Below are 72,089 nucleotides of genomic sequence, written 5' to 3' on the forward strand. Positions count from 1 at the left end.
TAATTCCATCTTCGCCAAATACAACGACTCATCCTCCTCATCAAATCCCAAGTAGTCATTTATAGTTTTCCCATTGAACATCACTTTCAAATGGCACACCTTGGTCACTTTGGTGCCCTTCTTGATGTGGGCAACATTGGTGTAGAATTCCTTGACCAGGTGCTCGTTTGCATCCTCACAGTTGTTTAGGAAATACTCCCAGTCCACTCTCTCTCTAAACTGCCTTCTCACATTGGGGTTGTGAGGCAAAAGGTCTTTATCTACAAAACTTCTCTCCAGAATTAATTTCCTCACAGGCCACCATTCTCTGAATTTATGGTAGGCCACCTCGTTCACAAAGCGGTCTTGCCACACCTCTGGGTTTCTAGTTCGTTCTACCCTGTCAATCTGGGGCTCACCCCCTTCTCCTACTACCTCTTCTTCTCCTACTGTACCCTCTCCGGATAATGAAGTTGTGGGAGAGGTAGAGTATTTATCCCTACTACCTTCAGCTGAGCCCTTAGACGACCCAGAATATACATTTACAGACGTTTGGGCAACGGGGGAAGGTGGAGGAGTGTCTCTTAGTCTGTTTCTCTCTGACCAGTCAGGGATGTACTCTGGGATTGATTCTGAAGATATATCCCGTGTTACAACTCATATCCACACGCGTTAGTTCATGCCATATATTAGTTAACATAAATCCAAGAATGAATTACCTTTGAGATGATAATAAGTTAATCCTATTGGTCTTAAGTGATACAAGGGTGTATAAGGGTGATTAACAAGTATTAGAAGTTAAACAAATCAAGGAGGTTGTAACTCGTATTTTCAGGTAAACCTAGAGGTTCTTAATACACTCAAGAGGTCATATATTAAGGTATTTGAATCATATAATATCCGTATCATAAGTCTTGAAGTCAAACGAGTTATGAAACAAAAGTCAACAAACGTTGTCGCAACTTAGGTTTATAATTTTACTTAAGCATTAGGTTAAATATTTCTAAGTTTTTCTGCTAATTTACAAGGAATTACGGGGTGATCTACCCACCAAAGTAAAGATCTACGAGTCTAGTTTCCAAGGCATTAAACCGTTTGTCAATACGATCTCGGAGTATAGAGATATTCATATTTTTGCAAGCCTGCACAGATTGGTAGATGACAAGTAGGTGCATCACCTACTTGCCAAAATGATAGGACAAAAATAAAAGACCTAAGTCGGCCAAGAGAGGACTTTTAAGGGGTTATGAACTCAGTTATTTCATCCATATTTCAGACCCTCAGAACAAAAGTTAACCCCTGCAACTCCTCCCTAAAAATCCCACACAAACCCTAATCGATTTTCCCTCTCTTTCAAGTTCTATTTGAAGGTAAAACCTAGAGTTTGAAGAACCAAGGGAAGGGCTGAGTTATCCAATAAGTAAGACTAAGGAGTTGTGACAATTGCATAGCTTGTGATTGGGGCATTATATACAAGGTATGTGAGGCTATCCCTTTTCTTTTTTGCATGACTCCGATTGTACATAATGTAATGAACGAGCTTCCAAAGATACTGTACTCTTAGAAGCTAGCAGTACTTACATTGCTTTCCCTCTTATGGAACGATTGATGTTAATGTTGCTTCTCTTATTCTTATATTATCAATGTTGTTGGTACTTCCTGATTCTTATAAGGTTCGTAATGAAGAGTTGGTCCTAATAACGTGTACAGAGGATACTGACCTTACGTCACTCCGAAAGGTTTAGAATGTGATTCCACAAGTTGTGCATGCATTATGTATATGTATCTATTTTACTCTACCGAGCTGCGCTATAGTCGGCCGGGTACGACATATATTGTGCAACCATTGATCAGTTGGATTTTACTAAGCTCCACATGGCCGGGTACGATTCTACCGAGCCTTATGACGGCGGAGTATGTTTTTACCGAGCCTATTATGGCTGGGTATGATATGATGATGATGATGCCCACAGAGGCATATGTTTTAAAATTTTATGTATACATACATATGTATCATGCATTTCATTTCAGTAGCCCTCAGAGGTACTCAGATATTCTAGGTTGTATATTCTCTATCCCTGCTTACATTACTGTTCGTATTTATGGTTCCCTGCCTTACATACTCAGTACTTTATTCGTACTGACGTCCTTTTGTTTGTGGACGCTGCATGTCGTGCTGTAGGCCCTAATAGACAGGTAGGTGCAGCTCCCCCACCACAGTAGGTTGTCCAGTTCAGCAGTGATTGACGAGATCCCTTCTCCGGACTTGCCGTGGTCTTGGTATGCATTTTTTTATAGACATTATGGATATGTCGGGGCCCTGTTCCGGCTATGTTGCAGCACTTATGTTTATTTAGAGGCTCATAGACAAGTGTCGACTCATGTATAGTTTGGTATGCCTTGTCGGCCGGTTTTTGTTGTATAGTCTTTCATGGTAGCGTGGTAGCTCGTACCTTATATGTAGTTTCTTGATTGTCTGGTCATCCCCTGATATGTATGTTCATGCCATCATATTTTATTGTTGGTTGTCCATGATCCATGTCTACCATTTATATTGATCTCGTCAACCCTAAAAGATAATAAAAAAAAGGTTAGATAAAATGTATGTTGGTTCTCGGCAAGTATGGTCGGGTGCTAATCATGGCCCTCCAGTTTGGGTCGTGACAAACTTGGTTCAGAGCAAGTCTGTCCTAGGGATTGTCTATGACCCGTGTCTAGTAGAGTCTTGATTATGGATGTGTAGCGTGCCACATTTATAATCAGGAGGCTACATGACATCTAGGGTTGTTACCTTCTTCCTGAATCTAGATCGTGCGTAGAGTTGAGTCGTAAGTGTTCGTCTCTAATATTCACCTTGTTATCTTTCAGAGATGCCTTCGACTTGGAAGCAAACAATTAGTAGACGGCTTGATACAGCTGCGGGAGAGGGTACCAGTCAGGTGCACCAAGCCAGAGCAGGCCAAAGTAAGGCTCAGAGTGAGATGCCGTCTCATACCTCATCTACCCCGTCTCCTCCAGAGGGTATTAGGAGGCACCCAGCACCTCCAATTCTTCCATCTGGACTACAAACCAGGATATGCGGAGTGCTTTGCAGTTATTGACTAGATTGGTAGCTTCTCAGGTTCAGAGGCAGAATACAGGTGTTGCTGATAAACCAGTTAGTACGAGAGTTCATGATTTTATTAATTTAGACCGTCTAGTGTTTACCGGATCAGAACCCAAGGAGGACCCGCAGACTTTTATTGACCAGGTTCATCGTACACTGCGGGTTATGCATGTTAGTGATACAGAGGCAGTAGAGTTGGCTTCTTATCGGCTACGGGATTTAGCGGTTCTCTGGTATGATAGTTGGGAGAGATCCAGGGGTCCGAACGCTCCTCCAGCTGTGTGGAAGGAATTTTCTGAGGACTTTCTTCGTCACTACTTGCCAGTTAAGATACGATGAGCTAGAGCTGATAAGTTCTTGAACCTTAGACAAGGTAATATGAGTGTGCGAGAGTACAGTATGCAGTTTGATTCTTTAGAAAGGTATGCTCCCCATATGGTGGCCGAGATGAGTGATAGGGTGCATTTGTTCGTGAACGGATTGGGACCACATCTGATAAATGAGTGCACGATAGCCTCCTTGGTGGAGGGCATGGATATTTCCCGTATTCAGGCTTATGGCCAGACCCTAGAGGATCGTAAGCACTAGTAGAGGGCAGATAGGGAGCAGGATAGGGGCCAGCATAAGAGGGCGAGATTTTCAAGGTATTCTAATGAATTCAGAGGCACCGTCAGGACCCAGTCTTCGAGGAGTTCGGCGCCACCTATAGCTAGTGCTCCTCCACAGTTTTAGAGGCCTCGATATGATTGATTTACCCATTCTGGTCCAGGTCAGAGTTCGCAGGCATCAGGCTCGCAACATCACAGGGATACTAGTCAGACGAGACCCATAATACCACGTTGTGATCAGTGTGGCAAGGCCCACTTTAGACAGTGCCGTCGAGGTTCTGATGCATGCTATTCGTGCGGACAGCCTGGCCATATGATGCGGGATTGTCCTAATAGAGGAGGTGATGGTATGGCTCAGCCGACTGGATCTGTGTCTGGTTCTTCCTCATCAGTTCGACCTCCAGCACGGGGTTTTCAGCAGTCGACAGGTCGTGGTAGGGGTAGAGGTGCAGTGCCGAGTTCGAGTGGTGCTCAAAATCGAACCTATGCTCTAGTAGGTCGACAGGATCTCGAGTCGTCTCCAGATGTTGTTACAGGTATTATATCTGTGTTTTCTTATGATGTATATGCGCTGATTGATCCGGGATCTACATTATCATATGTTACACCCTTTGTGGCTAATAAGTTTGGCATTGAACCTGAATTGATAAGTAAACCCCTTGCGGTATCTACTCCGATAGGAGATTCTGTGATTGCTAGAAGGGTATATAGAGGTTGCACTGTGATGATTTGTAGTCGTCAAACCTCGGCAAATTTATTTGAGTTAGAAATGGTTGATTTTGATGTGATAATGGGAATGGACTGGTTGGCCTCATGCTATGCAAATGTTGACTGTCGTACGAAGATGGTTAGGTTTCAATTTCCTGGTGAACCCATCATTGAATGGAAAGGGAATATTGCTACACCAAAAGGTAGGTTTATTTCCTATCTTAAGGCAAGGAAAATGATCTCAAAAGGTTACATTTATCATTTTGTTCGCGTTAGGGATGTGGAGGTGAAACCGCCTACTTTACAATCAATCCCCGTGGTCAACGAATTCCCAGATGTTTTCCCAGATGAACTCCCAGGCCTTCCTTCTGAAAGGGAGATTGAGTTTAGCATTGATGTGTTGCCTAACACTCAACCGATCTCTATCCCTCCATACAGAATGGCCCCGGCAAAGTTGCGAGAGTTGAAGGTGCAGTTGAAGGACGTGCTAGATAAGTACTTCATTAGACCTAGCACTTCACCTTGGGGTGCACCAGTCCTATTCGTGCGGAAGAAAGACGGGTCATTACGGATGTGTATAGACTATTGACAGTTGAATAAGTTTACTATAAAGAAAAAGTATCCACTTCCAAGAATTGATGACCTGTTTGACCAACTCCAGGGTGCCAAGTATTTCTCCAAGATTGATTTACGTTCAGGGTATCATCAAGTGAGGGTTAAGGAGAAGGATATTCCAAAGACGGCCTTCCGGACAAGATACAAACACTTTGAGTTCTTGGTGATGTCGTTCTGTCAAACAAATGCCCCAACAGCTTTTATGGATCTCATGAATACTATATTTAGGCCCTATCTTGATGTGTTCGTGATTGTATTCATTGATGACATTCTAGTATATTCTCGTTCGGAGGCAGAACATGCGGGCCACTTGCGGATAGTATTACAGACGCTTCGGGATCGTAAGTTATATGCTAAGCTCTCCAAATGTGAATTTTGGCTTAACTCAGTAGCGTTCCTTATCCATGTGATATCTGACGAGGGTATTAGTGTCGACACTCAAAAGATCGATGCAGTAAAGAATTGGCCGAGACCTACAATACCATCAGAAGTCCGCAGCTTCCTAGGGCTAGCAGGATATTATAGGCGGTTTGTAGAAGGGTTTTCCTCTATATCATCACCATTGACTAAGTTAACATAGAAAGCTACCAAGTTCCAGTGGTCTGACACTTGTGAACGTAGTTTTCAGGAGCTGAAGAATCGATTGACATCCGCACCAGTGCTCACTCTCCCTGAAGGAACAAAAGGTTATGTGGTATATTGTGATGCCTCAGGTATAGGTTTGGGGTGCGTATTGATGCAGTGTGGGAAGGTGATTGCTTATGCATAAAGACAATTGAAGAAGCATGAAAAGAATTATCCAACCCATGATTTGGAATTGGTTGCAGTAATATATGTTTTGAAGATATGGCGGCACTACTTATACGGCGTCCATGTTGACATCTACATAGATTACAAGAGTTTACAATACATCTTCAAGCAGAAAGAGTTGAATTTGAGGCAGCGTAGGTGGCTTGAATTAATGAAAGACTACGACGTCAAGATATTGTATCATCCCGGTAAAGCCAATGTTGTGGCAGACGCTCTCAGCCATAAATCAATGGGAAGCTTAGTACATATTGAGGCAGGTAGATGGGAGTTGACTAAAGAGCTTCATCAGCTAGCCAATATAAGAATCAGATTGCTAGACTCTGATAATGGAGGTGTTACTGTACAGAATACATCAGAATCATCTTTTGTAGCCGAGGTAAAAGCACGGAAATATGAAAATCCTATCTTAATACGATTAAGAGAGAGCATTCAACAGTGTAAAAGTATGGCTTTTGAGATCGGAAGAGATGGGGAACTGAGATACCAGGGCCGATTATGTGTGCCTAATGTGGAAGGGTTGCGATAGAAGATTATGAATGAGATTCATCAATCCTGATATTCCATCCATCCCGGCTCGACAAAGATGTATCATGATGTCAAGGAGCAGTATTGGTGGGATAACATGAAGAAGTCTATTGCAGAATTTGTAGCCCAGTGTCCCAATTGTCAACAAGTAAAGATAGAACATCAGAAACCCGGTGGATTGCTTCAGAATATAGAGATTCCGACCTGGAAATGGGAGGTGATTAATATGGACTTCATTATTGGATTACCTCGCTCTTATCATAAGTTTGACTCCATCTGGGTGATAATTGATCGACTTACAAAATGTGCCCATTTTCTGCCAGTTAAGACAACTTACACGGCTGAAGATTATGCGAAGTTGTATATCAAGGAGATTGTTAGGCTTCATGGTGTGCCGGTATCTATTATATCAGACCGAGGAGCTCAATTTACAGCTAACTTTTGGAGGTCTTTTCAGAAGGGTTTAGGCACACAAGTGAATCTCAGCACTGCATTTCATCCGCAGACTGACGGACAGGCTGAACGTACCATTCAGACACTGGAAGATATGCTACGAGCATGTGTTCTAGATTTTAAGGGAAATTGGGATGACCATCTTCCACTCATAGAATTCGCCTACAATAATAGCTACCATTCCAGTATTAAAATGGCCCCATACGAGGCACTATACGGGAGAAGATGTAGATCACCAGTTGGATGGTTCGAAGTCGGTGAAACAGAATTATATGGGCCAGATTTGATTCACCAAGCTATTGAGAAGGTGAAAGTGATATAGGAGCGATTGAGGACGGCACAAAGCAGGCAAAAATCTTATTCCGATGTCCAACGTTGTGATCTGGAGTTTGAGGTTGGGGATTGGGTTTTCCTGAGGATCTCACCAATGAAGGGTATTATGCGTTTTAGGAAGAAAGGTAAGCTAAGTCCAAGGTATATCGGGCCGTATAAAATTCTTCGACGGATTGGAAAGGTTGCTTATGAGTTAGAATTGCCATCCGAATTGGAATTTGTCCACCCGGTATTCCATGTATCTATGTTTAGGAAATGTATTGGAGACCCTTCTGGAGTCGTCCCTATCAAAGATGTACAGGTTACAGAGGACCTATCATTTGAAGAAGTGCCAGTGGCTATATTAGATCGACAAGTCCGCAAGCTGAGAACAAAAGATGTAGCTTCCATCAAAGTATTGTGGAGGAATAAGAATATGGAAGAAATAACATGGGAAGCAGAAGAGGAGATGAAGTCTAAATACCCGTACCTATTCCAGAATGAAGATAACAAGGCTGCTGGTAGAACACATGATACATTGGAAGGTGAAATGGCTCTATGAGGTAAGCAATAACTTGAGAATACTCTTCCTTAATACAAAATGGCGATATGCAGATAATGTACATGTCCATAATGCTTTGCATACTCTTGTAAGGCCATACATTGAGTTAACCGCTTGCAAGTTTGTCCTCTATTTATGGGAGAAACTTGGCCGGAATCCACGATGATTTAAACTCCCCATGAACCCTTACATTCGAGGACGAATATTCCTAAGGGGGAAGGGTGTTACAACCCATATCCACACGCGTTAGTTCATGCCATATATTAGTTAACATAAATCCAAGAAGGAATTACCTTTGAGATGATAAGAAGTTAATCCTATTGGTCTTAAGTGATACAAGGGTGTATAAGGGTGATTAACAAGTATTAGAAGTTAAACGAATCAAGGATGTTGTAACTCGTATTTTCAGGTAAACCTAGAGGTTCTTAATACACTCAAGAGGTCATGTATTAAGGTATTTGAATCATATAATATCCGTATCATAAGTCTTGAAGTCAAACGAGTTATGAAACAAAAGTCGACAAACGTTGTCGCAACTTAGGTTCATAATTTTACTTAAACATTAGGTTAAATGTTTCTAAGCTTTTCTCCTAATTTACAAGGAATTACGGGGTGATCTACCCACAAAATTAAATATCTATAAGTCTAGTTTCCAACGCATTAAACCGTTTGTCAATACGATCTTGGAGTATAGAGATATTCATATTTTTGCAAGTCTGCGCAGATTGGTAGATGACAAGTAGGTGCTTCACCTACTTGCCAAAATGATAGGACAAAATTAAAAGACCTAAGTCGGCCAAGAAAGGACTTTTAAGGGGTTATGAACTCAGTTATTTCATACATATTTCAGACCCTCATAACCAAAGTTAACCCCTGCAACTCCTTCCCAAAAATCCCACACAAACCCTAATCGATTTTCCCTCTCTTTCAAGGTCTATTTGAAGGTAAAACCTAGAGTTTGAAGAACCAAGGGAAGGGCTGAGTTATCCAACAAGTAAGACTAAGGAGTTGTGACAATTGCATAGCTTGTGATTGGGGCAGTATATACAATGTATGTGAGCCTATCCCTTTTCTTCTTTTGCACGACTCCAATTGTACATAATGTAATGAATGAGCTTCCAAAGATACTCTACTCTTAGAAGCTAGCAGTACTTACATTGCTTTTCCTCTTATGGAACGATTGATGTTAATATTGCTTCTCTTATTCTTATATTATCAATGTTGTTGGTACTTCCTGATTCTTATAAGATTCGTAATGAAGAGTTGGTCCTAATAACATGTACAGAGGATACCGACTTTACGTCACTCCGAAAGGTTTAGAATGTGATTCCATGAGTCAAGCATGCATTATGTATATGTATCTATTTTACTCTACCGAGCTGCGCTAGCTCCACGTGTACGACACATATTGTGCAACCACTGATCAGTTGGGTTTTACCTAGCTCCACGTGGCCGGGTATGATTCTACCGAGCCTTATGACGGTCGGGTACGTTTTACCGAGCCTATTGTGGCTGGGTACAATATGATGATGATGATGATGATGCCCACTGAGGCGTATGTTTTAAAAGTTTATGTATATATACATATGTATCATGCATTTCATGTCAGTAGCCCTCAGAGGTACTCAGATATTCTAGGTTGTATATTCTCTATCCCTGCTTACATTATTGTTCGTATTTATGGTTCTCTGCCTTACATACTCAGTACTTTATTCGTACTGACGTCCTTTTGTTTGTGGACGCTGCATGTCGTGCTGCAGGCCCTAATAGACAGGCAGGTGCAGCTCCCCCACCACAGTAGGTTGTCCAGTTCAGCAGTGATTGGCGAGATCCCTTCTCCGGACTTGCCATGGTCTTGGTATGCATTTTTCTTATAGACATTATGGGTATGTCGGGGCCCTGTTCCGGCTATGTTGCAGCACTTATGTTCATTTAGAGGCTCATAGACAAGTGTCGACTCATGTATAGTTTGGTATGCCTTGTCGGCTGGTTTTTGTTGTATAGTCTTTCATGGTAGCGTGGTAGCTCGTACCTTATATATAGTTTCTTGATTGTCTGGTCATCCCCTGCTATGTATGTTCATGCCATCATATTTTATTGTTGGTTGTCCATGATCCATGTCTACCATTTATATTGATCTTGTCAACCCTAAAAGATAATAAAAAAAAGGTTACATAAAATGTACATTGGTGCTCGGCAAGTATGGTCGGGTGCTAATCATGGCCCTCCAGTTTGGGTCGTGACATCCCGAGAGGGCTCGTATTCGCTCCCAGACTAGTCAATGGCCCTATCAGCAGCTTTAATCATCTTTATCATGTTTTTAATGTTTTACCGGGCTTGAGGAGTCAGCCTTATCATTTTCTGTTTCCCTCCCCGGGAGGATTCTCCTCTGCCTGGTTGTTTAGAACCCTTGCCTCTTTGTTTCACCATTGTCTACAAACAACATCCATTAGGCTTGTTAGTATCAGTAAAAACAATTAAGATCAGAGTTGTAGAAAAGAAAAAGTTGCACAGAGGCCAACGTGGACCGCACAAAATGGCAATGCGGTCCGCATAGAGGTGGGGTTCAGACTACCCGCTCTCTGTAACCAGGCAATGCGGACCGCACAAAATATAGTGCGACTGCACAGGGACCAATGCAGACCACACAAAATGTAGTGTGTGTGGCCGCAGTCCCCAAAGATCAGATTACAGACACTCATCAATGCGGTCCATTGCGGACTGCACTAAGCACCACAGACCGCACAGAATCGACCGCGGTCCGCACTGAGTGCCCAGAAGCAACACTAACTTAGGGTTCAATTTATTTTGATTTTAAGTCCAATTTTACACCTAAGAAAGGTTCTTATGTGTTTGCCCAGTGTTTCTAACTACCTAATTCTACTTTAATCAAGAAATTAACTAACCTAGTTTTACCAAATTAAAAGAAGTACGAGAAGAACAGAAAGGAAGCAAGAAAAACAAAAATTAAGAGAAATTAACAAAATTAAACAATTAAAAAGAAGTTAATGGTACCAGATGTGAGATAAACTGAAGATAAATGAGTTCAAGTAGTTAATTATGAGCAAAAGGAAAGATGAACAATGCTTTTATGAGTTCTGAGAGCAAAATGTCGAAAAGTGTAAAAAGAGGACCTCAGGCCCTATTTATAGAAAAAGGACCTGGGGCCCAGCTTACCAACCCAATGCAGACTGCACAAAATGGACTGCGGTCCGCACCACACAGCATTTTTTCAAGTTTGAAAAGGCAACCAACTACGGTCCGCACAAAATGCCGGGCGGCCGCAGTGGTCCACCGCGGACCGCACAAAATGCAATGCGGCCACGGTGGCAAAGTTCAGAGAGCTGGACTTTTTGTCCTTCATCAGTGTGGTCCGCACTAAATGTAGTGCATCTGCATTGAAAACTTCAGAGACCTGAACACTTTTTCCACTATGTCCTGCACTGCATCAACACAATCCTGTAGCATCTCACAACCAGTTAGTCCAAAAATAAATCCTATACTACAATGAAAATCAAATAAAAACAAGAAGAAAAACACATGGGTTGCCTCCCAAGAAGCGCCTGATTTAACGTTGCGGCACGACGCAGGTTACCATCAAATCATTTGAGATGAACAACTGCCACCACATGGCTGTCATCAATATTTTCCAAGTAGTGCTTGACCCTATGCCTATTCACTCTGAAAACTTCTCCATTTTTGTTCTTTAAATCAAGTGCACCAAACGGGGTCACACACACTACTTCAAAAGGTCCACTCAATTTTGACTTAAGCTTTCCTGGAAACAGACGTAACTGAGAGTTGAACAAGAGAACCAAATCACCAACTTTGAACTCCTTGATACAAGCATATTTATCATGAAGGTACTTCATCTTATTCTTGTACAAGGAGGAACTGGAGTAGGCATGGAATCGGAATTCATCAAGTTTATTAAGCTGCTCCACACGAAGATTTGTTGCAACATCCCATTCAAGATTTAGCTTCCTCAAAGCCCACATGGCCTTGTGTTCTAGCTCAAGCGGTAGATGGCAAGCTTTCCCAAACACTAACCGATACAGAGACATACTATCGAAGTATTGTAAGCAGTCCTATAAGCCCATGGAGCGTCATCCAACTTCTTTGACCAATCGATCCTATTAGTATTGACCGTCTTTGACAATATACTTTTGATTTCCCTCTTGGAGACTTCAACTTGACCACTTGCTTGAGGATGATAGAGAGTAGAAACTTTGTGATTGACACCATACTTTGCAAGCAAAGTGTCAAAAGTTCTATTGTAAAAATGAGACCCCCCATCACTTATGATTGCACGAGGAGTACCAAACCTTGTAAAAATGCTCTTCTTGAGAAATGCAACAACACTCCGGGCCTCATTGTTGGGCAAAGCCATGGCTTCAACTCACTTTGAAACATAGTCCACCGCCACAAGAATGTATGTGTTCCCACACGAGCTAACAAATGGGCCCATTAAATCAATGCCCCATACGTCAAAAATATCAACCTCAAGAATGGTATTGAGAGGCATCTCATCTTTCTTCGAAATTCCACCCATTGTTTGACATTCATCACACCTCTTCACTAGTTTGCTTGCATCTTTGTACAAAGTTGGCCAATAAAACCCACAACTAAGAACTTTGGAAGCTGTCCTCGCCCCGCCATGATGGCCACCATAGGGAGAGGAATGACAAGCCTCCAAGATACTTAGTTGCTCTTCCTCCAGGACACAATTTCGGATTACACCATCCGTACAAATCTAGAACAAGTATGGCTCATCCCAATAGAAATCCAAACTATCCCACTTGAGCTTCTTCCTTTGGTTAGAAGAGAGCTCACACGGGATTATACCAGTCTCAAGGAAATTATCAACATCCGCAAATCATGGCATACCATTCATCGACACCAAAAGGAGTTGTTCGTCGGGAAATGAATCATTGATCTCTAGGCTATCACGAGGCCTCCCATCCTCCTCCAAGCGGGACAAGTGGTCCGCCACTTGGTTCTTACTACCCTTCCGGTCCACAATCTCCAAATCAAACTCTTAAAGTAACAAGAGCCACCGCATCAGTCTAGCTTTGGAGTCCTTTTTTGTCATCAAGTACCAGAGTATGGCATGGTCGGTATGGATTATGACCTTGGCACCTATGAGATACGACCGAATTTATCCATTGTGAACACAATAGCCAAAAGTTCTTTCTCGGTCACCGTGTAGTTCATTTGAGCATCATTCATTGTCTTGCTCATATAGTACACCGGAAGAAACATTTTGTTCACTTTTTGAGCCAAAACTGCCCCAACCGCGACATCGCTCACATCACATATGAGCTCAAAAGGCAAGCTCGAATTAGGTGCGGTGATGATAGGAGTGGTGGTCAACTTATGCTTGAGATTCAAAGGCTTGCATGCATTTTTCATCAAACACGAACTTAGCATCTTTTTCCAACAACTTGCACAAGGGATTCACCACCTTCGAAAAGTCTTTGATAAATCTCCGTTAGAACCCCGCATGCCCAAGAAAACTTCGGACTCCCTTGACAGATGTAGGGGGAGGGAGCCTTGAAATCACATCAATTTTTGTTTTGTCTACCTCAATACCATGCTTTGAAATTTTATGCCCAATAAATATGCCCTCTTCCACCATAAAGTGGCATTTCTCCCAATTGAGAACAAGATTAGTTTCTTCACAACGGGCCAAAACTCTATCAAGATTCTTCAAGCATTCATGAAATGAGTCTCCCATAACACTAAAGTCATACATGAACACCTCCAAAATGTCTTCCACCATATCAATGAAAATGGCCCTCATACACCGCTGAAATATAGCCGGTTCATTGCACAATTCAAAAGGCATTCTAGAGAAAGCAAAGGTGCCATATGGACAAGTGAATGTGGTCTTCTCCTGATCTTTCGGAGCAATCAAGATTTGGTTGTACCCAGAATACCCATCCAAGAAACAGTAGAAGGCATGCCCAGCAAGTCGATCTAACACTGATCAAGAAAAATCAAAGGAAAGTGATCCTTGCGAGTCACTTTATTCAACTTGCGGTAATCCATGAATACCTCCAACCGGTGACGGTTCTGGTAGGATTCAACTCATTTTGTGAATTTGCAACCATGGTCATGCCACCCTTCTTCGTACACATTGCACCGGTGAAGTCCACGAGCTATCAGAAATAGGGTACACAACCCCGACATCCAACCACTTGATCACCTCCTTTTTTACAACTTCTTGCATTGCCTCATTTAACCTCTTTTGATGCTCCAAGTAGGGCTTTGCATCATCTTCTAGAATAATCTTGTGCATACAGAATGCGGGGATTATCCCCCGAATATCATCTAAAGTCTATTCAATTGCCTTTTTTCCGCTTTTAAAGCATCGTCAATGCGGCATCAACCTGCATGTTAGTAAGACAAGAGGAAAGAATAACTGGCAAAGTAGAATTTGATCCTAAGAACTCATACCTGAGGTGTGGAGGCAGCGGTTTCAACTCCAACACCGGAGGCTCCTCAATTGAAGGTTTTGTTGGTGGAGTCTTCCTATTTTTAAGGTCCAAAGATAATTTCCTAGGCTCATAAGAGTAAGAGCCCATTCCATGTAAAGCGTTCACGCACTCCACTCAGCCCTCATCATCATTGACATTAAGATTCAGCAATACGGCCTCCAATGGATCTTCCACATTAATCATTGCACTGGTGTCATCAACTATCACTGATGTGACGAGGTCCACAAAAGAGCACACCTCGATACTGTTGGGATGCTTCATTGATTTGCAAACATGAAAGACTATTTTTTCATCACCCACCCGGAAGGTGAGTTCCCCTGCTTCCACATCAACTAAGTCCTTCCCGTAGAAAGGAAAGGTCTCCCCAATATGATAGGAACTTCATAATCCACCTTACAATCCAAGATCACAAAGTCAGCTGGCAAGATAAATTTGTCCACCCGGACAAGCACATCATCAATAATACCCAATGGTCTCTTCATCGTTTTATCCGCCATATGTAATCTCAAGGAAGTCGACCTAGGTTTCCCAATACCCAAGGTTTTGAAAACTATGTATGGCATAAAATTGATACTAGCCCCCAAATCGCATAGAGCCTTAGCAAAATCTGCACTCTCAATGGTGCCAGGAATGGTGAAAGCACTGGGATCTTCAAGCTTCGGGGCCATTGAATGCACTATAGCACTAACCTGGTGAGTCATATTTATTGTTTCACAATCCATAGAATGCTTCTTTGTAACCAATTCCTTCATGAATTTAGCATAGCCCACCATTTGTTCAAGAGCCTCCACCAAAGGCACATTAATGGATAAGCTCTTAGTCATATCAATGAACTTTTTAAACTGATTCTCATTTTTCTGCTTTGCGATCCTTTGAGGATAAGGTGGAGGTGGCCTTGGCAAAGGAGCCTTGGCTTTAGGCACAACCGGCTCCGGTATGTCTATTATGTATTCCCTAGACGGGTTCACATTATTTTGAGTTTCCACCTCGACATCATGAATATTAATCCTCACTTCTTCATTCATATTTTCATCAATCACATTTTCAACCACCAAAGGAATTTCATCTTCTTGCAACTCAACATCATCATCCACAATTTGCTTTTGTTTGGAGGCATGCACATCACCGCCTCTCCCACTTTTTGTTGTTACCGCCATAACATGATTGTTCCCACCCTTCGGATTTACTACCGTATCACTTGGTAGAGCACTCTTATGGTGAGTATTTAAAGACTGTGAGATTTGGCCTAGCTGCACCTCTATGTTTCTGATAGAGATATTGTGGGAAGCCAACTGAGCATCCGAGTCCGCATTCTTCTTCATCATCTGTTTGAACATCATTTTAATTCTACCCATATCATTTCTAGAAGAACCAGGACCTTGAGATGGAAATGGGGGTGGATTGTTCAGTTGTTGGTACATTGGGGGCCTTTGAAAGTCTTGCCCCCGGTTTCCTTGGTTTCCATTGTTCCATCCACCTTGATTGTTATTACTACCCCAATTGTTATTATTACCATTCCAATTTCCTTGGTTATTTTGATTGTTGTTCTGATTGCCCCAATTGTTGTTTTGGTTGTTGTTCCCCCAATTACCATTGCCTTATTGTTGATTGCCCCAATTGCCTTGGGGTCTCCATTGTTGTTGGTTGGAAAAATTGCCTCTTTGGCCTTGATACTTATTCACGTATTGCACCTCTTCATTTTGTTCATCATAACCATCATTTTGAAATCTACCACAATCATTGTCAAATTGCTCTGAATTCCCTTGGTTTTGTTGACATCTTTGTCTTCTTTTGTTGACAAGAATGTTAACACCCTCCATGGTATTCACTTGGCGAGGATTTTGAACTTGTTGCAACTGTGCCTTTGCTAGTTGATTCATTGTAGTTGTCAACTCAGCTATAGCCTGCCCATGACCATGTAATTCCTTGTGCAAATGAATAACTATGGGGTCACCCTGGGGCACATTGGTTTTACTTTGCCAAGTGGAAGAAGTGTCAGCCATCTCGTCAAGAATATCACATACCTCATCATACGACAGCTTCATAAAGTTGCCCCCAACAAGTTGGTTCACTATGCATTGGTTTGTGGTGTTAATACCCCGGTAGAAATTCTGTTGGATCATCGCCTCGGTCATTTCATTGTTGGGGAATTCCTTCACCATTGTTCTATAATGCTCTCAAATCTCATGCAAAGGTTTCGTGGGCTCTTGCTTTATCTCCAAGATCTCATCTCTCAATGTATCCATATGCCCCGGTGAGAAAAATTTTGCGATGAACTTATCCGCCAACTCATCCCAAATAGTGATGGAATGGTTGGGAAGTCGCTCAAGCTAATCAAGTGTTTTCCCTCTAAGTGAAAATGGAAAGAGTCTCAACCGGAGAGCATCCTCAGATACGTTAGTTTGCTTACTCCCCCAACATTTATCCACGAACCCCTTGAGATGTTTGTAAGCATTTTGATTTGCAGCGCCCGTGAAATACCCACGCTGCTCTAGCAAAGTCAGCATCACATTGGTTATTTAAAAATTGCCCGCCCGGATTCGGGGTGGGACAATAGCACTTGAATAGCCTTGGTTCGGAAGTTCTCTAGGAGCCACTCTTGGAGGTGGCGGAGGAGGGTCTGGAATATTGTCATTTGCATTAGCATTGGTCTGGTGGCCTATGCATTGTCCTTGAAGTACAAGAGGCACCTCATCATCTCCGACGTCATCTACCTCCTCCCCCATAATCACATTTCCAAAAGGGCCATTGGCGTTGTTCAATGCCATTTGGTACCTGAGTTGTGACACAAACAAATTAGTAACAAAGAAGGAAAGAAGAACAATATACAAAACTAGTTAGATAGATAGCCAAAACCGTTAGCTCCCAGGCAACACCAAAAAGTTGATCAAGGCCAACGCTGCACTACTATTGAGTAGCGAGAGAGGGTCGAAGCAGCTTTTACCCGATTAAGGTCGGAATCGATTTCCATAGGGAGCTGAAAGTTGGAGTCGGGTGTCTATCTAATCGAGAGTTGTGTATGTGTTCCAAATTGCACTTCTAAACATTTTTGGGTTTTTATTTACTTCTAGTTATATAAACTACAATGCGCAATTAAACTAGAATAAGCTAAGAGTAAACTATTGCGAGTTGTTCAAATGGTTAAAAGGCACTAGGGTAGTGACTTTCGCCTAGGTGGTCAATTGACGGGTACTTGAGTCTAAGGCATGATTGACACATTTGGGGAGTATGATATAACCGTTGCACGATTCTACCCACTCTACACCTCTCGGTAGTTCGAGTGGTTTTGCCCAAATTGACTTTCTCAAGACCAATTGGGTATGCAAATTTGCGCAAGCAATCAAGGTTCAAGTCGGGTATTGCTATCTCTAGGTTTAACCCTTTAATTGGGGCTATCAATTTTTTGAGTACGCCCCAATTCCTTGTTGGACTAATTTCAGAGATTTAGGCTCTCTTTCTCAAGAAGAGCCAAAGTCAACTAAGCACAAACTAGTGTTTGCAACCACCAATTCAGCAATTAAACATGAAATTAGCCCAAATATCAAACACCCATAGTCAATCTAGCCCTAAAACACAAGACCCATCAATTACCCACACTAGGGTTGAGCCACAACCCTAGCTTATTGGTCTAGCTACTCATAATTGAAGAAGAAAACAAAGAAATAGATGAATAAAAACTCATTAATTAATTGCTAAGATAAACTAGAAGATTCCATGTTGAAATGAAGCTAAAATTGCTCAAAATAGCTAAAACTATCGAAGTCACGAGCGCAGCTCAGTACAAAATCTATCTTATAACCTAAAAATGGGAAATGAAGCTATTTATACTAAACTGAAAAATCTGGATAAAAATACCCCTGCGGGGCTAGTGCGGACCACACAAAATCACGTGCGGCCGCACTAAGGCTCTTGACTTAAAACTACAGTTCTCTGAACTTGGGCAATGCGGACCGCAAAGGATCGAGTGCGGCCGCAGTGGCTCTAGTGCGGTCCGCATGAAATTGAGCGTGGACCGCATTGGGCTTCAAACTCCAAATTTGCACTTCTCTGATTCTTGGCTCTGCGGACCGCACTAAATTGAGTGCAGCCGTAATGACTCCAATACGGACCACAGTAAATCCCATGCGGCCGCATTGCCTTTTTTGCCTGAGTTGCATACTCTCTGAACCTCACATGTGCGGACAACACAGAATGATGTACGATCTCACTAGCCCTGTTTCGCCTGAGCTTTGTCTTGTCTTGATACTTGTGCAAGTTTCACTCCTCTTTGAGTTGATCTTTGACATTTTGTCACCTTGTTGATCAAACCTGCAATCAAGCATAACTTGTGAGCCTTTGGGACTATTTTGTATACATTTCTAATTAGAACTTAAGCAAGAAAGAGTATAAAATATATCAAAATCTCTAGTTATCATCGTTCTACTACGGAAGCTATTCACCTTATCAGGAGGTTGATGGAACAGTACATAGATAGGAAGAGGGATTTGCACATGGTATTTATTGATCTAGAGAAGGCGTATGACAAGGTCCCTAGGGACGTGCTTTGGAGATGCCTGAAGGTGAAAGGTATGCCGATAGCTTATATTAGGGCGATAAAGGATTTGTATGATTGAGCTAAGACGCGGGTTTGTTGATACCCAATTTTTCCCTATATATTTTTTAATATGCAAAACAACTTCAAAATGGCATATATGTGCATATGTGAACATATCCAAGTGTTTTATTATTTTTTCATAATTTTTAAAGTTTTTTAAAATCAATTTATTTCCCTCTTTTATCCATAAAAACGCAATAAATATTTCCAAAATTATTATTTTGGTAATTCATTTATTGGACTTTCATATTTATGTTAGAATTCAGTTAAGGTAATTTTTACAAATTTATTTAGTATTTTTAAGCTAAATTGCACGTAATTGCAATATTAGGCTCTTTAAGATTTAATTGTGTTTATATTCATAAAATCAAGTCCTATATTTTTAAATTATTAATTATATGTTATAAATTATTTTAGTGCTTTTAATTTGTTTTTTGAAATTAATTTACTACTTTTTAGAAAATGAATAAGGAAAAATGGCTATTTAAAATCCAGCCACATTGGCTTTCAATTTTAGCCTAAATTGAGCCCCAAATCAGACCCAATTTCCCAGCCCAATTGCAACTCAAACCCGACCCCTAACCCAATTTAAGCGACCCAACCCAGATTCCCCACCTAACCCCTTTAATCCTAGCCGTTGATCATTTAGATCAACGGCCACCGTTCCCTCTTACCTTTTTTAACCTTAAACGACCCCTTACCCTACCTCATTCTTCACCAAATGCCGCCCTTAGATTCCCTTTCTCTCTCAATTCTCTCTAAAACTCTCATGAACCCTAGCCGCCGCCATCTAATCCCACCCTAATCCACCCTAAACCCTGCCTAATCCATGGCCTCCCATAGCCATTGGAGATGTGTAGTGGCCTTCTATGGCTCCTGGGTGTTTGTTTCTGTGGTTTCATAGCTAGACCTTGAGGAAATCTGGTCCAGTCCTTGCTCGACTTCTATTCATGGCCTTTCTCCGGTCATCCATGACCTTTCTTCGGCCAGCCATGGTCGTTCGAGTCAGATCCTTGACTCTCCTAGTTAGATCGGTAACTTTCAAGGTCTTTCTCACCTTTTCTGGGTCTTACGAAACCCTAATCTTTAAAATCTTTTGGTTTTCTTTCATATCTGCCATAGATTTGTGCTCGCTATGAATTTCTTAAGTGTTTTCTCGAAGGTTCTTCAACTTTTCTTTTAAAACGACTCTTCATTTTTTCGACAATTAGGGTTTTCCTTTAAGTTATTTCAAAATATCTCTTCTTTGATTTTAATGTGTTTGTGATTTTGCTATGTTTTGCTCATGTTGTTCTTCTACCTGTTTCAGCATGTTAAAACCCTAGTTCCCTTTTTGTCTTATCCGAGTTCTGAAACTGCATGTTTAAATGGGTACTTGTTCGATTAAGTTCTTCGTCCTTACTTGACTTATTTGATTATGAGTTTTACCATTTTTTTAACTCGATTATTGTGGAAAACCCTAGGCCTTTTGGTCTGTGACTGCTTGTTTGAATGTATACTTGACTCGATTAAAGGTTCCTTGTTTCAGACTCTCTTTTCTTTCTGTGACTCATCTGATTCTGAGTTTCACTATCTTCTTAACTCGACTATTGGTGGAACCCTAATTTCTTAAAAGGTTTTCCTCACTTGTTACTGTGAGACCTTTACTTGTTTTGACTCTCTTTTTCACTTTGGCTATGCGTGTGAGCCATGACTATCTAACTTTGTTCACTATTGAATCATATGCTTATTTCTGCAACTATTGTATGTTGTTTCTTTTGCCAATGTGCTTGACCTCGCATGTCTGATGCTTCTGTTCACTCTATTTGTATACTGAAGTGCAGAATCATGTTTCTTCCTTGATTTATCTTGGTCTTGTGACTGATTGCAAAAGCTTTTCTTTTATGAGCCTTAATTTCACTCGCTTGTTTAATTTAATTGATTCCGTTCCCTTTACTGTAATGTTTTACCTTGCTGAATCTTTTCCAAAATAAGCATATTTTGTACTTAGACTTGACTGTTTGCTTCATGTTTTTACTGCCCCTTTTATGGCAATAATAAATCTATTTCCAAACTGATTTTCCTTCCTTAATTAGTCCTGCTGCTACCCCTTAAACAATGATTCCTTAATTAAATGGAGTCACTTGTGGTAATTGATTCTGACTTGTGATTGTTTCCATGTTTGTGTTAAGACTTTCTTATTACCTTATTCTTCACCTGTTTTCAAAACTATAAATACCCACCCTCTTTTCTTTCAAAGACACAAACAATTTGAGTTTAAGAACACACACTTCACTCAAAACTCTCTTTTTCTCTATTGCTACTTGTGCTACTGCTTTGTCTAGCCAACTGAAAGCCAAGGCTAGGCTGTGGAAATTCGCTTACTTTTTCTTTCTGCACTTTGCCTCTTTACTGGTATGTCCTAGTTAATTTTCAAGCATCAACAACAACATGATTCCGTAATTTCTCCAACTTCTCTCATGTTTGTCTACTTCTGCTTATGTTTCTGCAATCAAGTTACATTACTAGCATGCTGAAATGTGTTCCCTTTCCTTTTTAAATTAATGCTCTTATATGTGTATGAATCCCCAAACTCCACATCCCCTCTTTGTGTTTGTGGTCTCTGGCTGGTTTGTGGGCATGCCAGCATCATCTATTGTTGTACATGTCCAAACCTGACTCTTCCTGGGGTCATATGCTTCATGCAATGTATTCCCAAAACCCCTGACCCCTTTGTGCAACTGCTAATTCTGTGTAGTTTAAGCTTTACTACTACTGTTTTCAAATCACCCTTACCCCTTACCATTCTCAACCCAGTTTTAAATAAATCTCTGTATTCTGCACTTCCACTATATTCTTAGAACCTAGGTTCTGCCCCTTTTGTGTGAGCCTTGCCTTGGGACCCTTAAGCTCCCTCTGAACTTGGGCACATAAGGTCTGGCCCTTCCACACTGCACTCATCTCTGTCTGGTTATGCAACCTGAGTGTAAGCACTGCCCGGGGTCTTTTGAGACCCTTAGGGAACTTTGACACACTCAGGTCTGAGGAAGACTTTGAATAAGTGGCTTTTGAGGTGGTTTATTCCATAACTCGGAGAGGAAGCTAGAATCAGTCTTCCTGTGGTTGTAACTTCTTATTTTGCACATTTCTGTTGTAACTCAGTACTGGTTTGTAATAATTTAACAAATATTGGGGTTGGCTAGTGAAAGGGATGGGGTAACTATGCACGTTTAGCTATTAGAAGGGTAGACACCATGCCTATAGGATCTGTTCTATTTTAATTCAAGTTTTGCATGCTCCACTTTCACGCAGATAGAGAACATTCCTATATGATTTGTTTAATGAACTCTGCATGTTTTATTACCACACTGAGACACCATGCCTATAGGATTTAAATGGCTATAATCAGACGTCATGTCTACAGTGTTAAAATCAGCTTTGAAATTAGTTGTCATGTCTCTAAGTTTAAAATCAGTATTTTTCATATGAATCATGAGTATAGGAATTTCAAGTAAGTCCTGCCTGCTTCATTTCACGTTCAACTAGATATCATGTCTATAGGAATTAAAAATCATCAATAATAGAGAACATGCCTATAGGATCTAAAACCAGTCTACTTTAAAAACTAGTTTGACTCGTACCGTTCTGGATCAGTTTTAAACAACCTACTCCTTTTATTAATACGGTTTAGATAGCATGCCTATAGGATCCAAATCGCTCATTTAAAACTGTCACTGTTTTGCTCCATTCTGAATCAGTAATAGATATCATGCTTATAGGATGTCACCAGTACACACTTAGGCAAGCCTTAGGTAATAATGATAAAACTGAATCTGCCTTTGTTAATTAGCAACTGCTACAACCAGCAGGCATGCCTGATTCGGACTTCTTATCTGAGTTATGTAATAAATTGGTCTGCTTCAACAATTAAAACTCCCCTGCGTTAGTACTTTAAATTCTGACCCTAAATGTGTTTAAGTCATGCTATTTATATGCTTTACTTGAGGAGGTATATTTGAGCCTCTTAGTTGTTTATATGTTTCCCCTAATGTGCAGTCATATATGTTTTGAATGTCGCCTTAGTCTTTTACCTTTAAAGTCTCAAAAGTCAGCCTAAAATCTTCCCTCTTATAGGAATAGTAGTCCAAAATTCCTCCAGGACTGATAGGAATGGGACGGGTAATAGCATGCAATAGAGGTCGAGACCAATCCGTGCTTTGATACCTTAATGGGGTGGGAAGGGTAGATATGGATATTATGACCGGTGCGCTAATACCACGTGTATCCCCTCTCTTGAGGAGTGTCTTAACGGGTATCGCATTGATGTGATCCATATTATAAATAAACCTAGGACCCCCCTCCTTTTTATACTCTCAAGTATTTGTAGAACTGTAACTTCTTTTCAAAATTTGCCTTTTAATTTCTTTCAAATTCTTATGTGTTTAAACCTAAATCCCCTACTATTTGAGCCTATACTTGTCTATATGTTAATTGTACAAAATTCACAAAACTATTTGGCCGGGAACCACACTAGTGGATCCTGAAGGGTTCCTAACACCTTCCCCGATCTCTGGTTATCAAACGAAATGAACCCTATAGGTGTCCTAATGCACCTTAAATCATTAGGTGGTGACTCTTCAAATGCAAAACCCAGTTGTCTTATACCCAAAATTCCATAAACCCGATGTTTCGATGCGAAGAGGGAAAAAGGGGGCGCGACAGGGTTAGGACTGTGGTAGGTGACTCAACACCTTTTCTGATGGTTATGGGGTTACACGAACGATCTGCACTCCGCCCTTCTTATTTGCTCTGCTAATGGACACACTGAAATACCATATTCAAGGGGAGGTACCATGGTGTATGTTGTTCGCTGATGATACAGTTCTGATTGATGAGATGACAGGCGACATTAATGAGAAACTAGAGGTATAAAAGCAGGCTGTAGAGTCTAAATGTTTCAAGTTGAGTAGGACCAAGACGGAATATTTGGAGATCGATAGAATAGTTAAGGTGACACTTGACTCGCAAGTCATCCCTAAGAGAGAGAGTTTCAAGTGCCTAGGGTCAATTATCCAAGGAGATGGGGAGATCGACGGGAATGTCATACACCGTATCAGGGTGGGATGGATGAAATCGAGGTTAGCGTCCAGAGTCATGTGTGACAAGAAGGTGCCACTGAAACTTAATAGTAAGTTCTATAGAGCAGTGGTTAGGCCGACCATGTTGTATGGGGCTGAGTGTTGGACAGTCAAGAATTCTTATATCCAGAAGATGAAAGTAGCCGAAATAAGGATGTTGAGATGGATGTCCGGGCACACTAGGCTGGATAAGATTAGGAATGAAGATATTCGGGAGAGGTTGGGCGTGACTCCCATAGACTACAAGATGCAGGAAGCGTGGCTTAGATGGTTCAAGCACGTGCGTAGGAGAAGCCTTGCCTTGGTTAGGAGGTGTGTGAACAGTTGGCTTGGATAGGTATGAGAAGAGGTAGAGGGTGGCCTAAGAAGTATTTTTTGCGAGGTGATTAGGCAGGACATGGCGCGACTTCACATTTCCGAGGACGTGACCCTGGATAGGGAGGTGTGGAGGTCAAGCATTGGGGTTGTAGGTTAGGGGGTAATTCAACATTTTTCCTCGTTGTTCAAGCAAGTCTGATAGTGTTTTGTCTAAGAGTGCTAGCGGTTTTTGTTCATCACACTATTTTAATTTTTAATTTTTGTTTTTATTTTTTTCAATGTTATTGTTAGCATAATTATTGTCCTTTCACTTATTTGTTGTCTCTTACGATACTAATACTATTTGTCTGGTTTCTGTTGTTGTTACAAATCTTTTCTCTCCGAGCCGAGGTCACCCGGAAATAGCCATTCTACCCCTCTAGGGTAGGGGTAAGGTCTATGTACACTCTATGCTCCCCAGACCCTACTAATGGGATGATTATTGGGTTGATGTTGTTGTTGTTATTGTTGTCCCTTAGAGGAACAATCAGTGCAATTGTCTACGAGAATAGTGAAAACCTCTTATTTAGGGCGTAATTAAGTCAACTTAAAGTTTAAATATGCACTAAATACAAGTCATCAAATTTGGTGAAGCTAGCCTACAAAATAAGATTGTCTTGTGGAGAAAGAATAGTGTACTTGTTAAAAACAAACTCACCATGTGGATTAATATTATGCTGACATATGGCATGTGAGTCGAAGCGATAAAGAAGAATAATGTGCAAAGAAGAATTGAGCAATTCCCACGTGATCGTTTATGAAGATACCATGCCTTCTAGCTAAATAGGTACGAGCTGATAATTAAGGTCATTCGAAGCCATAAAGATGGAAAGATACTTAATAAAAGAAGATTACAAAGAAGAATATTCGTGAGCTAAATAGTCACGAATATGAAAAGAAATCAGCTTAATCCCTAATTGTGCGCGATTGACTATTATTACTTCAATCGTTACAAAGCACCCACGTAATGAGTAATTAAATTAATAATAGCAGTAACGGGTAGGAACTAAATAGGGCAAACGGTTATAAATTGTACCATTATATAAATCCCCTTTCCATATATTGTATCCCCATAGAGAAAACTATGAAATTAAACTATCATTGTCAATATTCTCGTTATTCTCTACTATCGAAAGATCCTGTTATTTCCAATTGCAAAAAAGCAACAATCATCAATAATATTTCTATTTATTCTCTTAGTTTTTATTATTGTTATTCTTTTATATTTAAGAAAGTAAAGTAAAATTGATTGTTTAAAACCCGAATTATTTTTTTATTTGCTTTGACCACAAAAACTGATTTTGATTAAATAAATAACATATCATTTAACACAAAATAGGCGTCATGATGATGCATGAAGTACGTAAATATTGTAACATGAGGAACTTAGATTTGAGAAGTCATCTTCAAAGCAGTGGAGGAGCAGCCATATTTGTATACATGCATGTGTGTTACGTCTCTCCTCGTCGTGGATAATTAATTAAGACTTTCTCATTAATTATGTTAGATATTCATTTATTCTATCCACACGGCCTCACCAACCACAATAAAAGGCTCCTTAATTCCAAATGCATCCAGTTTTTAATCCCTCTACTTCTTTGTCAATTTCCCTGCAAAAAGGATATGAGTAATATTTTCGTCTTCCTTGCGTTTATTTTGTTTTATTTTAGAAAATTTCCAGAGAAACCCGCGACTGCTATCTTTGGGTGCTGCTCACTGTGCAATAGCTCGCAAACCACACAAGAGATGTAAAACACACTAGGCACGTCCGGTGTGACGAGCTTTGACTAAGGAGACTGTTGGTGAGGAGAATCGATCTCAGGTCTCCTATATGGGAAACCACTCATCCAACCAACTCAGCCAAACCGTTACGTATATTTTACATGATAAAAATGAGAAAATGAAAACTGAAGAAAAAGTGTCTTAATAATCGTGCCACCTACAGCTTTTTACATCAATATTAATTTCGATAAATGTAAAATAAAGATTGTTTAGATGTGAATGGTATACTTCTCATTTGAGGCTAATATCTACGTATATAGAAATTAGTTACGAACTTCGTCACTGATCTATCGCTAAATTGCTCATAGCTAGCAAAATTTTATGATAATCTATTTTTAATCTGTTGCTATTAACAATGAATTTTGCTAGTTAGCTACAGAATTTGTCCGTCGCTAATTCCTATTTTTTAGTAGTGTATTCGTCAAAGGCATTCATTATTTTTTTATTTTTTTTCAAATTCAATTTTATACGGCTTCCTTTAGTGCACTACTGTAATTGAGTGAGACATTTAAGAGATAGATAAATGGTATTTTAGACAAATACTATTATTAAGGATCTTAAAAGAATATAATATGTACCGGAGGTAGCATGTATAGAACTTGAAAAAACTACGTATATTTAAATTAAGTCTATACTTAGTGTCACAAAAAATATATAATGAGTGAAATGGTATTTGACATCCACCAATTTAAATCCCAAGTATTCATAGGTGAGATTATGTTTGAGCGCTCCATGACTATCATATTAATTTGTATAGTTGTTTACATGATGAGAATAATATTTAAAGTCCAATACTATAATAGAATATCTTTAAAATCCTTGAATATCTGAAAAAGAAATAGGAAAAAAAGGTCCAAAATAATTTAGTGCCAAAAGTCACTAACTTCGTAAATTTTCAACAGGGGCAACAGGGGTGGTTTCATAATCTTCTCAAAGCTAACATAGCAACAGGAGCAGAGCTAGCCTTGAAGATCGTGAAGTGAACGAAACGAATACGCACTATGTTCGGGGATGTAGGAGAGTGGATCTTGAGAGTGTAGATTGAGAGGTGTGACTGGAGTACAACTAACGATTGATATATAATGAAAAAAATAGTCGTGAGCGTGAGTTTAATATAGAGGATTTGAAGCTTTTAAAAAACAAATTTGAGGAGTATTTCATATGTTTTTAGTTGCAAAGCTTAAACTTTTTTCTCAAGTGAAATTCATATTCAATACTACTTGCTACATAGGCATTTGGACAAAATTTGATTGAAGTTTGAAAAAAAAAGACTATTTAAAGTTGAAGTTGAAGTTGAAAGATGGTAATCAAAAATAGGTAAGTTTAGTAATTTTGCAATCTATAGTTGTATTTAGTACACCAATAAAGGAAAGAAATATGTACAAAAGGCCTTAAAAAGAAAGAAATATATGTTACAATTTTATTCATCATGACATACTGTAAGGCTTGCTTGGTACGAGGGATAAGAGATAATTAATTTCGAGATTAAATTTGAGATGAGTTTATTCCAAGTTTGGTTGGGATAAAATCACGGAATAACTAATTCTGGGAGTGTAGTGTTATGTTTATCTCTACTGGAAGATGAAATAATAATTCCGGAACTAATCTCGAATAATTAATCTTGGAATAACTTATTTCCCAACCAAACGACCCCAGGACAACTTATCTGTTACCCTGATATAGTATAACATTTACTTTTTTGCCTTAACGAATTAGCAGAAACTTTAAATAGGAATGAATCTTCACTAAATTGGAAAGAGAAAAAAATTATAGCATATTCTTATTATTTTTAGTTTTTTACCAGTTTAAGAAGATCCAAAATGCATCAACACCAGCTGTACATACAAGTTTTCTAATTTACCCCCTTACACTTCTTTTTCTTTTTCCATCAATAAATAAAAAAAGAAGAGGCATAATTGTGACGTTAAAGATGATTTCAGCATGACATCAACAACCTATTTAGGATAAACAATTAAAAAATTGCCATTCAACTGACATAATTACTCTTAGTTAATTCTAGACGAATGTGAGAAGTCACTTTATTTTATTTCTATTTTCTTTCCATGAATCAGAGATTTCTTCTATTTTTTTTTTTGGGTAAGACTCTGACAAAGAAAAATGAGATGGTCAATTACATGGCCATAATCTCCCCACTATATAAGCAGAGTGACCTTAGCCAACTCTCTTATTCTCTGTATAAAACATATACATAGAACTAAAAAATACCAGATTTTACAATGGCAACAAAAGTCTACATTGTGTATGTTTTACTCTTTTTCTGTTTCAGTTTCTTCATATATTTAATTTTTTTGTGTGTGTTACTTTTTGTTCTCTTTGTTTTCTGCATATCCAATTCTTCTATCAAATTTCTTTTTGATTTGTACTGGATTTAAAGTCAAAGTTCTGGTGCCTAATTGTACAATAAACTTCTAAAAATTATGCTTGAATTGGTTGAGGTTATTTCTTCATTTAATTTTTAATCTTGAATTTAAAAACTAATGAACATGTTTATTTAAATTTAAATTTTATCAGTTACTATTCAATGTATGGGCATGTTGAGAAGCTGGCACAAGAGATTAAGAAAGGTGCTGCATCAGTTGAAGGTGTTGAAGCTAAGCTATGGCAGGTCTGTTAATGACAAATCACTCATGATTTGGAAACTTTTCCATTATTACTAAGTGCCTGTCACAGCATTTTGTACCGTTTTAAGTTATATGCACTAACACTATATTGATTTTTTATCCATTAGATTAAATTGACCTATAACAACAGATCATTTGTCATAATAAGCCTTGTTAAGGTAACTTGAAAAATAGATGAATAACCTGTTATATCAAGTTCACTGTTAATAACAGGTTAATCGCATGACAAATCACTTATGACTTGAATTTTTTCCTTTTTTCTGAATGCATGTTACACCATTTTCTGTAGGGGCGTAATGTAGCCCTATAACACCGGTTCAATTTGACCCATAATTTTTGACGTATAGTGCAAATTTATATGCAAAAATCGCTAAAATCGCATTAAAGTATAGATATGAACACATAGTTGCAAGGATATAATGAGTTTAGTGGTAAGAACCTTAAAAGTTGAACCCATAGAGTTTAAATCCTGGATCCGCCTCTAATTTTCTATGCTCTTTATGTGCACTAACAATGCATAGATTTGTATACTATCAGATTAAACTGACATGTAACTAGCAGGTCATTTTATACTGTCAGTACATATAACTTAAATTCATCTCTGCATTTAATCTTATGTGCCAATTAATATATGAATGGAGCAGGTACCAGAAACTCTATCAGAAGAAGTTCTTGCAAAGATGAGTGCACCTGGGAAAGGTGATGCACCAATGATTACACCAGATGAACTTGCTGAGGCAGATGGCTTTGTATTTGGGTTCCCAACTAGATTTGGGATGATGCCTGCTCAATTTAAGGCTTTTCTTGATGCAACTGGTGGTCTTTGGAAAACTCAACAACTTGCTGGAAAACCAGCAGGAATTTTCTATAGCACTGGTTCTCAAGGAGGTGGCCAAGAGACTACCGCGTTAGTCCCTTTTCCTCTCCCTAAATAACTCGTGAAAATTTAAAAAAATGAACGAATTAATGTAGTTACATCATATTAATAAAACACAATTCAAGTACATTACTGTAACTCTCCTCGACGAGATTTTATTAAATATGATGTATGGTTGCAGGTTGACAGCCATAACACAGCTTGTTCACCATGGAATGATCTTTGTTCCAATTGGCTATACATTTGGAGGAGGGATGTTCGAGATGGAGAAAATCAAAGGTGGAAGTCCGTATGGTGCTGGAACTTTTGTTGGCGATGGCTCAAGACAGCCAACAGAGCTTGAATTGGAACAAGCTTTTCATCAGGGGAAATACATTGCTACCATCACTAAGAAGCTCAAAGCCTCTGCTTAAATATAATCTCTTATACTACAGTTTCACCATTTGCATTCTATAGTGTTTTCTTTTTTCTGTTTAGAGCACATGTTTCAGTTTAAATTTGGTGCTGGTAACTAAGTTTACAATGTCTTATTTTATAGTCTATTGTTCAGTGTCTGTTACAGGTCAATTTTACATGCTTAAGAATCTTGATATTTTCTTTTTGTGCCTCAAATAATTAGATGTTACACCTTTTGTGCTTATTACACCTTGCCACCCTTACAGCTCTTGTATGGCAACTGATCCATTTAGGGATGGCAATGGGGCGGCGTGAGTTTAGACATATACAGGTGCGGTGAGTAGTGATGGAGGTTTAGTAGGATCTATTATTATTCGCTAGTTATGGCTATTTAGAATCAGGGCGGATCCATATTTATGCTTTAGGGTCACAGGAACTCATGCTCACTCCAAAAACCTGTATTGTGTTACACACAATTCTCATAGATTACACCAATATTGTGGGTATATACTCAATAAAACAAAGACAGGGTGCCACCAAACAAAGGCTTCTGGTAGTAAAGGAACTAACTGCATACATATGCGTTAAGGGATTGAAACCTTTGAACTTGATTACCTTTTCTTTTTTTTTTTAAAAAAAAAAAACAGTTTTCCAAATATAATTTCTGTTGGAACTTGGAAGGCACTGTTTAACTAAATAATGATATAACATTTCTGGTCTTTCGTTTAGACGATTCATTTTCTCTTCTATTTTTATTTTTCAATTTTTTTATTCCTCTTTTGTTTCCCTCTTTCATTTTCTTTTTCCAATATGATATTCCTTTTTTTTTTTAAATATTTCATTCTTTATATTTCACAAGTTCAATTATCATCATTTTTGTATTTCCAATCAATTATCTACAAATGGCTTTTAAATAACTTGATAAAACAAAATCTTTACATGTTTGGCGTATAAAAGTATCTTGTCAGAGAAAAAAAATTTATTAGTGTTTCGCCTTTCTGCTCTCGTCTAACTTCATCTAGTGGTTTTCAAACCTTAGCTTGGCGTCCCTGAAGTCGCAAGTAATACCCAATTCCTATAACTTGCCCGCTCTTGTCGTCGATATATACGTCGAGGTGCATCCACCATCTCAAAATTTTGGATCCGCCTCTGCCAACAACTATTGATCTTTTAAATCAAGAGAAAAGAAAGTAAGAAAATTTAATAAAGAAAAGAGGGATAATACCTGAAATGAACTCCTTGTCATTGGATCCAAATCTCCGTCTGTGATTCCCTGAGCTATATTTTCGGGTATCAACGTTCTCTTGGTTAAGGAATGTCTCATCGAATAATATCAAACAGAAATAAAGGAGATTTATTATTACAGGCATCTAAGACTTATCATTATAAAATCTGTAAGGATATGGCCCTAGAAAATCTAGTTCTGACTATCACAGTCAGAGAGCTCATCAAATGAACTAGCTCTCTAGTTATTGCATCAAAAATACGTTCATATAAGAAGGTTAGTCTTGCCTTCTTGAATGATTCTTCGCATAGACGAGGAACTCATTTTTTTGGACCCCGGATGCTCGATGACCTGTAAACAAACACATTAGTTTCAATCATCATATTAAAGACTTAAAAGGATTGCACCATACTAATAACTAGGGATTTTGACCACTTATTTACATTCTTTTACTTTCGTTTTAGCTCAAAATTGCTTAAAGGTATTCCCAAAAACTAATGAAATGTACTTGCTTGGAGGAGTATTAGAATATGAGCCAAAGAGATGAAAAAACAACTCAAGAAGGAGTAATTTGAGATAAGAACAAAATCAAGGCTAAAAGGGCACTGTGCGTATCGCACAATATTGTGTGCAGCCGCAGATCATGAAAAATGCTTCTAACAAGAAATGCTATGCAAATTGCGAACCGCGCAATTCTGGTGCGGTTGCAGAAGACAAAGTTCACAGAGATGGGATTTTAGGTCAAGAAGAAATGCGGATCGCACCATTTTGCGCTACCGCTTAATCAAGAGCACGACCGCACTCAGAAATGTGCGGTCCGCCGAAGTCCCACAATGCCCAAAGTCAAGAAGTGCAGACTACATTGTAATTGTGCAGCCGCAGAAGCAAGAGTACGGCCGCACTCATAAATGTGCGGTCCGCAGAAGTTGAAAGAGGGCGGCCACAAAACTGGAACCTGTCAAGCCAAGTCTCATGTGCGGACCGCACACATAATTGTGCGGCCGCATAACTTTCGCAGGGGCAATTTTGTCAGATATTGGCAGTTTAGTATAAATAGAACTTTTTGTCATTTTTAGGTTAAGTTTTGTTTTTGGAGAGCACCAGAGCCGTTTTTCTTTACTGTATTGGGATATATTGTATTAGTTTAACATTTTAACATTAGATTTTCTTCCCTTAATCCTCTATTATGAATTCTATCTTAGTTTCTTCTTTAATTTCATTATTTTTCATGAGTAGCTAAATTTCTAGTTAGGGTTGTGGCACAACCCGAGTGTGGGTACTTAATGGGTGTTTCATTTAGGGCTTGATTGTGATTGAGTTAGAGATATTTAGTCTAGTTCTTGCTTGAATTCAAGAATTAATGGTTGCAAATATTGATTCATGCCTAATTGACTTAGTCTAGGAAAACTTAGCTAACAAAAAATTGGGGTGAACTCAAGAAATTGATAGCCCCAATTAAAGGGTCAAATCTAGAGATAATAAGACCCAACTTGAGCATTTATCACTTGTTTTGTGCAATACCCATTTGGACTTGAGAAAGCCAAATTGGACAAAATCACTCAAACTACCAAGAGGTATAGAGTAGGTAATTACGTGTGATTTTTGTATTACAACCCCGACCAATCAAACTTACCCTAGAGTTTACAACCCGTTAGGTAAACACCTAGGTGGAAGTCATGACCCTAGACCTTTTGTCAATTTGAAAAACAACCAAAACAAAAAATATTATCTCTTAGCTTTACAATTACAATCAATAGCTTAAAAGAAGAAGTAGAAATAACAATTGAAAATGTGAAAGTGTAATTTGAGGCACATCATACATTCACACTAGGTGTATACCTAATCCAAATTCTAACTCCCTGAGGATTCGACCCTGGCTTGCGTTGGGTTTTTATTATTGCTTCGACCGCCTCATAACCTATATTTGTGGTGTGAGTTTGGGCGACATCAATTTTCAACGCCGTTGTCGGGGCGTTAAATGGGTTTAGCTATATATCTAGGTTTTTATGTGATTGTCTTCTTTTCCTTTCAAGTAACTAACATTGTTTTTTGAATTGATTATAGGTACGAGAATGACTCTCAACAACGAACACATCGAGAATGTGTCATTGGGGGAGGAAGTAGACGTTGACCAAGGAGATGAGGTTCTTCCCGAACTTCAAGCAAATAAGCAAGGCCGACCGCCTCATGATAATATTAGAAATTCAGAAATAGCTATATTTACAACTGGTCATTCAAAAATAGCCCGATTTCAAAAGTAATCAAAATTTAGCCACTTTTCGTGTAAAAATAAATCTGAGCGAAAACACTGTTCAAAACCCTAAAAATACGCCAGTATATTATACTGGAGTTCCAGCATAAGTAAGCTCGAACTCTAGCATATTATACTGGAGTTCCAGGATAAATATGCTGGAACTCCATTATAATATGATGGAGTTCCAACATAAGTATACTAGAACTCCAGCATAATATATTGTAGTTCCAGCAAGTATAATTGTCCAGTATAATATACTGGAGTTTGGAGCACCGGTGCTCCAGTATATTATACTGGAGTCAGCAAAGTATACCGGTCCAGCATAATATGCTGGAGTTCATACACCGGTGCACTGAACTCCAGTATATTATGTTGGACCGGTCTCTGTTGCAGTAAAATAGTGGCTATTTTTCATTGACTTCGTAAATGCTGGCTATTTTTGAATAACCAGTCCGAAAACTGGCTATACCGTGCTATTTTTACTCTCATCCCTCTCCCATCTCCACCAAGAGCGGCAGCGCACAAGGTGTTGCCGAACGAGGGTTATGCAAGTGCTATAGTCCCGCCCCGTATTAGGGCGGGCAACTTCCAAATCACCAACGTGGTGCTTGCACTACTTGAACAACGTGGATTCTTCACTGGGGCTCCGAGTCAAAATACTTACAAGCATCTCAAAGGTTCGTTGATACTTGTTGGGGGAGAAAGCAAGCCAATATCTCCGAGGACGCGCTAAGGTTGAGTCTATTTTCCTTTTCTCTTTGGGGAAAAGCATTGGACTAGTTAGAGAGACTGCCCAATCATTCCATTCATACATGGGATGAGTTGGCGGAAAAATTCATTGCCAAATTCTTCTATCTGGGGCATATGGAGACACTACGAGATGAGATTCTTGCATTCAAGCAAGAGCCAAATGAGCCATTGCACAAGATTTGGGAAAGATATCGTACCATGGTTAAAGAGTGCCCGAATAATGATATAACTAAGGCCATGATTCAACAGAACTTCTACAGGGGGGTCAACATAACAAATCAATGTGTGGTAAATCAACTCGCCGGTGGGAACTTCATGAGCACGCCTTATGCCGAAGCTTGTGACATTTTGGATGAGATGGCAGATATCTCATCGTCATGGCAAAGTAGAGCCAATGTTCCTCAAGGTGACCCAAATATCATTCACCTGCACAAGGAACTATATGATCATGGGCAAGCTATAGCCGAGTTGACAACTACAATGAATGAATTGGCCAAAGCTCAGCTTCAACAAGTTCAAGGGCAGAAACAAGTGAATGCAATGGAAGGTGTGAATATGATGATAAGCAAGAGACGACAAAAAGGTCAACAAATGCAAAGCAGTCCGGAACAATTCATGCAAAATGATAGTGAGTATGACCAAGGTGATTCGTTGAGTGACCAAGAAGAAGAAGTGCAATATGTGAACAATTATCAAGGTCAAAGAAATAATGCTCAAGGACAAAATCAAGAACAATAGTGGTCACAAAGAAACCAAGGAAATTGGAACAACCAAAACCACCAAGGAAATCGGAGTGGTGGCAATCCTAATCAAGGCAACTGGAATACTCAAGGCAACCAAGGCAATTGGGGAGGCAATAATCAAAGATATTGGGGAGGCAACAAACAGGAGGGTGGAACAACAACAACAACCGGGGGTCGGGTTTTCAAAGGCCACCGATGTTCCAACAACCAAAAAATACACCTCCATATCCTTCTCAAGGTCTGAGATCTTCTAAAAATGAGATGGGTAGAATTGAGAACATGTTCAAACAGATGATGGAGAAGAATGTCGACTCTGATGCTCAACTAGCCTCTCACAACACTTCAATCCGCAATTTGGAAGTTCAATTAGGCCAAATTTCGCAAGATTTGAACATTCATCCTAAGGGGGCACTACCAAGTGATATGGTGGTGAACCCAAAGGGTGGGAATAATACGGGACATGCTATGGCCGTGACTACAAGAAGTGAAAAAGGTGGAAATGCAACCACCTCAACTCAACAAAGAATTGTGGATGATAATGTTGTGGTTCAAGAAGATGAAATTCCAAGAAATGTTATTCAAGATAATGACTAAGTGAGAATTGATATTGATGAAAATGTGGAGGAGACGCAAGAAGAAGTGAACCTGTCTAGGGAACACATGATTGACATACCGAAACCAATAATGCCAAAGGCTAATGCACTAGTGCCAAAGGCTAAGACGCCAATGCCAAGGCCTCCTCCTCCATACCCTCAAAGGCTTGCAAAGCAAAATAGTGATAACCAATTCAAAAGATTTATTGATATGATGAAGTTTTCCTATTAATGTGCCCCTGGATGAGGCATTTGAACAAATGCCGGGATATGCAAAGTTCATGAAGGATTTAGTGACAAAGAAAAGATCAATGAATTGTGAGACCATCAAGATGACACATCAAGTGAGTGCTATTGTGCACTCAATGGCTCCAAAATTGGAAGATCCGAGCGCTTTCACAATCCCTTGCACTATTGAGAGTGCCAACTTTGCCCAAGCTTTATGTGATTTTGGGGCGAGTATCAACTTGATACCCTACTTGGTGTTCAAAACTTTGGGAATTGGGAAACTAAAACCTACATCTATGAGTTTGAAAATGGCGGATCGTACAATGAAAAGGCCATTGGGTATTATTGATGATGTGTTGGTTCATGTTGACAAGTTCATCCTCCCGGCGGATTTTGTGATTCTTGATTCTGAAGTGGACTATGAGGTGCCGATTATTTTGGGTTGACCTTTCCTTGCTACGGGGAAGGCTCTTGTTGATGTGGAAGTCGGTGAACTCACCTTCTGGGTGGGTGATGAAAAGGTAGTCTTCCATGTGTGCAAATCTATGAGGCAAGCGAATAGCAATGAAGTTTGTTCGTTCGTGGATTTGGTGACCGACGTGATTATTGACGATGCTAGTGCCACAATGAATGTTGATGCTAATTTGGAAGCCGTTTTGGTAAATCTTGATGATGATAAGGAGAAAGAAGGCTATGTGGAGTATGTGAATGCATTTCAAGGAATGAGGTCGTATACTTATGAGCCCCGCAAGCTATCTTTGGATCTTGAAAATCGTAAAACTCCTCTAACAAAGCCCTCAATCGATGAGCCTACCACTTTGTAGTTAAAGCTTTTGCCTCCACATCTCAGGTATGAATTCCTTGGCCCTTATTTTACTATACTTGTTATTCTTTCTTATTGTTTGACTAACATGTAGGTAGACTCCACATTAGAGGTGCTACAAAGGAGGAAAAGAGCAATCGAATGGACCGGATATCCGGGGCATAAGCCCCACCTTTTACATGCACAAGATTATTTTGGAGGAGGGTGACAAACCCTCTGTTGAACATCAAAGGAGGATAAATGAAGCAATATTAGAGGTGGTAAAGAAGGAGATCAAAAAGTGGTTGGATGCCGAGGTTGTCTACCCCATTTCCGATAGTTCATGGACTTCTCCGATACAATGCGGCCCAAAGAAAGGGGGCATGATTATGGTTACCAATGACAAGAACAAGTTGATTCCTACATGAACAGTGACTGATTGGAGGGTGTGTATGGACTATCATAAGCTCAACAAAGTTACAAGAAAAGATCATTTCCCACTTCCCTTCCTTGATCAAATGCTTGATAGGTTGGCCGGACGTGCTTTCTACTGTTTCTTCAATGGGTACTCCGGCTACAATCAAATTCTCATTGCTTCGGAGGATCAAGAAAAGACTACCTTCACTTGTCCCTATGTTACTTTTGCATTCTCACGGATGACATTTGGTTTGTGTAATGCACCAGCGACTTTTAAACGGTGTATGATGGCTATTTTTATTGACATGGTGGAGATATTCTTAAGGTTTTCATGGATGATTTTTTTCGTGGTTGGGAATTCTTTGGATGATTGCTTGAAAAATTTGGATAGGGTCTTGGCTAGATGTGAGGAGACAAATTTGGTGTTGAATCGGGAGAAATGTCACTTCATGGTCGAGGAAGGAATTGTCCTCGGCCACAAAATTTCAAAGCATGGTATTGAGGTCGATAAGGACAAAATTGAGGCGATTTCCAAACTCCCCTACATCCGTGAAGGGAGTGAGGAGCGTTTTGGGTCATGCAAGGTTTTATTGCCGATTCATCAAAGATTTTTCCAAGGTGGTAAACCCTTTGTGTAAACTTTTGGAGAAGGATGCCAAGTTCCATTTCAACAAAGATTGTATGAAGGCATTCGAATTGCTTAAATTCAAGTTGACTACTACTCCTATTATTACCGCACCGGATTGGAGCTTGCCTTTTGAGCTCATGTGTGACGCAAGTGATGTGGCGGTTGGAGCGGTATTCGGGCAATGTATCAACAAAATCTTCCATCCGGTATACTATGCAACAAGATCATGAATGATGCCCAAGTCAACTACACAATGACTGAAAAAGAGTTCCTTGCTATTGTCTTTGGTATGGAGAAGTTCCACCCGTACTTGATGAGTACAAAGGTGATTGTTCATACCGACCATGCGATACTTTGGTATTTGATGAGCAAGAAAAATTCTAAGGCAAGGTTGATGTGGTGGGTGCTTCTATTGCAAGAGTTTGATCTAGAGATTCAAGACTGCAAAGGTAGTAAAAATCATGTGGCGAACCACTTGACCCGATTAGAGGACGAGGGGGACCACATGATGAGCCATACCTCTTTTGGATTGCCTTGACTATTATTGCGATTTGCCTTACTATTATTGGGTTGAGCTATACCTCTTTCGGATTTGTACCAATGGTATTGATTCAACGATGTGTGCTGGAGGAGGAACAAATGGGTATTCTTGAGGTTTTCCACTCTTCACCGTATGGTGGTCACCATGGTAGAGCAAGAACAGGTGCAAAAGTTTTGAGTAGTGGATTCTATTGGCCTACGCTCTACAACGATGCTAGTGAGCTTGTTAAGCGTTGTGATGAATGCCAAAGAACCGGTGGGATCTCAAAGAAGAATGAAATGCCTCTCACCAACATTTTGGAGAGACATTTTCGATGTGTGGGGTATTGATTTCATAGGTCCGTTTGTTAGATCTTGTGGGAACACCTACATTATAGTCGCGGTTGATTGTGTGTCTAAGTGGGTTGAGGTTGTTGCTTTGACCAACACTGAAGCGAGGAGTGTGGTGGAATTCTTGAAGAAGAGCATCTTTACGAGGTTTGGTACACCAATGGACATTAACCAAGTGCCACTATTAGTGATGGGGGTTCACATTTTTACAACAAGGATTTTGATACCTTACTCACAATGTCTGGTGTCACTCACAAAGTATCGACTCCTTACCATCCTCAAGCAAGCGGGCAAGTTGAAGTCTCCAACCGGGAGATCAAGCATATTTTGTCAAAGACAGTGAATGCCAATTAGATGGATTGGTCAAGAAAACTTGATGATGCTCTTTGGGCTTATAGGACGACCTACAAAACACCGATTGAGATATTTCCATACCGGTTAGTGTTTGGGAAGGCGTGCCATCTTCTGGTGGAACTTGAGCATAAGGCCATGTGGGATTTGAAGTAGTTATACCTTGAGTGGGATGTCACCGCAAACCTAAGGGTGTCACAATTGAATGAGCTAGATGAATTTCGGTATCATGCCTACACAAGATCGTCCCTTTACAAGAAGAAGATGATTTACCTCCATGGCAAGTACATCCACAACAAGGAGTTTAAAGAGGGTGATCTTGTGCTATTTTTCAATTCCAGGTTACGGATGTTTTCGAGCAAGTTGAAGTCAAAATGCTATGGCCCATTTGAAGTGGTAAATGTAACCCCCTTTGGTGCTCTAGATTTGAAAATAAGAACGATGAGTTGTTTAGAGTCAATGGGCACCAGGTTAAACACTAACTTGGCAAGGTTGATGATGGCACATCATCACGGTTCTCCATTTCAAATGATTGGTAATTTGCGTCGTGCCGCGACGTTAAATTAGGCGCTTCTTGGGAGGCAACCCATGTGTCTTTTTCATTTTCTTGGTTTTCTTCTTTAGATTAGATAGGCTTTGTTTTGTGCTAACTAGTTTTGAAGTGTATGCAGGAATGGATGTGCAATGTAGGGATTGTGCAAGAATAAATGGATAAGTGTCACAAAAGTATGGACCGCACCAGAATTATGCGGATCACACAATCACTCTGCGACCACACAATTTTGTGTGTGGTCGCACAACTGGACGACCAAAAGTGCATTCTCTAAAGATTGGCCTGTCAAATTTCCTTAACAATTTGCGGCCGCACACAAAATTGTGCGGTCCGTACAAATTATGCAGCAACACTCACTTTTGTGTGGACCACAGAACTTCTTCAATGGTACAGGTAAAGAGTGCGGACCGCACTCAAAATGTTTCGGCCGCACTCAGGTAAGTCTGGGTCCGACTAGGTCAACCTATAAATAGAGCTTTTCACCAGTATTCACACTTTATACTCTCTGAACTCTCAACCCTAAAAAGACTTTGCATCCCCATTAGTTCTAAATCTTCCCTCATTTCATCAAGTTAGACCTTCACCTGCATCACTCACTACTGGTATGTTCAATCCATGTTAAAATTTTGTTCATTCTTCTTAATTTTTGTTTTGCTTTCTTTGATTAGTTTAGTTATTTTTAGGCCTAAAATGTCAAATGTGCTTAATATGTGCTTCAAAATCATGTGGGTAGCTTCGTATATGCTCATTAGGAACTGGGTAGACCACTAATCTTGTCAATTTGTGCAAACCATGTCTAATTTGTGAAAAATTACATGAACCCTAACGTACTACCATATGATATTCAAATTGTGCAGCCACACACACTTTTGTACAGTCCACAGCTCTCTAAGTTAGGGCATCTGTGTGCTTGAATTGTGCAGACCGCACACAAAAATATACGGTCCGCAGTGAAATTATGCAGTTCGCAGCGAAAATTATGCGGTACAAACTGATAAATGATCAGATCACTAGTAGTCTAAACCTGGGGTTGTACGGCTGCACTCAAAATTGTGTGGTCCGCACAACAAGCTATGCGGCCGCACTCTAAAATTTTGTGGTTCGCACTTGGCAGTCTATGGCCGCACTCACTTTTGTGTGGTCCGCACTACCTCTTCTGAGATTGATTTTCCACAACTGTCATGCATGCATCTGTGTGCTATGAACTTGAACTCTAACTGATACTTATTGTTATGAATTGCAGACAATGGTTAGATCATATGGTAGAGGTGATACATCAAATGGGAGGCAGAACCCTCCAGAGGCCGAAGTCGAGGCAAAAGTAACCTACCACTAGCAGTACAGAGAGCCATAAGCAAGAAAGCAACCACCAATAGAGTCCCTGAATCCTTCGAGACCAGTAAGTATTTCCCATCTAGGGAAGCTTCTGAGGGTAACTCTGCGTAAGCACTACCTGATACCCAATCTCAACAAGTCTCGGGTAGATTCCACTTGGTAGATGAATCCTCTTCCACTGCTAGTTCTTTTGAGGGTTTGGAAGAGGATAGCCAAGATTCTGAGCCCTCTAACTCACATGCCCAGGCTGCACCAATCAATGTAGATAATGACGATGATGTCCCGGATGATGGGAAAGGAGGTGACACTTGAGTGGGCGGTTTTGAGAGGTCGAGGAGGAGAGAGATGTGGGAAGACAGATTCGTCATCTTAACTGCTTTTAATAGATATAGAGAGTGGTGGCCCCAGAGATTGTTCACTCTTGAGCGACAATTCTTAATGAAGGATTTGGATATTCACAACCCAAATATCCTTAGACATTTCGAGGAGAAAAAAGGGTGGAGGTGGTTCAACCAAAGTGTCTTACATGCAAATGAGCACTTGGTGAAAGAATTTTATGCAAACATGGCTCGCATAAAGAAGGGAACCAAGAGAACCAAAGTGAGGAATCTGAAAATCAAATTCGACGCCTGCTCCTTGAACAAGTATGTGGGGTTTGAAGAAGTGGAAGCTATTCAATATTTGGAGAAGCTTGCTATGGGTGATGTAGCTCGCCTAAGGTTAGCTGAGTTTGGCTGCTCGGGGAACACCACCCCTGCGGCTCATAACAGGGGTTCCCATAGTCTGGGCCACCCTAAATTTTGAAGCCAAAGGGTGGTAGACCTTCATGTGCAGTCGGATTGATCCGTGCTTAAATGAGGACAACCTCCCACTTCCACGAGCAATCCTGGTGGCTTCAATTATGGCTGGGTACCCTATCAATGTGGGTGACATAATGTCAACAAACATCACTTTAGCTTTCCAGAAGGATGAGAGATCCTACCCCTACCCGAACTTGCTCATAGAGTATTTCAATGATCAAAAGGTGGAGCCGAGGTAGTATGATACCAAAGTAAAGTCAAAGGAGCCTTTCTCATGGTACCACCTCCAGGGTGCTGACAATCCGAAGTTCAAGGGTAAGGCAACTATATCCCCTGGCTAGTTTGAGGAGCCAACGATAGTAGTTACTGATTCAGCTGTTGAGCCTTCCACTGATGCCATGCCTTCCACAGCAACCGATCCTTCCACCGGGATAGCAGACATGCCACAACCTTCTTATTCCAGACCATCAGCTCCATTATCAGTGCCAGCCTCATCCACTTATCCACAGATTGCGCTGCGAGACTCCCAGACATTGGTGAGTCTCAACAATTGGATGAAGGCAGCTATTTCAAAGCTATCTGACATATCTAGTGTTGTTGCAGCACGATATTCTACCCCAGTATCACCACAGGTACCTCCGTCAATGGAAGAAATACTGAAGAAGATTCTGGAAAACCAGAAGACCAGTATGGAGACTCTGGTGGCGCATGGGAAAGTTATTGAGGAGTTAGGAAATCAAGCAAAGAAGATGTGAAAATCTTAGGCTTCGAAGAAGTCAGTCGATAGGTTGAGAAAGGAAGTTGCCAAGATAGCATCTGCATGTGATCTACCATTTGACCTTCTTATGAAGGGTGCACCAGCAGCACCAGTAGCACCAGCAGTACCCGAGGCATCACATATAGCAGCCGGCCAGTTTGAGGAGCCGGAACCTGCTGCCCACACCGCTGAGGAGATGATCCAGATGATCACCAACCATGTTGTCCCTCAGCTAGGTGATGATATACATTTAGAGGAGACTGAGGGTGATGGGGATGCCATGGAGATTGAGACCATATAGGGAGTTCTCTTAACTCTCAACCCTTCATTATTCTTATTTTTGATAAGCATTGGGGATAATGCTCATTTTTATGGGGGGGGGGGGGAAGGGGTGGTCTATTTTGATTTATTTGACATTGACCTTTGGCATGTAATAACTCTTATACTATTTTTCTTTTATCTTTATTTTCTCTTTGGTTATGTATATATTATTCCCTTTCCCTTTATGTATATATTCATTTTCCCCTCAGGTTGTATATCCATTTGTCGAACTTTTTGTAGTTTACTCCATATCTTCTTTACTTTGTTTTCCTTAGTAGTATAACTTTTTATTTACATAGTAGTTTGTTTTTATATATTTGCTTCTTTTTACGAATTTGGGTGGAAGACGGCTAGGGTTTAGGTTTGAGAGATGAGAGGATTCAAGGCGGCGAACAGTGAGAAATGATTTAGGGTTAGAGGGTTTGGGTATAATTAAAAGGGAGGTGTAATGTGGATTGTTTATCTCAGAGATCAATGGCCACGATTTAAAAAAGGTTTTGGGTCGGGTGGTTAAACGGGTTGCGATCAGGTATTAGATAGGGTCATTTGGTCTTGGGCCAGGGGTAATTGGGCTAGTTTGGGTCCAAATTTGGTTTTGAGAATGGGCTATTATTTAAATACCCAAAATTCAACAAAACATAATTTATAAAAATACTTAATAAATAAATAAAAATGTTATTATGCAATAAAATGATTAAAAATAATAATTTAGCATTATAAAAACATAAAAGGCTATTTGGCACAAATAGTATAGACAAAAGCAATCATATGTGAATATAGGCTATTCTTGCAAAATTAGGTAAATAGCTTAAAAATGCAAACATAATTATACGAAATAAAGTAAAAGTATTATGAAACATATATGAGGTTGCATAATAGTAATTTGGATGATTAAGTCATTACAAAATAATTTGAAAGAATAATTAATAATTATTCAAGTAATCTAAATGTAGAAATATCAATTTAAAGCTCTAAAAATTATAGAAAATGCATGTATAAGTTTATAAACTAAATGATGATATTAATATACTATTTTGAAAGTGTATATATATATATACACACACACACAATTAAAAATATGAGAAAAAAATTGAGTATCAACAATGGTGTCCATTGGGATTGTGGAAATCCCGTCGAACTTTGGAGTAGGCTTATCTTAGCGAGCTATCACGTTAACGTTCTAACTCGTATTAAGTTTAACATGGTGCATGTATATTTGATATTGGAGTAAGGTTTCTAGAATGATTTAGACTAGTACTCTCAAGTGGACAACTTGAGAGGGAAAGACACAGGACTCTCGATGCACATGATCGACTAGTCTACCGCAAATAAGCTTTCTGATTTAAAAAGGTTATTTTAGAAGAGCGTGGACACTCATCAAGCGCCGCTATGTTGATAACCGGCACAAGTGGAGTATGATGTGGAGCATGCTTTATGTAGAGATAATTACACATTGCCAAATATTTGCATGATAAATATGTAAAAGCAGTAAAGACAGTCTTAATGTAAAACATGAAAAACATAAAAGAAAGACAAAGGAAAAAATTTAGTTCGTAGAATATATGCGAGAATGTAATAAAGCAAATAAGGGAGTAGGGATGTGGGAGGCATGATATAGTAGTCTTTAAACAAACTGAAGGGTAGTCATAGCACATAATGGTGAAAGGGGAAGGAATGTGCATGCTATAACAAATTTAAGCAAATAAAGGTGGAGAGGGGAAGGGATATGCATGTTATAATGGATTTAAACGAATAAAGGTGCATAGGGAAAGTGGTGTGCATGTAATAGCAAATTTAAACAAATAAAGATAGAAAAGGGATGTGCATTTTATAACAAAGAAAAATAATCCACATAAGCCAAGTTCATTATGGTAAGAACCTAAGTGTAAATCTCCAATAGAGTCTTCATGTTGTCACGCCGCATTTTCTCGCGCAAACGGGTTTCAACGTTGTGACAACTCTTTTGGATGGGAGATTGAGTGTTAAAATAAGAAGAGTCGCCACCTAAAGGTTTTAAGGTGCGTTAGGGCACCTATCATACAGGTAACTCTATTTAACTAGTCAACGCCACCAAAGATCGGATAAGGGCTCAAATTACCTCAAAGAGAAGGTGTTAGGCATTCTTCGAGGTCTCTAACTGTGGGTCCCAGGCGAACTTAAGATTATGTGGATTATAATTAGGCAACATAAACAAAGAGAGTACGAGTCAAATGAATTTATTATAACATAATAAGTATTACAAGGATATAGCTATCAGGTCTATATTAGATGACTAAATGTATAAAGAAAAGAAAAATGAAGGGGGGGGGAGGGTCCTATGTTTTTAGCCTAAAAGATCACCTTGTGCAATATAAATAATACTTCGCAACTCCCTTGGGGTAGGGAATTAATCATATTATTCAGCAGGCACAGATTATCATATCTGACTACCCAATTACTATGTTTAAGTTATTTACTTAAAAGCGCTCTAATTTAATTCTAAGTCGTGCTCTATGCGTGCACTACCCGTCCCATGCCTATGGTCCAGAGGCATTTGACCTCTATTTGGGGTGGTTTCAGAATTAACTTAGGTTGCTCAAAATGATAAAACTAGGCGATATACAAAATAAGTCGGACTTCAAATGAGGGCAGTTAAGGGCTCAAGTTAGCCTTCACACTTAGACAACAAATGCACGCAAAATAGGTTTTCATGTTAGGCAGTTTCAGAATTAAAATACCTAAGCCCTATAGACATGATTCCTAGGTGACCTTGGATTCAAACGCGCATATATAACATTACTGCTTTTAGTGGATTAGACGAGGCGATAGTAGACTATTTGCTATTAACGTTGGTTTTAGATACAAGTTTTAGAAAGGTGACATTGTCCTATATGAATGATATCTAATAGTGGCATAATTAAACAAATGAAAACAGTTCTGGGAACCCAGCTTTGACAAGGGGATAAACAATATTAAGCGAGTGACAGTATCCTATAGGCAGGATCTCTAGCAATTGACAATCGAACTTTGATTTTATAACACCTTACCTCTATAAGCATGTTATCTAAGCGGAGCAATATGATAATAATAGTAGTAACTAATTTGTTAATTAAGGTCCTATAGACATGGTTTCTAGGTGAAAATCAATAGAACATAAGCTAATGAGATCATATAGGCATGGTATCTGATGAATATGCTATAGTCATACAAAATGAAAGAAAGTTCGTTGGCATTTATTTCCTGCATGTTGTCTAGTATCATATAGCAGTAGAATAAATAGAGTGACTACACCCGTGCTTTGATGGTAGACAAGTTATGTGTGTGTGTGTGAGTTTCCTAAATGCATGGTTTCTACAAGTGGAAGTTAAATGGCACATACAACAAGTCAAGTGAATCACATAAATCTTGTGGGCATGTTTTCTACCCTTGCATGGAAATATTAGAGTATACTCGTTACCCCAATTTTACTAACACCCCAATTATTTATTACAAAGTTATTACAGACTCAATGATGAATGTAATTACAAAATTATACAAATACTAATAGTGGGCCCACAACATGCCCAAAGTAAATACCCAGCATTGCCTGGGCCTTCAACAACTCTCTCTTCTCACATAGCATACCCAGATTTCCAACAGGAAACTATATTCATCAGCACAACCCTGAAACATAAAGGAATTCAAGCCAAACCAAACAGCCATAGATTGACCATATTACCCAGACACTAAATCACTTAAATCAATAAGTTTACATATTCAGTAGACAGTAGGAAGAAAGAACTGAGTGTTAGAGATAGCTCAGGTCTCAGTAGTAAAGAGAGTGGCTAAAAGACCCCAAAGCCTACTGTATCAGAGTTAACAAGGGTCTTAAATGGACCCCGAGCAGTGCTCACACTAAGGAGGTCAGTTGTAAGAGTCTTGGTAGCCTTGGCTTTCAGCCGGCCAAGAATGATAGGTTCAGAATAACACAGGTAACAAATGAGAGTGAGTGGATAATGGTTAAGGGACAAAAGTTGAGGAAATACACTTATAGTTTAAAAGGTAGACATAGCAAAGTTGAGAACACGAAACAGTTAATCAAGAAGGTCAACAAGACTTAGAAGCAAGTTCAACACTTAGAAAAATAACACATTGACAGAATCATATTGAAAGAGTTAAGGGATATACATGTTTGCAAGATTAACAAGATTAACATACAAAGGCGCATAATACCAAACAAGTCTAAGCAGGGCACTAGCTTAAAGGTTTAAAGCTTAAGGATCCAAATTATGCTAAAGATTCATCACAATATCATAAGACAACCATGTTAATTTAAATCATGAAGTAGAACAGTAACAAACATGGTAGGGAAACACAATTTAAGAATAGTCATTCCAAAGGTCTCGAATAATCACTAAGGTTGCAAACCAAAACATGTTGAGGGACATATTAAAAGAAGAGCAAGACATAGTTGATAGTGAGGAACTTAAGACACATTATAGGAGTTCAGAACATAGTGAAAATGCAAGCTCAATGTCAAATAGCAAATGTAGATATTCAGGTATCAACATTAGGGTAATACGAACTTAAGAGGGTCTAAGTCATTCAGGTGAAGCATATTCAAATAACATATCTCAGAATGGTAGCTTTAAGTGAAATTGAATACTAAAGAGCCTCAAAGCGAGTGTAAAGCTAACAAAGTTGCACACAAAAGTAGCCAAGAAACGAATTACGCCATGAATTTCAGAAGTAAGAATATGCAAATCATAGACACATAGAACAAAATTGCAAAAGCCAAGTGACTTACCAGTTAAACGGACAACAAGAAAAAACAAATTCCACAATGATCTGAATACCAACAAAGAGCAAGAACCCAGAGTCTCAATATGTCAAAGTTCCCAAGGGCTTCAAAAGAACCCAAGGCAGTGCTCGCACCAAGAAAAGGTTAAAAAATCAAATCCCGATGGCCTTAGCTTTCGGCCAGCCAAGAATCAAGGTATATAATAAGATAATGAGAGAACAATGAAGTAATAACTCCATTTTTAGTGAAATCTAGCGATTAAGGTATGCCTTAAAGTGGAATGGGGAGGATTCTATATAGTAGTTAAAGATTAACACATAAAATAAAGAAATACAGTAGATTAAACACAAAATAAGGAAAATATGGCATGCAAAATCAATTAGAATCAGTTTTAGGGCAAATCCAGGAAACCCTAGTTTAGACAAGGAATAAAAATAGCAAAATTCTCATTGAATCGAACCCATAGGGTCTGATAATTAGTGTATCAGGTTAGAAACATGAAGATGATACAGAACCTGAATCAAAAGAACACCAATGACTCAGCTTCCATAAATAATCAATTACCCAGTACTTGTAGTGTTCAAAAGATGGTAAGTAACTCCGCGTATCCAAGAAAGGAAAGGAATCATGGATGATTTCCATGTAATGTCGGATTGGGGCTGGGATTTGAGCGAGGACGGCTAGGGTTTAGGTTTGAAAGATGAGATCGTGTGAGAATACAGAGGCAGCGAGGTAGGGATTTTTCTCTAGGGTTTGGGGTATTGTGGATATGAGGAACGGGTAGGTTAATTATGGGTCGTTGATCATTTAAGATCAACATCCAATATCAAAGGGGGAAGCAGTGCGGGTTATTAAGCGGGTCGCAACCAAGTTGGTTACAAGGGTCGCTTGGTTTGGGCTTTGGGTCTATTGGGCTAAGGTGTCGGGCCATTTTTGGTTCAAAAATTGGTTTAAATCTGGGCTACTATTTAAATATGAAAATTTTATCAAAACATAATTTATAAAAATGATTAATAAATAAATAAAAATATATGCACTAAGATGATTTAAAATAATAATTTAGCGTTATAAAATATAAAATACTATTTTGACACAAATAACATAAATAAAAAGCAATTATGTTGAGTATAGGCTATTACTGCAAAATTGTGAAAATAGCTTTAAAATGCTAATGTAATTATTTAAAATGAAGTAAAAATATTTTAAACATGTATTATAGGCACAAAAAATAATTTTAGGTAACTAAGTCATCACAAAATAATTTGAAGGAGTAATTAATAATTATTCAAGTAATTTAAATACAGGAAAATCAATTTAAAAGCTCTAAAAATTATAGAAAACGCTCGTATAGATTTGTAAGCCAAATAATGATGCAAAAACGATGTTTTAATATATATATATATATATTATCTGAGAAAATATGAGGGCAAAATTGGGTATCAATTTACTTGCCACGTTTGATATACAAAAAGTGCTTTTCGTTTAAACATTGAGCAAAGTTTACTTTTTTGTGTCAAATTATGCAAGGCTTCCGGTGCACTTTCCCCGATATAATTTGGGTTCTGGACATAAAATCTTCCCGAACTAACCCTTTACTATGAGGGTTTCATAAGAGAGAGCCCTCTTATGTTGACAGTGCTCTTAAATAGGACGTCTCTTGTTCATTCCGGCACTAGCATTTGAAGTACTTGATTAAATTTCAAATGATAAAATCAATTCATCGTTTGGGCAAGAAACAAGATAAAAATAAAAGGACTTTATTTTGTTCCTTCTATAATCAAAAGTACATAAGCATTCATTTTGCTGTTTGAAAAGAAATTGCCATTACATATGGTTAATTTGTACAACTTGTTTTTACGGGACTGGCTACGCAGTCCTTGGTCCCGATGAGACACTTTTGTTATCGAATTTTCTAGTCCCAGTTTCTATGGCAATCATGTTGCTGTATTCTCATATCATCCCCCCAGTGTTCGAACGCGAAGAATGCGAATTGGAACACTGAAAGTCTTGCTGCTTTGAGGATTCCACTAGAGAATGGTTGTATAATTTTGGCCCGATAGCAAGCTTCATTTCTTGTTAGGAATTTTGCTACCGATCCAAAGATTATCTAACCACCCCAAGTGGTTTGTAAGGAAGAAGCACTCATAAACGATTGAATAGCCTTCGGTCTGGTAGCTAGCTTCATTTCCCGTTAGGAACTTTGCTATCGAGCTAAAAACTATCTAACCATGCCGTTGTGGCTTGTCATTTTCATGCCTTGTCATTTAAATTTCTTATTTCTACCGATGACATTTCCTTCGCAGTATGCTTTCTATTTCTACCTCATTAAAAATCTTGCCATAAAAACTCAATTAGGAAAAAAACTGGACAATGGGAAAAAGAGTGCAGCACATACTTTCAGTGTTAGCGGTGCTCATCGGCAATAATATTTTGAGGTGAGTCGCGTTCCAGTTGCTCGGCAATTCGACTCCATCTTGGTTTTCTAGTTCGTATGATACTTTCCCGGTGACGGGTGAAACCCGGTAGGGTCCTTCCCATGTTGGACCCAGCTTTCCATCATTGAGATCCCGTGTGTTTTGAGTCACCTTTCTTAAAACCAAGTCTCCCACTTTGAAATAGTGGAGATTGTCCCTTCGATTATAGTACCTTTCGCTTCGTTGTTGTTGAGCTATCATCCTTATATGCGCTAAGTCTCTATATTCATCAAGCAGCTCCAGTTTGACTAGCAATGCTTCGTTAGACATTTCTTTGTTCGTCCGGAATTACCTCAAGGTTGGTTTTCCTACTTCTATCGGGATTAGAGCTTCTGCTCTGTATACGAGAGAGAAATATGTCTATCCCGTGCTTGAATTGGTCATCGTTCGGTATGCCAGAACACACCTAGTAATTCTTCGAGCCAATTACCTTTGGCCACTTCCAATCTCGTTATGAGGTTTTGAATAATCACCTTAATTGTTGACTCCGCTTGGCCATTTGTGCTCAAATTGTATGGAGAAGATGTGATTCTTTTGATTTTCAAGTCTTCAAAGAATTTTGTAACCTTTGTGCCTATGAAATGTGGCCCATTATCACAGGAAATCTCATTTGGTATTCTGAAATGGTAAATTATGTTCTCCCATAGGAAATCGACCACTTCACGCTCGCTGATTTTCTGATAAGGACCTGCTTCAACCAACTTAGAGAAGTAATTAGTTGAAATAAAAAAAACCTTACCTTACCGGGAGCCAGTGGAAGCGGACCAACTATGTCGATCCCCCATTTCACGAATGGCCACAGGGATAATACTGAGTGCAATAGCTCTATTGGCTAGTGCATTAACGGGGCATGACGTTGACACTTGTTGCATTTCTGAACGAATGCCTTAGTGGCTTGTTCTATCCGCGACCAGTAGTATCATGCCCTAACTAATTTTAACACCAATGAATCTGCACGTGAATTATTTCCATAAATTCCTTTGTGAACCTTTCTCACAACATAATTAGCCTCATAGGCTCCTAAGCATCGGGCCAACGAACCTTGGAACGAGCTTCTGTATAATTGTCCTCCCCAGAAGTTGTAGCGAGCTACTTTGTTGCGGAGTGCCCAGGATGCCTTCGGGCAGTTTGTCGTGCTCAAAGTAGTCGATGATTTCATTTCTGTGATGACCCGAAAGGTCATCACTTGTTTTAGAAACAAATCCTGTTTTTTAAGGCCTTAAAATCTCCTTTTTACCTCACCTCGATTTACATGCATGGTCCGGATGTATATCCGAGAAGCATTTATGTAAAAATATGAGAAATAGAAATTTATAGAGTTAAAATTTAATTATGGTTGACTTTGGTCGACATTTTGAACAAACAAACCCTGATTTGTGTTCCGATGATCCCGGGAGGTCCGCAGTAAAATATGGGACTTGGGCGTATGCCCGAAAATGAATTCCGAGGTCCCAAGCCTTAAAAATCAAATTTTGAAAGAAATTGCTTTGCTGAATTATTTATGAAATAAAGAAAAGAAATTATGTTTGAAACCATTGGTATCTGGCCCGTATTTGGTTTTGGAGCCCGGTACAAACTTGTCATAGTATTAAAATGATAACTGTGAAATTTGGTGAGAAATGGAGTTTATTTGACCTGATTTCCACTTCCGGTCGAAGGGTTATGAACTTTAGGTGTTCTTGGTGAAAATAATGATTTTTGAGGTTTAATTCATGGTTTTACATGTTATTTTTATGATTTGATTCAACGAAGGAGTCCGTATGATGGTTTTAGGTTGGTGTGCATGTTTAGTTTGGAGCCCCGAGGGCTCGGGTGAGTTTTGGATAGGCCACGGAGTGGAATCTAACTTAGCATGTTGCAGATTTTTAACTAGTATGTTGCAGGCCTGCAGGCTTCGCAAATGCGAAGCCTAGTTCGCAAATGCAAGCTCGCAAATGTGACCAACCCATTACAAATGCGAGAGAAGGCCTGGGTAGGGCTGATCGCAAATGTGATCCTTCCTTCACAAATGCGAAGTGGCCTAGCAATTCCCTTTTGTCACAAATGCGACTCCCTCATTGCAATTGCGAGTTCGCAAATGCGAGAATAGCAGACTTCTGAAGGGTTCGCAATTGCGACATCTGTGACCTACAAATTCATAACTTAGCCTAAAATCTTTCATTTTTCAAACTCTTTCAAAACTAAAACACTTTTGGGCGATTTTTCAAAGACAAGTACTCTTCCAAATCGATTGTAAGTCATTTCTAACTTGGTTTCATCAATATTTAACATCTTTTCTCATGATTTCAACTCAAAATCAAAGGTTTTCATAGGGGAAATTGTGTGTTTTGGGTAGAATCTAGGTTTTTCAAATTTTGGGGATTTGGACCTCAATTTGAGGTTCGATATCAAAACAAATTATATATTTGGGTTCGTGGGATGTGTAATTGGGTTTTAGTTCGAACCTCGAGTTTTGACCATGTGGGCATGGGGGGCAATTTTTGACTTTTTGGGAAAAACTTTAAGAAACCTATTTTCATGCAATGGAATTGATTCTTTTAGCAATTATTGATATAGTTAAGTAACTTGTGGCTAGATACGCACGAATTGGTGGTGGAATCAAGAGGTAAAGCGATAGTTGAGACTTGAATTGTGTTCGTGGCATCAAGATAAGTGTTTGGCCTAACCTTAGCTTGAGGGATTATGAGTCGTGTCCAATTTACTATGTGTTATTTGTTGAGTACGACGTATAGACATGGTGACGAGTATCTATATGTTGGTGTCAAGCATGCCCTTGAGTCTTATATTATGATTATTATGACTCTGTTTGTATCGTTCATGCCTTTTGTGATGATTTCTATTGTTGAGTAAAGTTTGTGGAAGTAACAGTGTTATCTGAATATTGACGAGCGTTGGCTCAAGTTGTATAACGAATGGTGGAAGTATAATTGGCAATTGAACCTTATAGAGCATTGGCTCAAGTTGTGAAGTAAGTTATGAAGTAAATGTGAAAAAAAGGATTATTATATTATTTCCCTTGCCGGGATGTTGTTGCTTTAATGCTATCTCCCTTGCCGGGATGTTTATGCCTTTGATATTGTTCCCTTGCCGGTATTTTATTGTAATTTTATATTTTTCCTTGCCCTATTATTTGGGATTATTGTTTGGGTGAGGAAGAGTGTTAAAGCACGATGGGTGATGCCGTACATTGTTTTGGTGAGAGAGTATTAAAGCACGACGGGTGATGCCGTGTATGATTTTGTGAGGAAGAGTATAAAAGCACGAAGGGTGATGCCATGCCACACGATGTACAATTCCATGCCGATTATGTTAATTTGATGGTGAGGATGAGAGTAAAAGCATGAAGGGTGATGTCGTGCACTTGTTTGATTTCTAATCCTTGTTGATACTTGAGCATGGTGTTCCTTGTATTTACCTGTTGTCTTTTTATTATCATTTAATGTTTCCCCCTTCCATTCTTAACTATACATTACTATTCTTCTTTTCCGATGTATATGAAAATGCATAGGTTTATTTGGTAGTCTGGTCCTAGCCTCGTCACTACTTCGCCGAGGTTAGGATAGGTACTTACCCGCACATGGGGTCGGTTGTGCTAATACTACACTCTGCACTGTGTGTAGATCCCGGCGCAGCAGCTTTTGGATCGTAGCTTTGGGTGGCTACCTTTAGTCCAGTTGGAGATTCCGAGGTAGTCCTGCAGGCGTCTGCAGGCCTTGACATCTTCTCCTATCCTTTTAGTCTGTTTCTTTTACATATTTTAGAAACAATGTTGTAATAAATCTTTCAAACTTTTATTTGTAGTATTCCTAGACGGTATATGGATTTCTGACACCAGTCTTGGGTAGTTTTTGTATGGATTGGTGATGACATCTTTCTTAAATTATTTCATTTCAATATTTCGCTTATTAAATTTCCGTTGTTTATCTAATATTGATTACTAACAACTAAAGGACTAAAATGGAAAAAAGTTAAATAATTCAAATGGTTGGCTTGCCTAGCTCTCATTAGTAGGCGCTATCACGACTCCCGAGGGTGGGAAATCTGGGTCGTGACAAGTTGGTATCAGAGCTCTAGGTTACATAGGTCTCACAATACACAGATAACCTTAGTAAAGTCTGAGGGGTCGATACAGAGACGTCTGTATTTATCCCCAGAGGATACAAAGTTAGAAAAAACTTCACATCTATTCTTTCCTATCGTGCGGTTTGGTTTCTCAATGCTAATTGAATTTCTAATCTATTCTTTCACAGATGGCGAGAACACGTTCTTCCTTGTCCATCGATCAATAGCCTGAGCCCCTAGCAGCATCTCCCACGAGGGGCAGAGGGCGAGGCCGAGGCCAAGGTAGAGGCAGAGCTTAGCCCAGAGCAGCAGCACCAACGGCGGAGCCTCAGGTTGAGTTTAATGATGAGGTTCTGGCCCGGACAGTTTTGGTGGGCCCAGCTCAGGTCCTATAGGGGTTCATTGCTACCCCAGTACTTCAAGATGCTCTGGTCCGTCTAGTGGGCCTTATGGAGAGTGTCACCCGGGCAGGCTTGCTTCCTGTAGCACCAACCGTCTCTCAGGCTAGAGGAGGAGCCCAAACTCCTACTACTAGCACTCCGGAGCAGATGGCTCCCCAGTTTCAGACTCCAGCAGCTCAGCCAGTTAGAGCAGTTCAACCGTGTGTGGTAGCTTAGACTGGTGATGAAGCAGCTATGTCTGCCGATGCTTTGTGGAGATTGGACAGGTTCACCAAGCTCTTCACTACTACTTTCAGCGGTGTATCTTCTGAGGATCCCTAGGATTATCTAAACAGGTGTCATGAGGTTCTCAGGAACATGGGGATAGTGGAGACCAATGGGGTCGACTTTGCTACTTTCTGCTTGTCTGGATCCGCCAAGACTTGGTAGAGAGATTATTGTTTGGCTAGACCAGCTGAATCACTAGCTTTGACTTGGTAGCAGTTTACTCAGCTATTTCTGGAGAAGTTTCTCCCTATCACTCAGAGAGAGATCTATCAAAGGCAGTTTGAGCGTGTCTAGCAGGGTTCTATGACTGTTACTTAGTACGAGACCAGATTCATCGATTTGGCCCATCATTATCTTATCATACTTCCCACAAAGAGAGAGAGAGAAAGTGAAGATGTTCATTGAGGGACTCATTCAGCCTATTCGACTTCTGATGGCCAAGGAGACGGGGAGTGAGATTTATTTTCAGGAGGCGGCCAATGTGCCCAGGAGAGTTGAGATGTTTCTATCGCAGGGAGGTGGTCAGGGCTGTGGTAAGAGGCCTTGTCATTCAGGCACATTCAGTGTCGCCTCGTCTGGAGGCAGGGATTCGTATGGTAGAGGCCATCCTCCTAGGCCTTTTCAGTCAGCACTTCAGGTTTCTCACTGTGCTTCAGGTGGCCATGGTTCTCATATGTAGTATTCTAATCAGTAGTCCTACAATGCACTACCAGCTCCTATCAGTGCACCACTAGCCCCTATCAGTGCACCGCCGCTCTAGAGTTTTTGGGGTAGTCTTTCAGGTCATCAGGGTCAACAGTCTCAGCAGCTGAGGGCTTGTTATACTTGTGGTGATATGGGTCACATTGCTAGATTTTCCCTTGAGCACTAAGCAACTCTCAGCACCAGGGTTCCCGTGTTATGGTTCAGGCACCGAGTAGTCCACATCCCGCTCAGCCAGTTAGAGGTGGAGGTAGAGGTGCTAGAGGTAGAGGTAGAGGTATTAAAGGTGGAGGTCAAGTAGCTAGAGGTGGAGGCCAGCCAGCAGCAGGCCATCCCAGAGATGTAGTTCAGGGTGGTGGGCCCCAGCTCTGATGTTATGCCCTTCCAACCAGGCCTGAGGATGTGGCTTCCGATTCAGTTATCACAAGTACGGTTCTAGTTTGTAGTAGAGATGCTTCAGTTCTATTTGATCCAAGATCTACGTACTCCTATGTGTCATCTTATTTAGCACCGTATCTGGTCATGCCTAGTGATTCTTTGAGTGCTCTTATATATGTGTCTACGCCGGTGGGTGATTCTATTGTGGTAAATCGTGTCCATCGTTCATGTATAGTTGTGATTGGGGGTCTTGAGACTCGTGTAGATTTGGTACTTCTGGACATGGTTGATTTCGATGTCATATTGGGGATGGACTGATTATCACCTTACCACGCTATCTTGGACTGTCATGCTAAGACTATCACCTTAGCCCCGCTAGGTGTACCTCATTTAGAGTGGAGAGGAACTTATAGTCATTCTACCCGTAGTGTTATCTCATATATTAAGGCTCAGCATACGGTCGAGAAGGGGTGTTTGGCCTATTTGGCATATGTTTGCGATTCTAGTGCCGAGGTTCCTTCTATTGATTCTGTGCCGGTTGTTCGTGAGTTTCATGAGGTATTTCCTTCAGACCTACCGGGTATGCCACGCGATAGGGATATTGACTTCTGCATTGTTGTGGCTCCGGGCACTCAACCCATTTCCATTCCGCCGTATCTGGCCCCACCTGAGTTGAAAGAGTCGAAGGAGCAATTGCAAGACTTGCTTGAAAAAGGATTCATTAGACCTAGTGTTTAGCCTTGGGGTGCACCGGTGTTGTTTGTTAGGAAGAAGGACGGATCGATGAGAATGTGTATAGATTATCGGCAGTTGAACAAGGTTACAATCAAGAATAAGTATCCATTGCCGAGGATTGATGATTTGTTTGATCAGCTTCAGGGTGCCAAGGTATTTTCGAAGATTAACTTGAGATCTGGCTACCATCAGTTGAGGATTAGGGCATCCGATCTCCCTAAGAAAGCTTTCCGCACTCAGTACGAGCATTATGAGTTCCTAGTGATGTCATTCGAGTTGACAAATGCCCCAGCAGCTTTTATGGATTTGATGAACCGAGTGTTCAGGCCTTACTTGGATTTGTTCGTGATAGTCTTTATTGATGATATTTTGATCTATTCCCGTAGCCAGGAGGAGCATGAGCAGCATCTGAGAGTGGTTCTTCAGACTTTGAGAGATAGTCAGTTGTATGCAAAGTTTTCGAAGTGTGAGTTTTGGTTCAGTTTAGTTGTATTCTTGGGTCATGTTGTATCAGCAGAGGGTATTTAGGTAGATCCGAAGAAGATTGAGGTAGTCAAGAACTGTCCTAGACCAGCATCAGCTATAGAGATCCGGTGTTTCTTGGGATTGACAGGTTATTATCATCAGTTTGTGGATGGGCTCCGGGAGCTAATTCTAGAGGAGGCCCATAGTTCCTGGTACTCTATTCATCCGGGTGCCGCAAAGATGTATCAGGATCTGCGGCAGCATTATTAGTGGAGGAGAATGAAGAAGGACATTGTTGAATATGTGGCTCGGTGTTTGAATTGTCAGCAGGTTAAGTACAAGCATTAGAGGCCTGGTGGTTTGTTCCAGAAGATTGAGATTCCTGAGTGGAAGTGGGAATGTATCACTATGGACTTCGTTGTTGGACTCCCACGGACTCAGAGGAAGTTCGATGTAGTGTGGGTTATTTTTGATAGGCTGACCAAGTCAGCACATTTCATTCTAGTGGCAGTCTGCTATTCTTCCGAGAGGTTAGCTGAGATCTATATTCGGTAGATTGTTCGTCTTTATGGTGCGCCCATGTATATCATTTCGAACCAAGGTACATAGTTTACCTTGTATTTCTGGAGAGTAGTTCAGCGGGAGTTAGGCAAACGGGTTGAGTTGAGCACATCGTTTCATCCTCAGACGGACGGGAAGTCTGAACAAACTATTTAGATTTTGGACGATATGCTCTGAGCTTGTGTCATTGACTTTGGAGGCTCGTGGGATCAGTTTTTGACTTTAGTAGAGTTTGCCTACAACAACAGCTACCAGTCGAGTATCCAGATGGATCCCTATGAGGCTTTATATGGTAGACGGTGTCAGTCGCCCATTCTTAACTGTACATTACTGTTCTTCTTTTCTGCTTTATATGATTTAACTGCACAGGTTTATTTGGTAGTCTGGTCCTAGCCTCGTCACTACTTCGCCGAGGTTAGGCTAGGCACTTACCAGCACATTGGGTCGGTTGTCCTAATACTACACTCTGCACTATATGCAGATCCCGGCACAACAACTTTTGCACCATAGCTTGGGTGGTTGCCTTCAGTCTAGTTGGAGATTCCGAGGTAGTCCTACAGGTATCCGCAGGCCTTAGCGTCTTCTCCTATCCTTTTAGTCTGTTACTTTTACATATTTCTGAAATAATATTGTAATAAATCTTTCAGACTTTTATTTGTAGTATTCCTAGACGGTCTATGGATTTGTGACACCAGTCTTGGGTAGTTTTTGTATGGATTGGTGATGGCATATTTCTTAAATTATTTCATTTCAGTTTTCCGCTTATTAAATTTCCGTTGTTTATCTAATGTTGGTTATTAACTGTTAAAGGACTAAAATGAAAAAAAAGGTTAATAATTCAAATGGTTGGCTTGCCTAGCTCTCATTAGTAGGCACCATCACGACTCCCGAGGGTGAAAAATCTGGGTCGTGATAATTTCTCCAGTCCCAGACCAAGTTGGTTGCATTTACTTTGTAATCGCCGTCCACATCCAATACCAAGTACATAAGCTATACGACCGTACCGAAATCTGATCCCTTCATTTCCGTGGACGAATCCAGATTGGCTAGTGGTTCTGCTTCCGCATTTTCTGCTCTTGGAATGTAGGTGATCGACCATTCTTTGAACTGTGCGAGCTGAGTCTGAACTTTCACCATATATTGTTGCATGAGTTACTCTTTAGTGTCAAAGATTCTGTATACCTGATTTATAACCAGTTGGGAATCACATTTGATCTCAATGATCTCGGAGTCTAGTCCCATGGCCAGTTCAAGTCCTGCAATCAAAGCCTCATACTTGGCTTTATTGTTAGTCAATGGAACAGATTTTATGGTCTGCCTTAGGGTTTCTCCCAAGGACATAATTAAGACACCCCGAGCCCAGACCCTTTCACGTTGGAAGCTCCATCCGTGAACAAGGTCCAAACTCCTAATGTCGTTTCTGGCACCATCACTACTTCTTTGGTTGCTAAAGGCATCAATCCAGGACTAAAATCGGCCACGAAGTAGGCCAAAACTTTTGATTTGATCGTAGTTTTGGGTTTAGATTTGATGCAAAATTCACTAATTTCGACTGTTCACTTGGCCAGTTGACCTGGTAATTCAGGTTTGTGAAGGACATTCCACAGGGGAAAATTTGTCATCATGGTAATCGGGTTGCATTAAAAGTAAGGACTAAGATTTTGAGCGGCAACTACGAGAGCTAAGGCCAATTTTTTGAGGTGCGAATAACGAGTTTTCGCTTGTAACGACCCGACCGGTCTTTTCATGAGTTACCGCTCCATTTTCCCCATTTTTGCTTCTTATTGTCTTGTTTAGCGGTATTATGTGTTATTGGATTGGTTGGTTTGGGCTTAGAGAGGTTTTGGTAAGGTTTGAGACACTTAGTCTCTTTTGAGTAAGCTTAAGTTGGAAATGTCAACATGATGTTGACTTATGTGTTAAAGGGATTGGATGTGAGTTCTGATGGTCCGGATAGCTTCGGGAGGTGATTTGGGACTTAGGAGTGTGCTCGGAATGCGTTTTGGAGGACTGGAGTAGATCTAGGCTTGCATTGGTGAAATTGGAATTTTGGCGTTTTCCGGTTGATAGGTGAGATTTTGATATAGGGGTCGGAATTCAATTCCGGAAGTTGCAATAGGTCCGTTATATCATTTGGGATGTGTGTGCAAAATTTCAGGTCATTCAAACGTGGTTTGATAGACTTTTTGATCGAAAGCGGAATTTGTAAGATTTTGGAATTCTTAGGCTTGAATCCGATACAAATTTGGTGTTTCGATGTTGTTTTAAGTGTTCTGAAGGTTGGAAGAGGTTTGAATGATGCTATGTGATAGGTTGGCATGTTTGGTTGAGGTCTCGAGGGCCTCAGGTGAGCTTCGGGTGGTTAAATAGACCATTTCAAGTTGGATAAAATTGCTGAAAATCTGTTGTTGATATTGCAGACAGTTGTGTTTCGCGTTCGTGAGTGGACCCTCGTGTTTGCGAATGGTTGATATGGGAGGCTGGAAATTGGCCTTCGTGTTCGCGAAGGTTATATCGAGTTTGCGAAGGGTTAAGGCTCGTGGTCATCGCATTTGCTAGGTTCTTGCCGCGTTCGCGTAGAGGTAAGTGGGCAGATGGTGTCCTGGAGGATTTGTTCTTCACGTTCGCGGGTGGGGAGCCGCGTTCGTGATGAAGAAATGTTAAGTGCTGGGCAGAATGTTTAAAAGATCCATTTCCGCGATTTTGGGTCTAAGTTCCTCCATTTTTGGGCAATTTTGAAGCTTTTGAAGGGGATTGAAGAGGGAATCAATGGGAAACATTTGGAGGTAAGATTTATGGACTTAATACTCAATGCTAATGTGATTTCTACCTAATTAATCATGAAATTTGTGGAATTTAAGCCTAAATATTGAAGAACTAGGGCTTGTAATTTGAGACCTAGATTTTAGGATTTAAGGGGCCGTTTGTGGTTGGATTTTTGTGCTTTTGATATGAATGAACTTGGGGAGTGATAAGGAGTCTATTGATGTAAATTTTATCGGATTCCGAGACGTGGCCCCAAGGGTCAGGTTTGGCCAATCTTGAGATTTGTGTTGTAATTTGATTTCTTTCGAGTGGGCTTTGTTTCCTTAGCATATTTTGAAGGCCGATTCGAGAGGCAGGGCATCGCGGGCTAGAGTTTAGACCGGGTAGAGGTGAGTAATGATTGTAAATATTGTCCTGAGGGTATGAAACCCCGAATTTTACATCGTTGTGCTATATTGAGGTGACACACACATTAGATGGCGAGATTGGAGTCGTGCACCATTGGGGATTGAGACTTTGTCCATCCCGTAAGATTTCACTGTTTTATTGCATTGTATTGGTTTTACACTGTCTCTTTATAGCATTTTGCTGTGTTTTACATGTTTTCTTATCGCTTAGTCTTCATTTATTTTTATTACTCATTAAGTTGGAGTACTCACTTTACTCCCTGCACCTTGTGTGCAGATTCAGGAGCTTCGGGTCCTGCCAGTGAGGGTTGATTGCTCCCAGCAGGCTATTCGAAGTTCACTAGGTAGCTGCTCGGCGTTCGTAGCCTAGTGTTTCTCCCTCATATTTTACTTCCCTTCTTCTGGTTCTGTAATAGACTTTATAAACTCTTTCATACTTTTAGACTTATGTTAGATGCTCATGACTGGTGATACCCCGATATCGGGCTGTATTGGTCTTCGCAAATTGTACTAGTTCACTTTTACCAAGATAGTTGTGGGGTTAAAGCTTAGTGCATGTTGTGGGGAGAAATCAACAACAGTGGGAATCTGGGCTTGTGATAGTAGTGGGACGGAGGCAGAATTTTCAGTGTAGTTAGTGGGGAATGAGGTTAGAGGATACCCACTGATCCAAGCATGGTACATATAAATTATCTGTTGTTTCAACATTTGGACCTCTTCTTTCAACTTAGATTCTGATTCCACAATCTCTCTTGCACATCAGCCATTATAGGCCAAATGCCAATGTCAAATCAATCAAAATATACCACCCTTCCACCCCCACCCCCCGAATAAAAATGAGCAGTGTCCTTAACAAAAATAAAAACAAGGAAGGGTAGAGAGTTAAGAGAACTCTCTATGTGGTCTCAATCTGCATGGCATCCTCAGCACCCTTGGTCTCCTTTAACTGTGTCTCATCATCACTTGGCTGAGGGATAACATGGTTGGTGTGCATCTGGATCATCTCCTCAGCGATGTGGATAGCAAGGTCCGGCTCCTCAGACTGGCTGGCTGCTGTATGTGATGCCTCGGGTACTGTTGATGCTGCTGGTGCTGCTGGGGCTGAAGGTGCTCCCTCCATAAGTAAGTCCAGTAGTAGATCTTCGGCAGATGCAATCTTGGCAACTTTTTTTCGTAACTTATCCACTGACTTCTTTGATGCCTAGACTTCCACATCTTATTCGCTTGCTTTCACAACTACTCAATAACTTTCCCATGCGCCACTAGGGTCTCCATAATGGTCTTCTGGTTGTACAGAATCATCTTCAATGTTTCTCCACTTACGGAGGTACCTGAGGTGCTACTGAGCAGAAGACTGCTCTACAACAGCGCTGGATATGTCAGACAGATTTGAAGTAGCTTCCTGCATCTAGTTGTTGAGACTCGCTAATGTCTGGGAGACTCGCAGAGCAGTCTGTGGATAAGTAGATGAGGCTGGCACTGATAATGAAGCTGATGGTCGAGAAGAAGAAGGTGGTAGCATGTCTGTTGTCTTGATGGAAAGACCGGCTATTGTGCAAGGCATGGCATCTATGGAAGGCACAACAGCTGAATCCATAAATACTACCGTTGGCTCCTCGGACTGGCTAGCGGAGGTAGTTGCCTTACCTTTGAACTTCGGGTTGTCAAAACCCTATAGGTGGTACCATGAGAAAGGCTTCTTGGCCTTTACTTTAGTATCATACTGCCTTGGGTCAACTTTTTGATCAATGAAATACTCTGTGAGAAAGTTCGAGTAAGGATAGGATCTCTCATCCTTCTGGACAATTCAATTGATATTGGTTGACATTATAACACCCATATTGATCGGGTACCCAGCCATAACCGAATCCATCAGGACTTCTCGAGGAAGTGGGAGCTTGTTCTCATTTAAGCACGGGTAAACACGGCTGCACAGGAAGGTCTGCCACCCTTTGGCTTCAAAATTTTGGGTGGCCCGGACTATAGGAACCCCTGCTATGAGCCACGGGGTTAGTGGTCCTCGAGCAGCCAAAATCTCTAATAGCCACGGGCGAGCTGCATCACCCATGGCAAACTTCTTCAAATACTGAACAACTTCCACTTCTTCAAATCCCACATACTTGTTTAAGGAGCTGGTGTCGAATTTGATTTTCAGATTCCTCACTTTGGTTATCTTGGTGCCCTTCTTTAAGTGAGCCACATCCGTATAAAATTCTTTAACCAAGTGCTCATTTGCATATAAGACACTTTGGTTGAACCACCTCCACACTTTTTCCTCCTAGACCTATCTAAGGATATTTGGGTTATGAATGTCCAAATCCTTCATTAAGAACTATCATTCAAGAGTGAGCGATCTCTGGGGCCACCACTCTCTAAATTTGTTGAAGGTCGTTAAACTAACGAATCTATCTTCCCACGTCTCTCTCCTCCTCGACCTCTCAAGGCTACCCACTCGAGTGTCGCCCCTTCTACACTCATCTGAGACATCATCATCATCTACATTGATTGGAATAGCCGGGGCATAAAACAAGGTAATCTTCATAACCCCTTCAACAATTGTGGGCAGTAGGATCTCCCCTCGTGTTGTCACACTTGCTAAGTTGAACCCGGTGAGGAGCTTTGCAGCCGAAATGATGCTTCCGTTTAGCTTGGCTTGCTCCAGTACTTTCCATTGAATGATATTGGCTAAACTTTTTAGGTCCACCAAAACACGTTTAATTTTAAAATTTGAAACATAGAGAGAAATTAACAAGGCATCGTTGTGTGGTAGTAGAAGGCCATCGGCGTCTTCCTCTATGAAGGCGATATCGTTTTTGATAACTTTCCGGAGTCCCTTGCTATGGGTCACCGATACCTTTGTCTTTTTGCTGCCGAAAAATGTTACACCGTTAATCTCGTTTTCCCCAAAAATCATGTTGATCATTAGTCGAGGAGGATATTCTGCTATCTTCAAGGGCTCTACATTATCTCGGTTGCAGCCGTAATTATTTTTGGCTCGATCGCTTAAGAACTCTCTGATATAGCCATTATTCAACAATATAGCCACCTTCTCGAGCAGATGTTGACAGCCCCCAATCTGATAGCTATTAGTCCCATGATACGCACCACAGATTAGGATCCCTTTGGTTAGGATCAGATCTCATTGGCCTCGATAACCGCTCTTCCTTAATTATCCTCATTGCCGATACTAGCTCCACTCTGCTGACATTAAAATTATACTTGAACAGTCCAGGATATGTGGAATCTCGGGAACCTGATACTTTTTTGTCCCACAATGACTTGTTATTTTGGCTGCGGTCAGTTCTCCAATCGGGAGCAAACCTGTCTGCTAACCAGAAACCTCTATCGCGTCCTTCGGCCCTCTCGTAGGGTAAAAACTGGCCCATAGAAGATCGTTGATCTGTTTTAAAATCATCCTTCGACTTATCCCGATTATTTTCTCGATACCGACCCTTGGTTGATATTGGGATACCGAGCTGGTCATCTTCTATTCTTATCTTTGATTCGTAACGCTTATGGACATCTGCCCATGTAGTTGCCTGGAGCTCGAGCAGGCTTTCTTTCAGTTTTCGGGAGGCGTCGGAGCTCCTCAGGTTCAGCCCTTTAGTAAACTCCTTAGTTGCCCATTTATCCGGCACGGTCGATAGAAGCATCCTTTCATCTCAAAGATGGTCACGAACTCCTATTGTAATTCAAACTCTCCTTGCATAATTCTGAATATGTCGGCCTTATGGTCCTATACCATCTTGGCCCCGGTGTGCGTCTTGATGAAAGAACCTGTGAGCTTATCGAAGGAATCTATTGAATGCTCGGGTAAAATTGAATACTATGTTAGGGCCCCTTTTGTGAGGGTTTCTCTGAACTTCTTCAGCAGGACCGACTCAATCTCGTGTGGAGCTAAGTTATTTCCTTTCACCATCATTGTATAAGTGGCGATGTGCTCCTGTGGATCCGATGTCCCATCATATTTCGGTATGTCTAGCATTTGACCCGCTTCAGAATCAACTCTAGTTTTGTGCTTGGTTTGAATGACAACTGGCTGTATTTCTTTGAGTCCGGGCCCTTCAGTACTAGTGGTGCGCCCGAAATTTGGTCCATTCAGGCGCTTATTTCCCTCTTAAAATGCATGAGCTCGATTTTGAAATGGTTATTACCGTTAGCGTTACTAGATCTGCTACTAATTCCCCCGTCCCTGATGCCGACCTCACCTCTCGGGGTGTTATTATCTACCTTTTGCGTTATTTGATTCACAGGAGCACCGGGAGGAACTGGACATCTTCCATTTGCGTTGGTAGAAGCACCCGACAATGATTGCCTCAATTCTTTCATGGCCTGGTCTTTCCGTGAGAGATGGTGTAAGCACGTAATTTTTGATCCACCACATCTTCAAGCTATATTAGTATGCTTGGCATTTTAAAACATTTATTTAAGTTATTTTAATGGCAAAATACCTTAAACCACCCCTAAACTTGGCTCAGATTATAAATATCCTCCCCGAACTATGCCTGATCTTAATTACCCTCCTCAACTTGGCCTTTGAGAGCCATTACCTCCTTAGATGCTGATGTGGCAAAAAGTGTGGTTGCACTCACCTGCCGCGTGGATTTTTCTGTCAATGTGGCATTTTTTTGAAAAATAATTTTTTTTTACCTTTTTAAGAATATTACTTTTTAGATAATTTTTTTCGAATACAATTTATAATAAAACTTGGATAGAACTACATTATATAGGCTAAATATTTTTATTTGTCCAAAAATAATAAAGTTGTAGTTAATCTTTTTTTTTGAATTTGACTTGAAAATAAAGATTTATGCAATTGAAATAAATAGTCAGGGCATCTAAAAATTATAAAAAATACATAGTTTGAAATTAATTTTTTTGTCTATAATTTTTTATATAGCTCTAAATTATGGTGCTCTAATTATTTTTACAGATTTTACCTAAAAAGGTAAAAATACACAGTTGAAAGAAATAGTCATTATATCAAAAGAATAAATAAAAAGAGTGTACATTTGCAAGAAATTACGAGTGCAATTGTACACTCTTTTTATTTTTTCTTTTGATGCAATGACTATTTAGATCAGCTATGTATTTTTTATAACTTTTTAGATATTTTGACTATTCATTTCAATTGTATAAATCTTTATTTTCAATTCAAATTCAAAAAAAGATTAACAAAAACTTTATTAGTTTTGGCCAAATTAAAATATTTAGCCTAAATAATGTAGTTATATCCATGTTTTATTAAAAAATTTATTCGAAAAATTATCTAAAAAAGTAATATTCTTAAAAAGGTAAAAAAATATTTTATTTTTCAAATAAACGTCACATAGACAGAAAATTCCACATGGCCGGCGAGTGCACCCATACTTTTTGCTACATCAGCGTCTTGGGGGTAATGGCCCTCAAAAGTCAAGTTGAGGAGGGTAATTAAGACCGGACATAGTTCGGGGAGGATACTAATAATCTGAGCAAAGTTTAGGGGTAGTTTAAGGTATTTTCTCTTATTTTAATAGGATTTAGCCTATTTTCACTTTTATTTTGATTTTAAAACATAAAATTGAAAACACAACATAGTTTTATTTTATTTTATTATTTTTCTCATTTATTTAAGGTCATTAGTATTTTAGTAGTAATATTATTACTTTGCGATGGTTTTAGCCTAATTTTCTCTATTTTTATTTCAATATAATCTCCTAAGAATACAAAAAATAGTTTCATATTTTAATATAGTTTAGTTTAATTAATTAGAATTGGTTTTTGCATTGTATAGTATTTTTATCTTATAATAAAGGGAGTTAACTAAGGTTTTGGACCACAATTTTAAGAGTCTTGGAGATCAATTTTAGGACCCAATTTGGCATAACTCTAAGCCTATTCCCCTTAGCCCACGCAGCCCCATCAAATTTTATACCCTTATTTCATAAGAAGACATTTGACCTAGAAAGGAGGAAAGAAGGTCAGCCGCCACCGCCGCACAACCCTATCTCCGCTGTCACAGCCGCCAAATAATTCCCTAACGCCCAGCGACCAACCTCTCCTCCCTCACCTCTCAGCCGCCCCATCCCACCTCCTTCACCAAATCAACAGAAGATGGACATCACAAAATGACTAGCCGGAGCTAACTCACAACTGCCTCACCACAGTCGTCTCCTTCTCTTCACCTGTTATCGCTGCCGCCAGCAGCTCCACTAAAGCTCGCCAGAAATCGGTCGTTCCCTACCTTTGACTAAGCTCTCATCATTCTTTCTTGATTTTATTTGGAAAAGGGCAGCAACACTCACAGCCCCCTTATTTTCTTCACCATTTTCCATTTTCGTTCTTTACTTTCTTCTACAAATCCATAGAACATATTGATAAAACGAAAACATAAATAAGAACAAAATATACCTATCAGAAAATTGTCTTTTTCTTCCTTCTTTTGTTACTGCTTAATTCCATAAGAGCAAAGAGGTGAGTTTTCAATTCACAGCTGTAGCTGGCTCCATTTTAATTTACACATTGAACGGTCAAATCAGTAGTCTCCTAGATTTCACGTTTCTTCGCTCGCATGTGCAATATTGAGTCCGTTTCCATTGCCGATTCGAGATTCCTCCCGTATCCGTGTTTGAGAGTCCTGTCGATTTGATTTCCAATCGTAAGTTTGTTGGATTCTCGTCCATGTAATTGTTAGACGTCTTTATCAATTGAAAATCCAGTCTTCAGGTTCAACTCTTTCTCACTTACTTTCATTTATTGGTGTTGTTTTCTCGTTTTATGACATTTAGATACTAGTAATGAACATTGAAGTTAGTTTCCAATCTTGAATATTCTGTACTGTTGAATTTCCTCCATGCTTTTGACTTAATGTGTAAATCCATATATTTTTTTGGATTTTGCGCTTCAGAAAATGCATAGGCTTAGTATCAGTTAACATTAAACTATTCAAGTAATGCACTAAATTTATCTATGTTCATCACTGCCTGCGTACTTCATTGAATGAACGTGGGTCACGGGAGTAGGAAGAGGATAAATCTCATTAGTAATTAATTTGCTTACATGTTATAGTGTTCGGGCTTAGGCAAATACCCAATATTAAAAGTTAAACTATGGGCGCGAATTGAATTTTCTTTTATTTAGTTTCCTTTCATTTACTTTACTTTATTGTAGTATTCCCTAGTAGCATGTTTAGGCCGACCATACCTGGGTAGGCAATATTAGGACGTTTATGCATCTTTATTTCTAGGTGAGAGGTCCTTCCCTTTAATTTATATTCATGGGAATGCCCCATGGATTGTATATATTTTTATCCGAGGTATGCCCCGAAGTAAAAGTATTTGGAGTCCGAGACGAGCACTGTGGAGGAAGTACACTGTAGGTTAGCTTAGGATTTTATTTTCATTTTATTATTTTTACTTTATTAGGTGGGGACAACCTCGGGCCTTTTCTGTGTTTATCTTTTCTTTTTGCGCGTTTCTTCCTCAAATTGAATATTTTAAAAGCCAACTACATCGGCTACGCAACCGTGACTTTCACGGGACGCAGAAAATGCCTAATACCTTTTCCCCGAGTCAAATGAACTCCCTTAACTAGAACTCTAGTGCAAACGTATTTTTGGAGTCCAAACGTGTTTTGAAAGAAAAGTTATTTCTCAACGGTGACCTAGCACACCGAAATCAAATATCAGGCGGCGACTCTAAAAAATCATTCGAAACACAATCTTTTTACTTTTCAAATTGAAACCCTTTTGAGGTTTAAAATCACTTTTTTATCTTTTTAAAGGGTAGTTAAGAGTGAAAACAGGGGTGTGAGAGCTTTGGCGACTCTACTGGGGAGTTGCAGGTTCGAATTGATACTATGATCTTGTTGGCTTATTAGAATATTCGGTTGAAGTTTTTATGTTTTTATTGGCTTTATTTGATTTTTATTCTTGTTTATGTCACTTTATTATTTGCTAGTTGTTAATGTGTTTACAGTCTTTTTTATGTATTGCTGCTTTATAACTGTCATCATATGCATTACCCGGTCAATTCTTTCTGCAACAAGTCTCATAGTACGTGTCGGGTACACGAACTCTTTGTTCAGTCACCCTTATTTTAGAAGGGGTAGGGGGCGTCAGACGTATGGAGTGGGTGGAAAGCTTGAGCAGCCACTATCGACCATACGCTCCACCGAATTGCCTTATTACTGAACCCCAAACGTAGGTTAGCCTTTAGGTCATTTTTATTTGCATCATATTATTATGACCTAGCAGGCCTGGTCCTAGGTACCATGTGCTTTGTAGGAAGCCTGTCCAAATTGTGTCAAATGGACCCACTGGCCCAAAATGACATTCAATCATCCTATGTGCTAAAGGTTGCATCTTTGAGGGTAGAAAGGTCATTTGACGGACTGATGTTTTGGAAAGAAGGGTGAAAAATAAAGCAAGAGAGATAGTGATGGTTTTATCACTTTTAATTTTCATACCTAATTTTCTAAAAAGATTAAAAAGAAAAAAAGATTTTACACTTTCTTATCATTTTCCAAAAAAAAAAACAAAATATTTTTTCCAAATTAGTTGTGTTTTTTCAAAAGCTTTTCCCCTATCCAATCCTCCCGAACTATGCATACCAGATTTTCAACTTTCAAGGCGAGATACGTAGGCAGCCCACATAAGGTCCGGTCTTCCTAGTGAGTCTTAAGTTCTTGGTTTTAGGGGTCGTAGCCAAATCTTGCATGTCTAGCCACGTTTGGCCACATAGGCCATTTTGCAAAACAGGCTATTTTCAATAAGTGGCTTATTGAAACGCGTCTGGAGAGTCTTGAATCCACAATCAGCTCTTTCCTAATTTTAAGGTACATCCTTGTTGAATTTGCATGTCTAGCCATTTCTGGCCACCTCGGCTGTTTGTAAAATGGGGTCATTTTTGCAAAGGTGGTTCATTGATCCATGTCTCAGAATCTTCAATCTACAACAAAGTGTCCTATTACTTTAATGTCCATCTTTGTGGAATTTGCATCTCTAGCCGCGCTTGGTCATATCGGCTATTTATGCGAAATTATGTCATTTTTGCAAAGTAATTTTTAGGGCCATAATTATTGGGATTTTGAAGCCACATAAGCCTTAGTGAGGTATTTTCATGTCTTTGAAGTCACCTTTATTGAGTTTGCACTAACAGCCACCCTTGGCCACGTGAGCCATTTTGCAAAAATATCTCAATGTGTCACAACCCAAACCGTTGTGCCGCGACGGGTGCTCGAATCCTACATGTCAAACATTCTTAAGCATACATTTAAGATATAAACATGAATAACATATATGAGGGAAACCTCTCCAAAAAACATATGTACATATACATGCGGAACACAGTGGGCGAGCCGGCAAGGCTGCTATATACAACTATATACCCAAAACTGGAAACCGACAAGGCCACATACTATCCAATTATACATAACTGTCTATAAAACTCTAATATAAAATACAACTATACAAGGACTGGATTAGGCCATGTCATACCCATATATGTATACTAGCATATCGTACCAAAATCAAAAGCAGCTCCAGATCAAGTGGAGTGCCAACTCTCGCTGATCAAGGATCCTAAGCAGGGGCACCGTTAGCTTGCCAACCTGCACCTGCGAGCATGAAACGCATGCTCTAGAAAATAGGGCGTCAGTACGAATAATGTACTGAGTATGTAAGGCATGAAAATAAGTACATAAGAGACATATATGAAACATGGAATAAGGAATTCCGCCTGTAAGTCTAAATAACTTTGTGAATCCTGAAACAATTATAATATCATGAACGTGCGTGTAAATGTAGTGTCATGCATATGTATTGGTGTACATAACATCATCAAGCTCTGAGGGCATTCCATTATATCATCTCGGCCACTATGGGCAAAATCATCAACATATACCACTGATTAGGTGGTGGTGCATACATAATGTCGTAACCTTTTTCCGCATCCCATATACATATATTTATATATATACGCATATATAATGCCATCTGGTCATGGTTCAGTGTAAATGAGTGCAATGCATGATAAGTACGTCAATAGAACCTTTCGAAGTTTCATAAGACCATTTTGCCTCTAATTAATCATGAAATAGACTTAATCAACTTATTTTCTGAGACCCATGAACAGACAATAGGATAATAAAACTTATGGGAGAATAAGAATATACACATCTCTAGAATTTTTATGATTAGAGTAATTTATGAAAGTTGTGCATTTGCTCGTTTCGCTTGTGTCGTATAGATCATGCCAAAAACAAAGAAGAGATAGTCATAACATAACCGGAGCAGGAAAAAATCCATATGATATTCTTGGAAAATATTGCACTATATTCCTTTAGAAACGCGAAATTTTACGTTGCTAAAGTGCTAATAATTCTCGCTGGAATAGATTTGGTCGCAAGAAATTTTGTTAGAAGCTTGTTTTAGCGTTTGGTCTTGAATTTCTTTGAATAAGGAAGAAAGGTATGTGATTCTCACTTGATTATTCAATGTCCAAGTGAAACCAAATTTGAATGTCTTACATGAAGTAGACTTATGACTAAGAGACTACTATTACACGTGAGTAGAATTGTAATAAGTCTTACTTTAGATGGTCACGTAAGACAATATGACTAAGAGTCATATGTCTTAGTAGTGGCTTGCTGCCATATGGGGGATGGGGTGGAGATTTTAAATCTTTATCAACTAATTTATTAATTAATTAGGTAATATCCCGCTACCCGATAATTAACCAATTTCCTACATAATTAAAAATTATCTCAAGTTACTTAAAATTCTACTTATTTTTAATATACTTTATACACCATATTATCATGGTCATATGGTACCTTGTATGGTACTAATCCATAAATATCGGATATTATAACTCGGGCCGTATTTTATCCCAAATTGACAACCTTCAATGAAACTCATTTTCTGTAATTCATGTACCATTTATCCTTCATGGAACTTACTTACCGCTTGTTATAAATAGAATAAATATTTTAACCTCAAGATAATCTCATCCCCGAGTCTATGTCGATTAATTGAAGACGAAACTTCAAGGTACGAAAATGTGAGATGTAACATCCTTCTCCCCTTAGAAACATTCGTCCTCGAATGTTTATTTCCCCAGGATCTATATAACTTTGGCAGTGTCGCCTTTGTAACAACACTACTACTAACTCTTCCTGTAGAAACTCAATAATTCAATGCCACATAGGACCACAATCATTAATAACGACAATGGCCTTACACGACCAACGACAATAACTAACACAAGAATCTATACACGTACCTTAACGTTGTGATGTCTCAGTCGGACCCTTCTCTGGAGGAGGAAATAAGTAGGTATATCTAGACTTCATATCTTCCTCGGCCTCCCAAGTCATTTCTTCCTCATTATTGTTTCTCCAAAGTACTTTCACCAAAGCTACGTCTTTAGTTCACAATCTCTGAATCTTCCTGTCTAATATAACAATGGGAGTTTCTTCATATGATAGCTGCTCTGTGACCTGAACGTCGTTAATTGACACGATTCTGGAAGGATCTCCGATACATTTACGGAGTATAGACACA

The 72,089-nt window shown here is 39.8% G+C and overlaps 2 protein-coding genes across 2 annotated transcripts; one reads left to right on the top strand and one right to left on the bottom strand.

Moving 5' to 3' along the window:
- Positions 1-14,292: 14,292 nt before the first annotated feature.
- On the bottom strand, positions 14,293-14,951 carry LOC138874758 (uncharacterized). Its single transcript, XM_070153539.1, has 2 exons — positions 14,571-14,951; positions 14,293-14,433 (listed from the first exon to the last, which is right to left on the bottom strand). The coding sequence occupies exons 1-2, from the start codon at positions 14,949-14,951 to the stop codon at positions 14,293-14,295; spliced, it is 522 nt and encodes a 173-aa protein (XP_070009640.1).
- A 13,184-nt stretch (positions 14,952-28,135) lies between these two features.
- On the top strand, positions 28,136-30,196 carry LOC104245234 (probable NAD(P)H dehydrogenase (quinone) FQR1-like 1). Its single transcript, XM_009800820.2, has 4 exons — positions 28,136-28,288; positions 28,561-28,654; positions 29,315-29,577; positions 29,729-30,196. The coding sequence occupies exons 1-4, from the start codon at positions 28,266-28,268 to the stop codon at positions 29,958-29,960; spliced, it is 612 nt and encodes a 203-aa protein (XP_009799122.1). The 5' UTR covers positions 28,136-28,265; the 3' UTR covers positions 29,961-30,196.
- The last annotated feature ends 41,893 nt before the right edge of the window (positions 30,197-72,089 follow it).

Source organism: Nicotiana sylvestris, chromosome 8 (assembly GCF_000393655.2).
Source record: "Nicotiana sylvestris chromosome 8, ASM39365v2, whole genome shotgun sequence".
NCBI classification, from domain to species: Eukaryota; Viridiplantae; Streptophyta; class Magnoliopsida; order Solanales; family Solanaceae; genus Nicotiana; species Nicotiana sylvestris.

Coding starts and splice junctions, on each gene's coding strand:
- LOC138874758 (XM_070153539.1), bottom strand. CDS start 14,951: ATGGTGGGCTATGCTAAATTCATGAAGGAATTGGTTACAAAGAAGCAT. Junction 14,434..14,570: donor TTGTGATCTTGGATTGTAAG/GTGGATTATGAA, acceptor AAATCAATGAAG/CATCCCAACAGTATCGAGGT.
- LOC104245234 (XM_009800820.2), top strand. CDS start 28,266: ATGGCAACAAAAGTCTACATTGT. Junction 28,655..29,314: donor TTGAAGCTAAGCTATGGCAG/GTCTGTTAATGA, acceptor TGAATGGAGCAG/GTACCAGAAACTCTATCAGA. Junction 29,578..29,728: donor GGTGGCCAAGAGACTACCGC/GTTAGTCCCTTT, acceptor GTATGGTTGCAG/GTTGACAGCCATAACACAGC.